The sequence below is a fragment of the Thamnophis elegans genome, chromosome 14 (assembly GCF_009769535.1).
Source record: "Thamnophis elegans isolate rThaEle1 chromosome 14, rThaEle1.pri, whole genome shotgun sequence".
NCBI lineage: Eukaryota > Metazoa > Chordata > Lepidosauria > Squamata > Colubridae > Thamnophis > Thamnophis elegans.
Genome location: NC_045554.1, coordinates 18,213,967 through 18,285,192, shown reverse-complemented (window position 1 = coordinate 18,285,192; position 71,226 = coordinate 18,213,967). Strand labels below are relative to the sequence as shown.

Here is a 71,226-nt window from a genome sequence, read left to right as displayed (position 1 = left end):
AACCTTAACAAAGAGAGAAACAAGACCTAGAATTGAGGAGACATTTCCTGAAAATGAGAACAACACATCAGTGACACTGCTTTCCTCCAGAAGTTGTGAGTGCTCTTATCACTGGAGGTTTTCAAAAATAGACTGGGCAACCATTTGTCTGGAATGGTAGAGTCTCCTGCTAAATCAGGAGGATGGCCTAGAAGACCTCCAAAGTCCCTTCCAACTCCTTATATTTTCTAACTTTACAATAAAACAGGCATAATTTTTTGGAATGCAGCCTGCTGGGCTTGTATTCTCCCATCAATGGATGGGAGAAAAATAGGAAAAAATCAGGCACAAAGGATAGTAATTTTAAGAACTGACATATGGGGTCTTGCTAACCACACTCCATCCCATTGAGTGTGTTGGGCTCCCAAACTCAAAATGCTCCTCCTTAGGACCTACTGTGTTTTCCCTAAAACAAGACCCTGTCTTATATTTTTTTGAACCCTGAAATAAGTGCTTGGACTTATTTTCGGGGAGGTCTTATTATTTTGGGGCATGTGGAGCAAGACGCAACTTCACCCTAACCAGAGAAAATGGTGGGGACCAGCTGCACATGTGTTTAAACTTTTTTTGGGGGGAGGGCTTATTTTCAGGGCGGCTTATTTTAGCATATGCGCTAAAAAGCCCGATTGAGCTTATTATCACGGGATGTCTTATTTCTGGGGAAACACGGTAGTTTCCCTTTTGGGGGGGGGGGCAAAGGTTCCTCGTAGGTTGAAGCGAAGACCAGACATTTTGATGGTGTTTGTACAAGAAACTCTAAAATTGGAAAATGCTAAGGACACACCCATCACTATCTCCATGCTGATTGTGGATGGCACAGGAACTTATAAGAAGCCTGGGGGAAGATTTAGGGTCCTGACTTAGCCTAAAAGAAGTTACCATCCTGAACATAGTTCATGACTTAATTGAAGGTGACGTGGATGTAAGAGAAGGGCAGTAAAACAGCAAGACACATCAAAATCCGTCCCATGACGAGGCTGTGTGGTCCAAGAGGAAACGGGGGCAGGCTTGTAAGTGACGGTCTTGTGCTGAGAGAGATTGATCTGCAATTCACACATGGTAATTCTTTTGTGCCGACAAATAGAGGCTGCGGACAGCTCACAAATAGTATTTATATTAGCTTTTAAAATATTTTTAATATTAATTAATTACTAATATTTAATATTTTTAAGGCATTTGAGGGCAGGACAAGAAGCATTTGAGGGCAGGACAAGAAGCAACGGATGGAAACTAATCAAGGAGAGAAGCAACTTGGAATTGAGGAGAAATTTCCTGACAGTCAGAACAATTAATCAGTGGAACAACTTGTCTTCATGAGTTGTAAATGCTGGAAGTTTTTAAGAAGAGATTGGACAATCATTTGTCTGAAATGGTAGAGCAAGGTTTGGATTAAAAGACCTCCAAGGTCCCTTCCAATTCCCTTCCGATAGAGCTGGAAAGGATCTTGGAGGTCTTCTAGTCCAACCCGTAGTCCACCTCAAGCAGGAGACCCTATAGAAGTGGCTGGCCAGTCTCTTCTTAAAAGCATCCAGCGATAAAGCACCCACAACTTTTGAAGGCAAGCTGTTCACTGGTTAATTGTTCTCGCTATTAGGAAATTTCTTCTTTTTTTTTTTTTTAATTTAAAAAAAAAGATTTTATTGGTAAAAAGAAAATACAACATCCATAACTTGTAAAAAACAATACAACTACATTTCAAGATATTCCCATACTATCAAATCATTATAAACATCAAAGGTTAGGTATCTTATTCCTTCCCTCCCTCTTCTCTTCCCTCATTTCTTCTTTTCCATATCCTTTTCTTCCCTCCCCCCCTTACTTCCTTCTCCCCTGCCTTCCCTCCTTTCTTTTCTCCTTTACTCCTTTCCTTCCCCCTCCTTTCCCTCCCTCGATCCCCCCTCCTTCTCACATACCTTCCCTCCTTCCCTTCCTCTTTCCCTCCTCCTTCCTTTTCTCTTACTCTCCCTCCTTTCCTCCCTCCTTCCTTCCTTCCTTTCAACTCTCCTTCTCTTTCTTTCCCTCCCTCTTTCCCTCTTTACAACCCTCTCCTCTTCCCTCCCTCCTTCCTCCCCCAGTTTCTTCTCTTTCTTCTCTCCTTTCTTCCCACCTCCTTTCCCTTCTCTTCTTTCTCTTCCTCCTCTTTATCCTTCCCCCCTTCTTCTGCCTTTCCTGTTCCTCTCCTTTCTCCTCTCCATCCTGACTTCCCTACTGTCCTCCTTCCCTCCCCTCTAACCTTTGTTACATTTACATATTTTCCTCTGCTGAGGACAACCTGGTTCTCTTTTCCTTTCCTTGCTTAAAGAGGCAAGGATTATAAATCCTCTCACCTCATCTAAAATGAAGTTTAATTGCTAATTCCATGCAGGTAGTTATAGCGGATTTCCTATCAGCTTTTTAAAGTTTTCCCAACATTGTAGTCTAACAAAATTGCTCGACGGTGGGTTCTCACCCCTAATACATTTCTCCTTTCGCTTATCTCTCAGTAGTTGTATATTGTTCATTTGAGTTATTGGTTTAATCGTGTTAGGTTAGTCCGCTATCTCTTTTTGTGTCTAAGTCTTCACTGACTCATCAAGCCATTTGTACAGCTTCTCCCAGACTGTATAAAAGTCTGTATCTTCTTTGTCGTTAATTCGCATCGTCAATCTGTTCATTTCTGCTAGTTCTAAAATTTTATTCATCACCATAGTGTTGGTGGGGGCATTTTCACTCTTCCAGCACTGTGCGTAAACAATCCTTGACGCTGTCAGAATATGGACTAGGAGGTATTGGTTGGATTTGCATATTTTTTGATCTATTATCCCTAATAAGAAAGTTTCCGGCTTAAGACATAGTTTAATTGACAAGATTCCATTCAGCCATCCTAGTATTTGCTTCCAATACGCTTTGGCAACCGGACACGTCCACCACATATGGTAGTACGTGCCCAGCACTGTTTTACATTTCCAGCATATGGCCGAAACTTTTGAAGAAATTTTCGCCAGTCTTGTCGGTGGAAGATGCCAGCGGTAGAACATTTTATATATATTTTCTTTATAGGCCGTCGATTTTGTCAATTTTAGGTTCCATTCCCAGACTCTTTCCCAGTCGTCTAGGTCTATTGTGTGGCCGATGTTTTGGGCCCAGGTTACCATGACTTCTTTTACTCTTTCTGCTTCCGTTTTTCGAATCAGTAAGCAGTTGTATATTTTTGAAATTAGTTTCTCATCTGGTCCAGTTAAAATTTTATCTAATTCCTGGTTCTTGTTCTGGAAGCCGGGTTGTGCTAGATCGAATTTGTGTTTGTTTTGAATTTGAAGATATGGCCACCAATCGATGTTTATTCCCTTATCAGCCAAATTTTCCCTGGGGTTTAGTTTGTTTTGGTCGTCTAGCAACTGTTGGTAGGTAACAATTTTATCCAGATTTATCAAATTCGGGTATATCAGGGCTTCCGTCGGAGATATCCATTTAGGTAGTTGCGTGTAGTATTTCCTTCTAATTTCCAGCCAGTCCTTAATTAATACCCCCCTTAAATGGTGTCTACTAAAATAATTGTGGATTTTATTTCCCTCGCACCATAAGTAGTTGTGCCACCCGTATTGCAGGTCGTGGCCCTCTATTGTTAAGATTCTTTTATTAGCTAACATTACCCATTCTTATAGTTGTTGCTGCTTGATGATATGTTTTCCATTCCGGTAAGCCCATTCCCGCTTGGGTTCTTTTATCCTGCAGATGCATATATTTTATTCTGGGCTTTTTACTGTTCCATATAAAGTTTCGAATCATTTTGTCCAAATCATTATAAAATTTTTCCCCTAACTTGACCGGTGCCGTTTGAAATAGGTAGAGGATTTTTGGCAAGACGTTCATTTTAATTACTGCGACTCTTCCCATCAGTGATAGTTGTAGTTTTGACCAGGTTTTTAAGTCCTTTTGGGTATTCTGTAACAACTTATCATAGTTGTCTTCTTTTATGGAAGAGCATTTCGCAGACAGCCAGATCCCTAAATACTTAATTTTTTTAGTTACCTTTAATTCCATTGTTTTCTCTAGTTCTCCAATCTGGTTTTTGGGAAAAAAATTTATAATCATTTTTGTTTTTTCCTTGTTTATTTTTAAACCGGCCACACACCCAAAGTTCTCAATGTCCTTCATCAAATTCGGTCCTGAAAGTAAGGGGTCTTCCACGATAAAGACCATGTCATCCGCGAAGGCCTGTACTTTATATTGTTCTTTTTTTATGGTCAAGCCCCTAATTTCCTGATTTGATCTTATCCGATTTAAAAGAACCTCTAGTGACATAATAAATAGTAGTGGGGAGAGCGGGCACCCTTGTCTAACACCCTTTCCAATTTGTATCTTCTCCGTTAGTTCCCCGTTGACTATGATATTTGCAGATTGCTGTGAATATATAGATTCTATAATCTTAATGAATTTGTCGCCAAATTTCATCATTTTTAGTTGAGTGATTAGAAAGTTCCAATCTAGGTTATCAAAGGCTTTCTGGGCGTCGACAAAAATTAATGCGAGTTGTTTCTCGGATCTTGTTTGATAGAATTCCAGGGTATCAATTATTATTCTTGTATTGTTTCTAATATGTCTTTTTGGGAGAAAGCCGTTTTGATCCGAATGGATACTTTGATTTAATATTATTTTTAGTCTTTCCGCCAATATTGATACAAAAATTTTGTAATCTGCGTTTAACAGGGATATGGGTCTATAATTTTGGACCTTGCTACTGTCCGCCTCTTCCTTTGGTATTAGGGTGATATAAGCTTCCCCCCATGATTTTGGGACCCTACCATTTTGTAGTGCCTCATTACATAGTTCTAATAATTTGTCTTCCATAGTATTTTGAAGTTTTTTATATATTTCCGACGGAAGCCCATCCAGCCCAGGTGTTTTATTGTTTTTTTGTTTTTGAATGGCCTTTTTCAGTTCTTCTTGTGTAATTTCTTTATCGAGCATCTCTCTCATCTCCTCCGACAAGACTGGAAGTTTCTGCTTTATAAGGTATTTTCTAATGTCTTGTTCACTAATTTCATCTTGTTTATATAGTTTCCTATAATATTTCTGTACGATCTTTTTCTTTTCCCCTATTTCTTGTTTCAAATTCCCCTCCTCGTCACACAATTGTTTAATAATTCTTTTGACCTTCTCCTTTCTTATTTTGTGGGCCAGCCATCTCCCAGTTTTATTTGCATGTTCAAAATAATTCTGCTTCATTCTCTTAATGTTTTGTGCTATTTCCTCTTGAGAGATCAAATTTATTTGGTGTTTAATTAACTCTCCTTTTTCCCTGTGTCTACTGTTTTCTGGCTCTTTCTGGGTCAGTAGTTCCGTCTCTCTTAATTCTTTGTTCAGCGTATTAAGTTTTCCCCTGTACACTTTGTTTCTTCTTATTATATAGGCTATTGATGTTCCCCTCACAACTGCCTTCATCGTGTCCCAAACATTTTGTATTGAGGTCTGCTCTTTACAGTTTTCTTTAAAGAAGTAGCCCAATTCCTTTTCTATTTGTTGTACAAATTGTTTCTCTTGTAGTATGTTCTGGTTTAATGTCCACCTAGCTTTTATCCTTGCCTTCCCTTTCCATTGCCATAAGACTGGGTGATGGTCGGCCCACTTGTTCGTTGTTATTTCAATATTTACAGTATCCATGAGTAGTTCCGAGTTTGACCAAACCATGTCGATATGGGACCATGAATTATGTGGATGGGAGTAAAACGTGTACTGTTGCATCTTGTCATTCATTGTTCGCCAGACATCATAAAGATCCAATTCCTTCACCATATTTACATAGGCAGACGGTAGTTTCCTTCTTGTACTTTTCTTGTGTGTACCCTTATAGTCCATCTTACCGTCTGCTATAGCGTTGAAATCCCCTAGAATACATATATTTTGCCACTCTATTTCATTTATCCTCTTATATAGATTAACATAAAATCTCTCTTGTTTTTGGTTTGGGGCATAAATTCCAACTAGTAAAAAATTTTTCCCACCATTCATTATCTCCACCATTAATACCCTACCATCTTTGTCTGCGTGTATTAATTTGGGGTTCAACCATTCTTTTATATACATCACAATTCCTCTTTTTCTGGTTTGTGCTGACGAGCAGAATGTTTTACCTAGTTTTGGACAGACCAACAGGTTATTATACTTTTCTTTAATGTGGGTTTCCTGAAGACAGATTACATCTAACTTTTGTTTCACTAGATCCAACAGTACACGTTTTCTTTTGGAAGTTATGTTAAGACCATTTACATTTGCTGATAGTACATTCGTTTCCCATTCTTCAATTCCATTACACGTTATTCGCTTTGAGGGCGCCTTTAGATCTTGTCTCGATGGGTGACCTTGCTCTCGAATCTTCTCTGCCATATCTCTCTCGCTCTCTGGCCTCTCCCGCTCCCCGCCCCTCTGGTTGAGTTTCAATTATAGTGTCCTCCTGTCTTAAAAGTCCTTCTTTATTAAACCTCTCATCGTCTGCTAGTAAAAGTTCCTGGAATTCTTGAGCTTTCGCCAAGGTATCTATCCGGTATTTCTTTTCCCGCCATGTTATTAACATTCCTTCTGGAAGGAGCCATCTGAACTGGATTCTGTCTCTGTTTAAACGTGCGGAGAGGAAGTTGTATTTCCTTCTCTTCTCTCTGACTCTCTGTGGAAATTTCTTCTTAATTCCAGGTTGCTTCTCTTATTTATCAGTTTCCATCCATTGTTTCTTGACTTGTCTTCTGTACCTTGGAGAATAATTTGACCCCCTCTTCTTTGTGGCAGTCTCTCAGATACTGGAATATTGCTATCTTGTCACCCCTAATTCTTCTTTTCTTTAGACTGGCCAAACCCAGATCCTGCAGCCGTTCTTTGTATGTTTCAGTCTCCAGGTCTTTGATCATCTTAGTTGTTCTCTGAACTTTTTCCAAAGTCTCAACATCTTTTTTTGTAATCAGAATTGGATTCTGTATTTCAGGTGTGGTCTTCCTAAAGTTTTATAAAGAGATAAGTAATATTTGATGTGAATTTAATTTTTTGCCTCTGTTTATATAACCAAGTATTGTATTAGCTTTTTTGGCTGCTGCTGTACACAGTGGGCTCATATTTAAGTGACTGTCCACTAGGACTGACCAAAGTCCTTCTTATAATTACTGTTTTTGAATCAGGTTTCACTTAATCCGTATTTGTATCTTTGGTTTTTCTTGCCTAAGTGTAAAACCTTGCTTTTTTCCATATTAAACTTCATTTTGTTGTATAGGACCAGAGGTGGGATTCAGCAGGTTCTGATCAGTTCTAGAGAACCGGTAGCAGAAATTTTGAGTAGTTCGGAGAACTGGCAAATCCCACCTCTGGCTGGCCCTGCCCCCATCTATTATCTGCCTCCCGAGTCCCAGCTGATCGGGAGGAAATGGGGATTTTACAGTATCCCCCTGCCATGCCCACCAAGTCATGCCCACCAAGCCACGCCCACCAAGCCACCCCACGCCCACCATGCCACACTCACCGAACCCGATAGTAAACATTTTTGAATCCCACCACTGGATAGGACCCATTGTTCAAGTCTGCCAGGATCTTTTTGGATCCTGGAGTGTTGACTATTCCTGCTAGCTTAGTGTCATCTACCGATTGATTCCGGTTAGGCCCTGAATGAAAGCTGAGAGCCTGAGGGATCACCTGATCTGCATTTCTCAGGTGAGGCCAAGGTGAACTGGTGCTCCTGTGAATAAAGAGGGGATTTGGGAATCTAGGATGACTGTTTTGCACCCCCAATTGTTGGCTAGCATGATCTGCTTCTGACACAACATATATGATGCCTACTAAAATGGAGCTGACTATAAGTAGTCCTTAACATGCCCTTAATGGAGCCTGGAGAAGGAAATGGCAATCCACTCCAGTATGTTTGCCATGAAATCCCCATGGACAGCGTTGTCCATGGGGTTGCGATGGGTCGGACACGACTTTGCAATTAACAACAACAACAATGGAGCCTGCTCATCACAGTTGTAAAATGGTGTAATGTGATCAACTTGATTTTATGGCTTTTTTATAGCAGTTGTTAAGGGGACACAGAGTGTCCATTATGTTCACTAAGTGAACTCTGATGTCATTAAGAAAATCCATGATTTTATAAACACTATTTTGGCGAAAACGGCTAGTAAATGCTGGTGTTCAGCCAAAAGGATTGGAAAATGTCGTCACATGACTACGGGACTGAAAATGGTCGTAAATGCAGCCCGGTTGCCAAGAGCCTGAAGTTCAAGAAGGGGCAGCAGCCTCCAAGTAGGTCCATCATTGTAACTTCAAACAGTTGCTAGGCAACTGTCTTAAATTGAGGATTATCTGTACTCCCCGGTAAGGACAGCTGCATCTGTTGACTTCAACTTCATTCCTGATCCATTTTAATTTAGTTTGTCCCACTTTTCTACCCCTTTGTATTTTTTTAAAAAAAAGAAAAATTCCATACGTATTTCTTCTAACTGCAGAAATTACAGGCAGTTATGTTTTTTCAAACACTTTTGCTAATATTATAATAATTTATTAAATGTATACGTTTCCCAATTCAGTTTTGTTCATTCCCATTGTATCATGTTTTAACTTTAGAAGCTTCAGGAACGGAACCGTTTTCCATTGGAGAGCTGCCTTGAAAAATGGAGAAAAGTCCAGATTTTGAAGGGTAAATGTGTTTCAGTTTGCACTGTGGTTTGAAAAACATGAAAATAAGTAAATTCACACTTCAGTATGAAGAAAACTGAGTTCACTCCATCCTTTTCCTCTGCCTGGTGACTTAGTCACGGAGATTCCCAACGGATCTATGACAATTCACCATGGCAAACTCGCCACAGCCATCTCACGACGGCCATCTCGCCACAGGATAACTCGCTGTAGGACAAAAGTTACACTAATATCAAATAAATTTCCTTCTTTCCTTCTTTCCTGCATTCATTCATTCATTTATTTCATTCTTCAACAGTGACTAAATTAGAGACCAGCGAAATACTGTGGACATAATAGACTTCAGCAAGGCATTTGACAACCTACTTCTTCGTAAGCTAGAAAAAAAGTGGAAAACTGGCTGACAAACCACACTCAATGAGTAGTCTTTAATGGGTCTAAGTCTACATGGAGAGAAGCAAGCAGAGGGGTACCACAAGGTTCTGTCTTAGGCCCAGTACTCTTCAATATCTTCATAAATGACTTAGATGAGGGAATACAACTTACCAAATTTGTAGATGATACTAAGCTGGCAAGAATACCTAACACCCTAGAAAATAGGCTCAAGATCCAGAAGGATCTTGACAGACATGAACACTGGGCCTATCTAACAAAATGAAATTCAATGTAGAGAAAAGTCCTTCACTTAGGTAAGAAAAACCAAAAGTACACATACAAACTGGTTGAAGCCAGGCTGAATAGCAGTGACTGTGAGAGGGATCTTGGAGTCTTAGTGGAGAACCAGCTAAATATGAGCCAGGAGTGTGCAGCAGCAGCCAAAAAAGCCAATGCAATCCTAAACTGCATTAACAGAAGGATACAATCAAGATCAAGTGAGGTACAAATACCACTCTATAAATCCCTACAAAGACTACACCTAGAATACTGCATCCAGTTTTGGTCCCCACACTATAAAAAAGATGTTGAGACTCTATAAAAAGTGCAGAGAAGAGCAAGAAAGATGATGAGGGGACTGGAGGCTAAAACATACGAAGAACGGTTGCAGAAACTGGGCATGGCTAGTCTAGGGAAGAGAAGGACCAGGGGAGACAGGAAAGCAGTCTTCCAGTATTTTGAGGGGCTGCCACGGAGAGGAGGGGGTAAAGCTATTTTCCAAAGCATCTGAAGGAATAATGTACGAAACTGATCAAGGAGAGATTCAAACTGGAAATAAGGAGGAACTTTCTGACAATGAGAACAATCAACCCATGGAACAGAAGTTGCCTTCGGAGATTGTGGGAGCTTCATCACTTGAGACTTTCAAGAAGAAATTGGACTGCCATTTGCCAGAAATGGTGTAGAGTCTCCTGCTTGAGCAGGGGGTTGGACTAGATGACCTACAAGGTCTCTTCCAACTCTGTTAATCTGTTAAATGCGGAATAAAATCATTAAAGGATGCAAAAGGAGGGACAGAATGAAATGTGAATGGCAAAAATTAAAATAATTTTTATTTATTTTAAATAATTAAACAGAATTGTTAAATTGTCCCTCAGTGAGTTGGCTGTGGCAAGTTGTCCCATTCCCTTCCCAACAGGCATTAGAAGGGGACTGTCAGCTAAGGTGGATGGGCAAAAGCCAAGCCAGGTTGCCTTGAGAAAGCTGCCAGGAATGGGGGCTGAGAATTCCTCACATCTCCTCCACCCACCCACTGCTCCCCTTTTTCCCCAGCATCTGCTGTTCAAATCACAGGTAGCCCTTGGCTTAACAGGAGTCCATGTAGTGACTGTTCAAAGATAAAATGGCACTGAAAAGTGACTTAGGATGGTTTTTCAGAGTTACAACTTTTGCACCCGATGGATCGTTATGATCAAAATTCAGAGGCTTGACAACTGGTTCACATTTATGACCACTGCAGTGTCCCAAGGTCATGTGATCCCCTATGAGCCACGGTGGCACAGTGGTTAGAGTGCAGTACTGCAGGCTATTACTGCAATTTGGCAGTTCGAATCTCACCAGGCTCAAGGTTGACTCAGCCTTTCATCCTTCTGAGGCCGGTAAAATGAGGACCCAGATTGTTGGGGTCAAGAGGCTGACTCTGTAAATTACTTAGCACTAAAAGCACTGTAAAGCGGCATATAAGTCTAAGTGCTATTGCTATCTTCCTTCCTTCCTCCTTCCCCTCCCCATCCATCCATCCCAGCTCAAGGTTGACTCAGCCTTCCATCCTTCCGAGGTGGGCAAAATGAAGACCCAGATTGTTGGGGCAAGAGGCTGACTCTGTAAACCGATTAGAGAGGACTGTAAAAGCACTGTAAAGTGGCATATGTCTTAGTGCTATTGCTAGTGCTATTTTCTGGCAAGCAAAGTCAATGGGGAAGCCAGATTTTGAGATTTTTGAGATTTTATTAATATTTGTATGCCGCCCTTTTCCCTGAGGGGACTCAGGGCGGCTCACACAAAATCAGGGGAGGGGAAAACAAACATTGACAAAGAAACATATGGTAAAATAGTCAGCAACATACATTCATCATTCGGGAGGGGCAACTATCCTTGTCCCCAGGCCTGACGGGCTAGCCAGTTCTTAAGGGCTGTGCGGAAGGCCTGGACGGTGGAGAGGGTACGAATCTCCACGGGGAGCTCGTTCCAAAGGGTCGGGGCTACTACTGAGAAGGCCCTCCTCCTTGTAGTTGCCAGCCGACACTGGCTGGCCGATGGAATACGGAGGAGGCCTAATCTATGTGATCTTATTGGTCGCAGGGAGGTAATTGGCAGAAGGCGGTCTCTCAAGTATCCAGATCCACTACCATGTAGGGCTTTATGGGTGACTAGTAGCACCTTGAAGCGCATCCGGAGATCGACAGGTAGCCAGCGCAGCTCGCGGAGGATAGGTGTTATGTGGGTGAACCGAGGTGCACCCACAATCACTCGCGCGGCCGCGTTCTGTACTAGCTGAAGTCGCCGGATGCTCTTCAAGGGCAGCCCCATGTAGAGCACATTGCAGTATTCCAGCCTAGAGGTCACAAGGGCCCGGGTGACTGTTGTGAGAGCCTCCCGATTCAGGTAGGGTCGCAACTGGCGCACCAGGCGAACCTGGGCGAAAGCCCCCCTGGTCACAGCCGTCAAGTGGTGGTCAAACGATAGCTGTGGATCCAGGAGGACTCCCAAGTTGCGAACCCTCTCTGAGGGGTATAAAATTTGACCCCCCAGCCTGAGTGATGGAATATTGATCGAATCTTTGGGAGGGAAACACAACAGCCACTCGGTCTTTTCTGGGTTGAGCACAAGCTTGTTAACCCTCATCCAGTCCATAACGGCTTCAAGGCCTCGGTTCATCACGTCTGCCGCTTCATTGAGTTGGCACGGGGCGGACAAATACAATTGAATATCGTCCGCATATTGATGGTATCTGATCCCGTGCCTGCGGATGATCTCTCCCAGCGGTTTCATGTAGATGTTGAATAGTAGGGGGGATAAGACCGAGCCCTGAGGCACCCCATAAGTTAGGGGCCTAGGGGACGATCTCTGCCCCCCCACTAACACCGACTGCGACCTGTCCGAGAGGTAGGAGGAGAACCACCGCAAGACGGTGCCTCCCACTCCCACCTCCCGCAGTCGTCGCAGAAGGATACCATGGTCGATGGTATCGAAAGCCGCTGAGAGGTCAAGGAGGACCAGGATGGAGGAATGTCCTCCATCTCTGGCTCTCCAGAGATCATCGGTCAATGCGACCAAAGCGGTTTCTGTGCTGTAACCGGGTCTGAAGCCTGACTGGAAGGGGTCGAGATAGTTTGCTTCCTCCAAGGACCGTTGGAGCTGGAAGGCCACCACCTTCTCAACAACCTTCCCCAGGAAGGGAAGGTTGGATACTGGGCGATAGTTATTAAGAACAGCTGGATCCAGAGATGGTTTCTTCAGGAGGGGTCTCACCACCGCCGCTTTCAGTGCGGCGGGGAAGTTCCCCTCCCGAAGAGAGGCGGTAACAACCGCCTGGATCCAGCCTCGTGTCACCTCACTGCTGGTAGTAACCAGCCATGAGGGACACGGATCCAGTACACAGGTGGAGGTACTTACAGCCCTCATGGCCTTGTCCACATCCCCGGGGGCAACGTCCTGAAACTCAACCCAGAGATGTTCTACTTGATCCTCCTGTGCCTCGGCTGGAACTGCGGGGGTGGAGTCCAAGTCCGACCGAAACCGAGCAATTTTGTCCGCTAAGAATTGGGCATAATCCTCAGCTCTGCCCTGCAAGGGTTCCCCCGCTTCCCTTTTATTCAGTAGGGAGCGGGTTATCCTAAACAGGGCGGCTGGGCGGGACTCAGCGGACGCAACCAAGGTGGCTATGTAAGATCTTTTCGCTGCCCTAATTGCCCTGGTGTATTCCTTGGTGCAGGTGGTTACCATTGCTCGGCTCGATTCGGACTTATCGGACCTCCAACGGTGCTCTAGGCATCTCCTCCGGCGCTTCATCTCCCGGAGTTCCTCGGTGAACCAAGGAGGTCTCCGGGATCCGCCGCCTCGGAGGGGCCGTAGTGGCGCAATCCGGTCGAGGGCCTCCGATGCTGCCGAGTGCCACGCAGCAACCAGAGTCTCTACCGGACTGTGGGCGAAAGTGTCAGGAATAACCCCAAGCTCCGTCTGGAACCTTAACGGTTCCATAAGTCGCCTGAGGCGGAACCACCTGGTCGGTTCCTCCTCCCTACAGTGGGGGTTTGGTCTCCGGAAGTCGAGCCTCAGTAGGCAGTGGTCTGACCACGACAGGGGTATGATGTCGTTCCCCCTCAGACCAAGATCACAAATCCACTGCTCCGAGAGAAATACGAGGTCAAGCGTGTGCCCCGCTGAATGGGTTGGGCCCCGAATTACTTGGGTCAAGCCCATGGCTGTCATGGAAGCCATGAACTCCTGCGCCCCATCAGAGTTTTCACCGAGCGACGGCAAATTAAAGTCCCCCAGGACCATCAACCTAGGGAACTCAATTGCCAGCTCAGCTACCGACTCGAGGAGCGAGGGGAGGGCTGCTGCAACGCTGTTGGGAGGCAGGTACGTTAACAGCAGACCCACTTGACCCTTGAGGTCCAACTTCATCAGCAGAGACTCACACCCGACAATCTCCGGAGCAGGGACCCTACGAGGAACTAACGACTCCCGGATAACATGGCCACACCCCCACCCCTTCCCTGGGCTCTCGGCTGGTGGAGCACCTGAATCCTTCTGGGCACAGCTCTACAAGGGGGACTACTCCCTCTGGGCCCAGCCAGGTTTCAGTAATACATGCCAGGTCTGCCCTCTCGTCTAAAATTAAGTCCCGGACGAGAGGAGCTTTATGTACAACAGACCTGGCATTTAGCGACAACAGCCTGAGACCAGGGTCCTGACTACTTGCGCCATCTGGTCTCGGAGTGGGACTCATAGGGCCGGAAGGAGGGATCTCTGTAATGTAGCGAACCCTCCTTCCCCAGTAATGGCCTGCCCTAAAGTCCCCGCCGTATCTGCCCCTCCCTGCTACGACCGTAATACCCCGACCCTCTCCCGTGTCTCTGGACCCCTCAACCCCCCCCATGGCCCCCGCATCTCCCGGCAGGTCCTCCGAATCATACATACCCATGCACTCCCCCAGACAATCCCCACGTAAGAATTAAAATACACAAATTTACAACAATATAATGATAAAAAGTGGGACATTCATTCATCTCATGCATATCTCATACATATCCCATACAAAGAGAGAAGAGAAAGATGAAAGAAAAGAAAGAGGATATGATAGTTGCGCAGTTGATTAAAAATTTTAAATTTAAAAGTGCGAGTTCAGATGGCAAAATTGGCTCTTAATGTTCAGGGTTAAAGTGGCTAAGGACCAGTTATAGTTCTGATGGAATATGTGGGGGAGGATTTTGTAACCCCCCTCTTCTTTAGCAGATTTGTTGGTCAAAAGGTCCTGCGGGGGTCCAGTGCGAACACACAGTGCTGCCATCATCTGTCCACCCGCAGCCCGGGTCCAAAGTTTTCCTCCTGGGGGTAAAGCCACTCCAAGGGATTCCCAAAGGCACACCAGTAGAAATACATAAAGTACAAAGATGGAAAAGGCGTTGTAATTGCCAAGGGGCGCCGTTACTGTTCTCCAGATGAAACTTGCTTCCTCAGCACAAAATGGTTGAGGCAGCCCGAGAACCACCGGAATCCTTAGGGCCGATGGAGTCATCCAGGACTGTAAATCCACGGGTGGGTCTCCCCCGTTCCTCGTCCCCACTGCAGGCAGACGGAATAGGGAAGTAAGGCAGGCAATGAGGCCGCTGAAGGACGATGCCGCTGCCACCCAGCTGAGGTTCCTCTCCTCGCCGCCGGACAGCTGATACAAGCAAAACAGGTCGAGGGCCGCTGGAACCGCCAGGAACCATGTGGCCCGCGGTCGCAATGTCCAAATAACTTGGGAACGGTCCTGGAGATGGTCCCACGGCCGTAGTGCGCTCCCGTCGCGGGCCGGCGAAACCGAAAGGTGAAATAAGCGCCGGAGCCGCCGAAGAACGCCGTCGCCGTTTCCAGGCCGAAATTCTCCCCCTTGCTGCCGGGCGGCCAGACCAGGATGTAAAACGCCGAAGCTTTTGCGGTCCGGATTAACTTAACAACCATGTTACTAACTTATCAACTGCAGTGATTCATTCAACTGTGGTCAGAAATATTGTAAAATGGAGCACAAAAATGTCTCACTTAACAACAGAAATGTTGGGCTCAATTATGCTTGTAAGACGAGGACTTCCTGTACCAGTTTCACCCTGTTTCAGGAATAACTGCTGGCACAGAGTGGACAAATTTATAAAAGACTGGAAACCATTTGTGGATTTTTTTTTGATTCATGACTTTTATTGTTTTATTAATGTATAAAATACAGAGAAAACTAAAAATAGGAAATTAAGAGAAGGAAAAAGAGGGGAAAAGAAAATAAGAAGTATAAAGGAAAAGAGAGAATTGACTTCAGACTCTTACAAGATAACATTACAGCCCTAACCTTTTACTTTTTTATACATCAGTATACAACTAATGATTTCTATAACAACAAATCTATCTAATCGGCAAAACCAAATTCAAAGTTTCATTTTTTTCATCACAAGCACAATATCCAGAAGTGCTATCCAAATAAAAAACATAATTAAATGTATTCTCCTCTTTGAATAAAGCAATCAATTTAATCATTTCTGCTTTATTGTCCTTGCTGTGGAAATAATATATATTTCTGTTTGCACTTACTTAACTTGATAAACAATCACTATTTATGTTAACAAAATTCACTGTATTCTTTTAGATTCTTTAATCTTAAATGGAAAAATAACATTTGTGGGCTTTTTACATGTTAAATGCAATAACAGATGGTTAACAGAGAGATTTGAAGTTTAGTGTAGTGTTTGGGTAAGCCCGTTGATTGCTCACCCCCCACCCACCACATTTTTCACATATATATTATGATTAGATGTTGAGTTGATTTAATTAGTAGATACTTTCCCATTTACAATACTTGTTTATTTAATATAGTATTTTTTATTAAATGAGGATGGGACAATTTATAACAATTTGTACACCCATTATGTAAGGGAAACAGAATCTTTAAAAAAAATTTTTTTTTCAGAGTATAAGTCGCACCAAGGTTTTGAAGAGGCAAATTTAAAAAAAAAGTTTTTGCACTCTGCAAACCTCCCCAAAATGGCCCGTTTTTCATTAAAATGCCCCCCCCCCCTTTTAAAGGGCATGAATTGTCTTTAGGCGGCTTGTAGAGTGCTTCTGGAGGGGTGGGGAGCCAAAAACGAGCAAAAAATGGCCCATTTTTCATTAAAAAAATTGTCAAAAAAAGGGCATACGTAGCCTTTAAACTTATAGAGTGCTCCTGGGGGCTGCGGTGAAATTGAGTAAAAACTGGCCCGTTTTTCACTCACTTCTGCCCTCCCCAGCCCCCAGCTCTCTGGAAGCCTCCTAAAGGCTATGCACAGCCATTTTGGTGAAGGAGCGGAGTTTCGGGAGGCCAAAAATGCTACATTCATAAGACGCACCCAGATTTTCAGCCTCTTTTTTGAGGGACAAAGATGTGTCTTATACTCTGAAAAATACGGTAGTCTCTTTGACTGATTTAACAACTGCAGTGATTCACTGAACAACTGTGGGAAGGATGGTCATAAAATGGGGCAAACTCACTTCACAAACGTTTCACTTAGCAACATAAATTTTGGGCTGCATTGTGGACATACGTCGAGGACCACTTGCACATGCAATCCTTGCTTTATCCTCCCTCTTCTTAAAGTGCCCCACAGCTGAGTCAGGAATGCGGTACGGCAATGACATTTTCCACGGTGCTTTTTTTCAGGAGGCAACTGGACTTTCTTGTTTTTTCTTATGGAGACGTTTTACTTCTCATCTAAGAAGCTTCTTCAGCTCTGACTGGATGGTGGGGAAGGGAAGGATTTATACTCCTTGCAGACAGAACTGGTTATTTACATTCTTTTAGAGGATCCTTGAAGCACTTGGAGGTTTGTCTGTGTCCTCAGGGTCACCTGAATGATGCTCCTGGTTCTTGTCGTCTGCAATTTTTCCCTCTGGAAATCCGTTCCTACTCCCGCACCATTCCAAGGGTGTCCATCCCAAATTGTGTAGCTCAAAGTCTATAGGGATTCTCCGATATCCGGGTCCTGGTTGTCCCAAAGGTGCCAGTCAGCCTCTACTTCGCATGCTTGCTATCAGCTGCCATAGTAACGGGGAGGGTGGGGGTTCATGGCATTTGGGGGGGGAGGGGAAAGGTGCTGGTGGAGATATTTCAAGAAGGGAGGTTTGTTTTCACCATCTTTTGCTCATGCTGATGGCTCGTGTTTGGACTTGGTCAAGGCCAATTGTCTCTGCATACCAACTGAATGAGGCCATTTGAAGATGCGCCCCAGATGACACCTTTGGGAGCTGGAGATTGGACATTGGGTTGGGGTAACTGGGGGGAGGGATTTGGGTAAATCGCTCTTTTTTGCTTCAATCTTGCTTCACTTTCGCTGTTTTCATGTCCAGGAAAAGTATCTTTTCTCTAATTAAAGGGAGTTGGGCGTTTTCTTTCTTGGATGGCAGGTGCTTTTTCAGGAGGCAACTGGACTTTCTGTTTTTTTCTTTTCTTTTGAAGACGTTAGATAGGGTAGATTATAGGAAAAAAAAGAATCACGATGTAACTGTAGATAGAGTGCTAAAATATAATTGTGCTTATGGCTGCCATGTATCTTTTTTCTTTCTAATCTTGGACAGGAATCCAGAAGCTTCTCATCCAAGAAGCTTCTTCAGCTCTGGCTGGCTGGTCCTTCTCTTCCCCACCATCCAGTTAGAGCCGAAGAAGCTTCTTGAATGAGAAGCGAAACGTCTTCAAAAGAAAAAAAACAAGAAAGTCCAGTTGCCTCCTGAAAAAAAAGGCACCTTTGGAGACAACCAGGACCTGGATGACGGAGAATCTCTACCGATTTTTTACAATGACATTTGTTGTCTGCTGAACCAAAATCCAGATGTTCCGCTTCTGCAGCTCAGCATTGCCGTGCCCACTGCATAGTTTTCATCTCGGCATCATGGTTAAACTATGGCTCCCTAGAGGAACGTACAGGAGCCCATGCATGCTACAAAGCACCAAATCTGTGCATTTGGGCTGTCCTGCAGTTGCAAACAGTGTTCGGTTCCAAGCCACAAGGGTGAAGCTTGAGCCACGCCCGGCGGCCAACCCAGCACCAAGAACGCGCAGGAGAAACTGGCGCGCGCCCGGAGGCGCAGCCAGGCTGATGTACGCGCGCATACCTTTCACCCCACCTCCTCGGCTGCGCCTGCGCGGACGGATCCCCCTCCTCCCCCCCCTCGTTTCCCTCCCCGTCTTCCTCCTTTCCATTTTGCCGGCGTAACCAACCTTGATGACCTCGTCTTCGTCTCCTCCTCCTTTATGACATTGATGGGCACGTCAGCCGCCCAATGAGCGCGCGGCAGGCGCCGAAGGGTCGCTTGGCAGCGGCGACGGCGGACTGAAGGAGGCGGGCTCTGCCGCGGGTGGGGTCGTCGTTTTCTGTCCCCTCCCCCTAGCATGTTCGGGTGAGGCCTTTTGGGGCGCTCGGGGCGGCGTCTCGGGCTCAGTGTGGGCGGCGGCAGCGGCCGGGGATGCGGCGGCGGCAGCGGCTCTTCTTGATGGCGTCGCCGCAGCTGCCGGGCGCGGCCGGACGGAGGTAGCCGGAGCCGCGGCGAGGCGGGCCCGGTCGGGCGAGCGAGCGATGGAGGATCAGGCGGCGCAGGAGGAAGGCGAGGCCGAGATCCAGGAGCTGCACGGGCCCGAGCACTGGTTCAGCCAGTGGGAGCGGCAGTGTCTGGCCGAGGCCGAGCAGGACGACGGCGGCGGCCTAGGCGGCGGCGGGGGCGTCCCTCTACCACCCGAACTGCAGGACGACGACGAGGCGGCCGCCACCGCCACCCCGCAGCCGGAACCCAAGCAGCAGAAGCTCTGGCACCTCTTCCAGAACTCGGCCACCGCCGTGGCGCAGCTCTACAAGGGTGAGCCCAGAGCCCCCCCGCCGCACGTGTGGATGCCCTGACACGTGTCGACACGGGCGGGAAGACACCCCCCCCACGGGAGGGACTGTCTCCCCCCCCTCCGCGTCTTCTCCCGGGTGGGAATCTTGGGAGTGGTCGTCCGAGGCCCGGCCCGGTTGCCCCGCCGGGCGCCCTCAAGATGGCGGGAGGCCTCATCACCGCCACCGCCGCCGCTTCTCTTTCTTTTCCTCTCAGCCGGTGAAAGGAGCGGCTCCCCGGGGTTAGGGGGGACATAATGGATTAGCCCATCCGTCCCCCGTCCCTGAGGGAGGGTGGGCTCGCCCGGGCCCTTGGCCCCTCCCATCAACAAAATGGTTGGAGGGGGGGTCGAATACGCGGTTGGGAAGGGCCTTAACGGGGGGGGGCGCTGCCGCCGCCAATCGAACAGACGTAGTTTCCCTTTTTTAAAGAAGGGGCGTCCTTTTTTCTGAACCCCCCCACCCATGGGGGCGTGTAAATGGACGATTCCGCCCCGCTCACTTTTTCCTCCCCCCCCGGGCGGACTTGGACTCTTCCCGGCGGCTTCCGTCCTCCTTGAGCCACTTCTCTCCCTGCCCCCTCCCCCCATTTCCTGCGCTTCCGTCCCGGCGGCGGCGGCGGCGGCGGGTGAACAAAATGGCGAAGCCCAACATGGCCGGGCCTTGAAGAAGAAGGAGCAAAAGAGGAGGTTGGGGGATGGGGAGGGGAGGTTAGGCGGTCACGGCGAGGCTCACTTCTCCCCTTTGCTCTCCCTCCACGCGCAGACCGCGTGTGCCAGCAGCCCGGCCTCTCCCTTTGGGTGCCCTTCCAGAACGCGGCCACCGCCGTCACCAACCTCTACAAAGGTGAGCAGGGACAGGGGGGGCACGGGGTGGGGGGGAAGGAGGAGGGGGGCTAGACGTCCTGGGCGGGGAGCCTCTGGGTGTGGGGTTGCCTGGTGGAACAGGGCAGAGGGAGAGAAGCAGGGTGGGGGTCTGTGGGTGGCGTTTTCCAGTCAGAATAGAGCTGGAAGGGACCTGATTAAAGCAGGAGGCCCTCTTACCATTCCAGAACAACAGAGGTGGAAGGGACCTTGGTGGTCTTCTAGTCCAACCCCCCTGCTTAAGCAGGAGGCCCTCTACCATTCCAGATTAACAGGACGTTAGTATCAAGATCACATGAAGTGATCATAAGTAATCAATAAGTATAGAAATCATCTGAAGTAATAACAGAATAACAGAGTTGGAAGGGACCTTGGAGGTCTTCTAGTCCAGCCCCCTGCTTAAGGCAGGAGACCCCCTGTCCAGTCTCTTCTCAAAAGCTTCCCGTGATGGAACGGTCACAACTTTTGGAAACAAAGCAGTTCCAGTGGCTCTCTAGAGAAGCCCAGCTCTCTGTGCTCTCTGGGGATTCTGGGATCCCCAGGAAACACCTGGAAGAGGGAACTGCAGTCTGGCTCCTCACTGACTGCCTTGAAGGGTCAAGTGGCCCTTGCAAGGTGACCCTTCAGTGTCTCCTTTGCAGCCTATGGTGTATGAATGTCAGGGGCAAAGCCAGCTCTTCTCCAGGACCTGAGAGAGGACGGAGTGGTTACAATTGCTTTGATGCTTAGGACCTTTCTCCTCTCAAGATTCAACATTCGGGGGCCGGCCAGCTTCAAACTGGTCTGTATGTGACTTCACTCACCCCAAGGCCAGGAGCTGCTGGGGCCATTGCCACTAAAAGACTATGGTCACTAAAACGTTCCTCAGTAATCTTTTATGAGACCTCTTTCGAAATTGAGAGTTGGTGCGGATTGCCTCTGAATTTCGTGCTTGGTGTGGAAAAGAATGAAACTCTTGACTTTGGGTTTTAACAATTAGACTGAACTTTATAGAAATGGCTTGTTCATATTATGAAAAAGCAAAAAGTTGTGATTTGATGTTAATGCCTTCTTTTACTGTAACAGAGAGAATCAGAAGTCAATGCTGCTTTTTTTCTTTTTCTTTCCTCACTTCTTTTTCCCCTCCCCACCTAGCACTGCTTTTCTATTTGCTTTGTATTTTGTATTTTATAATACTTTATAACTCAATAAAATATGTTAAAAGAAATTGAGAGCTGGGAGAAACTAGAACTTTTGGGTAGAACAAGAGCATTTCTGTGAGTCAAGCAGATTCAGAAGAGATCCTGAGCTAGCAATCTTGTAATCCCATCAGGAGTGTATTATAGGATAACTGAGTTGGAAGGGACATCTTCTAGTTGCCAATGGTATAGGAGACCCTGTAGATCCAATGGTATACAAGGCTTGCATAGTTGTCTCCATTTATTTCAGGGTACTGTTTTTTTAAAAATTTTGTTCCAAGTGTTCATTGTAGGGTGCGTGGAGGCAAGTGCTTCTGTATTTGGGAGGTTTTTGTGGTTTGTGGATATACATGCGTTTGTGGGCTTTCTTATGGAATGCTTCCTGAGGACAAAAAAGAGTATTTTATCTGCTGTTTGCCCCAAACTCCCTGGATTTGCAAGAGGTTTGTTTAGGATATAGGAATAGTGAAGGGTCCCAATTTCAGGAATAACAAAGTATCTTAGAATGAATTATGTTTATAAGCCAGGTTCAAGCTGGGACTTATAATGTGATTTTGTTTAAATGATTTGCCTCGAATGCTGATATTCAAGTGACATTTAAAATTGAACAGATTCTACTATGTGCACAGCATACAGTATTTCAACACATTATCTGCGGCTCATTGCCATACATCATTTGTATCATTATGTACTACAAAATAGTTGATCAGTCCCTTAACTCAGTGAATTTTTGGAATCTTCAATTTCTAGGTAAGCTTGACATAATCTAGCTTCTCATGGGAAAAATGTTGTAGTTTTCCAGGGAATGAGTCTTCATTGTTTGGCTGTGCATGGTTTGAAATATTAGAGATACTTGTGTGGTTATAACCCTGTACTATTTATACTGACTTTTAAATAAGGTTAGATCTTCATGTCTAGTTATTTCTCATCTTAGAGAGTGTGGTAGAAATCGACTTATTTCTAACTCTGGAGTAGATGGGCAGAGAAAGAAATTTTAGATGTTATGTTAACTTTCTATTACTTTTTTCTATCCTTTAACTGTTACAGCGTTTTTGGAAAATACTCATTCTGTCAACTCTATAAATATTCTAGTTCCATACTAATTTATAAACATCTGTAAGACTGATTTAATAGTCTTGGGTGCTTCATACTTCCACAAACTCCGTGAGTGCTGAGAAATTCCTTTCAGCTCATGGAGAAAAAGAGAAGACTCCAGAATATGTTACTACTGGCTTGACCTTAAATATCCTAAAGTACTTCCAGTTACTCATAATAAGTACTTGATCACTGATTGGCAAATGCTGGCTCAGCCAAAGCCCGAGTTGCCTCGATAACAAGTTTGGTGACCCAATAAATAAAGGTAACAATATTTTTATTGGACTTTGCCATTCCTACATCATGTGAATAACTTACTTTAGAAGCCATTGGTGTAATTAGATGATGCCGTCTGAAGTGGCCAAATGGAATGCAGTGCTGAAAACAGCCACCATTTAGTCATCCAGGGAAGTATTTGCCAGCTCAGCCAATAGTATTAGTCAGATCTCTTTCTCTAATTGGCACCAGCTGCCATTTTGTTGGCTTATCACTTGGCAGTTGCTGGGTTCAAAGCCAGATGGTTTGTCTGCAGCCTGTGCCTCTTGCTAGAAATCCAAGCAGTGCATGGAATTAGCTGGGAAAGAATGTACTGGTAATCTAGTCTTGCAGAAGGACAAGGGATGCCATCTCCTTACTCTGCATTTTTATAATCTTGTGAAAGTATAGAGGAGAATCAGCGTCTTCTGCGTATCCCAACCTTACCCATATTTATAATGCATCTTAGAATTGCAGGAATGATATCTCCCAAATTAGAAAATTCTACTGCAAGACATTGGGGCATAAATTGCTCCATAAATTGTTAGCTAAGCACAGTCCTGATCAAAGTTGTACAGATTAGTTTTTCCTTCTCTTCTTTCTCTTGGTCTTAGAATCTAGTCTAGTGATATGAGGACTCACTCTCTTCCTACTCTGTGTATGTGAGTGACAAAGATTCATGGCAGGTAAAAAGGACTTACTGGATGGACTGAGACATCATACTAAGTGGTAATTGCTTGTTTGAAGATTGGCATATTATATTAAATGAATCATTTTAGTCCAATTTAAGAACAGTAGTTATGTGGTCTATGACTTAATATGCCATGTGAACCTACTTGTGCAACTAGTGGGTATGAGAGATTGCACATGTTCCCTGTTGGCTTCCTGTTGGCATCCAGCTGGCCCTTGTGGGACCAGGATGTTACCCTTGCAGGGGGATTTTGGTCTTATCTGACCATTTGTTCAGGTGTTTAAATGGCAGCCCTATTTTTAGCAAAGAAGGAAAAGGCATCTTTGCTAAAAGTTCTGTCATGATTTTTTAGTTGTAAAAAGCTCGTACGGAAGTACAGACCATAAACTCAGAACTCTGTAACAGCAATTCACTCAGTAGAAGGTTTTAAAAGCTTCCACCCCAAGCTCCCCCATCTTTAACAAAAGAGTTAACCTTTACATATATTTTGGGAAGAATAAATATTCCAAAGAGCTTACATGGAGGAGATTGACTCCCTCCCCAAGAATGAGCATTGCTTTCTATACATTTGTACTGTTTTTATTTTCTGTATATATAATTTTAACTTAATTTTGAAAATCCACCTACCACCATGTGAATGTCCTGATACTGGTAGAGCCCGTGTTTCTGGGAACTTATATGGATTATCAAATGTTGATTGTGTTTGTAATGATGACATTGCTATGGCACATGTGGCACCCTCTTTCTTAAGTCACCTTGTATCTGAGAAAGACAGATGTAAACATATAGTGCTTCCCCTCCAGTTTTATCCCGTAATAATATTTTGAGGCTGATTTAGCTGAAAGGATGGCTGGTCCAAATTTGCTCTAAAAGCTTGGATAGCAGAACTTGGGTTTCCCCAGTCCTTGGCTCCTTCCTATAACCTATAAATCACCTTAGTTTTTGTTGGATGAGCAATGAAGTGGATCTGCTTGGAAGGGATCTAGTCTTCATGGTTTTGTCACAGGTTTTGTTGGATCTCTGGGTTTACTGTGGACTCATTTAGACAGTTTATGTTTCAGTGGAACTTCAACAGCATTTGTGGGGAAAAGTCTGCTTTATGTTCTTGAGTAAAGAAAAACACCATTGTAAAGATGAATTAAGAGTAAGAACAATGTCAAATTAACTGCCAGTGTTTTTTTCATGGCAGGGTTGTGTTTTATGCCAGATGTTTCTGCTCACTCTGAATATACAATACGCATTATAGAATAACATAATGAGAGTCATATGAGAATTGTCAACCTTTATGAATTCTTAATAATGCTGTCCTTGGATAAAAGAATTCAGGAACTGAAGTTTTGGCCTGGAGCTTTTTAAATCAAGCAGATTGCTTTCTTACTCTGTCTTAGCTCCCGTGAGGATCAAGAGTGATTCACTGAGACCTACAGTTAGTAACATCCATGGAGAAAAGTTCCACAATGGATCATACTAATGACATATGACTATAACATTCATCACAATAGGAACATGTATGACCAATTGTATAATAATAATGTATTAGATCATAAATTTTGAACTGGGAATGCATATTGGGCTCGGCACACTAAGAGCCCCAAAGCTGAGACAGTGTAATGTGATCGGTAACATTTTTAATTGTGCCCACCAGTTTCTTTTTGTTGCAGAATTACACAAGTTGTCCATTTATTAGAAATGCTCTTATTTATAAGCATAGCATTGGCTGAAGGTGTTATCACATTAGTTTGTGCATAGGTGGGTCAAAGGAAGGTGTCTTGGCCTGAAGTCTTCATTTACAAAATGTCCCAGTAATGTCTGTGGAAAACAAAGACTTGTTTTTAGTTCAAAACAACATGTGACAATTTGACTGTCGTAATAGTGTTAAGTTTTACTTGTGCTTAATGTTGCGGAATGCGGTATCATATTCTCAAGAGTCTATTTTAGAAGGTAGCTTACTCTCCCATCAGCTGAGGCTGCAGCGTGGATGGCATTCTTAAGCACAAAGTGTTGGTGAGTAGTTATGGAAAGTACAGTTTGAACCTGCTGATTATATTTTCAAGGTTCTGCAGAACATTGCTTCGTGCAATCTGTAGAAGCCACCTCTTTCGTTGGGGAAAAAAAATACTGTTGCCCAGCAGAAATATGTGATGTATAAGTATTAATAGCAGTTGTGCCTTGGCGGGGGAATAGATTGTTTCTGATGAATAAAGCTGGATAGAAATATTACTTCAGGGAGATTTGGGTCTTGGTTGGATTTGATAGTCAAATTCAAGAATAGAAATGAGGTTGTTTTTTATCCTTGCCAGCCTGATATGACTCTGGAATTAAAGTTCCCATTCTCTTGAGAAATTGCTGCCCTCACCTAAAGGGGGATTAATTTATTTATCCCACTTTTCCTCCCGAAGCACAAAGAACAATTAATTCTACTGTCTTCTAAATTCATTGCAGTCTAATTTCTGACTCTATTTTCCATCACCTTCACTTCACTGAAACTGCCCTTGAGTTAACTGCCCAATTCAGTTTCCCTTTCTACCATCTTAAATCCATTTGATTGCACCCTCCTATTTAAATCCCCAAATGCCATAGCTCTTCATCCTGCTGACTTGTTTTCCCTTTCATAATTTCTGGTCCAAGAGCCCTGCTCTCTCTCTTCCCTTCCCCCATCTTAGCAGGGCTCTGTGGCTGATGCTCCATTAGCCATTCTGGGCAACGTTTCAATTGAACAGTTTCATCAATTCCTATTCTGTCTGTCAGTATTAACTATCATCTAAATAGAGTCTTGATTTTGTCTAACTCCTGTTTATCCATCCAGCCTCTTAAGTATTTTTCTAATAGTTCTGTTTTGGAGCCTCAGTATCATCTCAGGCTTAATATCTCTTGAGGTTGAGCTTATCCTTTATCCGTGATGGCGAACCTATGGCACACGTGCCAGAGGTGGCATGCAGAGCCCTCTCTGAGGGCATGTGCACTGTTGCCAGCTGGTCTTTCTGAGTGCCAAAAAACGGCCTGAAAATGCCCCCAAAACGGCCAAAAAACAGCCATTTTGGGGCCGGTTTCCAGCCAAGTTTTTGGGCCATTTTCAGGCTGTTTTTCAGGCATATGCACCAGCCAGCTGCATGTGCACATTCTGGTTTGGGCACTCAGTGCCGAAAAGGTTCACCATCACTGTCCTATATCTTTCCAAGGGTCAGGTCTCTTAGTTTGCATTTCTTGACCATCAGTAACATTTGCCTGTCAATCCGATGCTGCTTTTTATGTTCTCTTTTCCTTCCCAACCTTCCCCCTTCGGTTGTCAGATTAGGACTTCTCTATATAACGCTAATTTTGGTCTAGTGGTTAAGGCACCAGCTAGAAACCAGGAGATTGAATTTTAGTCCTTCCTTAGGCATGTAAAACATGGCTGGGTGACTCTGGGCCAGTCTCTCTCTCTCACCTCAACCCACCTCACAGTGGGGTTGTGGGGAAAAATGGGGGAGTAGTTGGTATGAAGGGGATCCTTGGTGCTCTCTGAACTTGCTTGGCCATTACCTAAACTAGTAACGTAAGTATGGGTAGTAATGAAACATCTGCAAGAAAATAAGCAAACTCAGGGAGCACCAAGGACCCCTGGACTACAAACATTCTCTTTTATTGGCATGTTTGAGTTATTTGTAAAAAAATAAGGTGGGACAAAAGAAAAATATCTAATCAAGAGAATAAAGCAGATCTTCCTATGTATTCCCTGCTCACCTTTCACTTTGTTGCTATTTCTTCATGCCCATGCAGAACTTTGCAGCTGAGGTGCCACTCCCTCAGCCTCTGCATGGCATGGGCTCCACATCTGGATTCTGAGCAAGCCTGGCCTTGTTTTCAGCCCTCTCTCCTTGGCTTGGCTTCTCACATTGCTTTGTCAGCATACGTGTTCCTTCCCTTGCATAGAAATGCCTCTTGGCCGCCTGGTCACGTGTCCCCTCCAGAGGCAGTCCATGTTAGAAAACCCACCTGGTTCTCATGGCAAGGGAGTATTCTAGCTCTGTAGGTGCAACTGAAGTGATATCGATGCGCTGCTTTTGTCTGCTGCTCTCCCCCTTTTCATTCTCGACATCCTATTATTGTAAGTTTTTTGGACTAGATGCCAGTTCTATCAGTATCTGTGGATGGGGAGTTAATAGAAAAATAGCACTAGAGTGAGATTTGGTCCCTTGTGAGGGTATCACTCTGGCTGATGTAAACATGCATTCCATTTAAAAAAGTATCTTTGGAAACTGTATGGCAAATGTGTGATGCTGTATTTGTTGGGCAAATATTTTTTCCTCTCCGGTTCCTCTTTATTGCCTTCTTTATTTTACATCAGGACTCGTATTGCCTATACCCAAACCTCTTGCAAATCAAAGAACCAAAGAATCACTTGGCTACTTTTAAATCTGATGCTGCCGTTGCCATTTGGCAGCTTCAGCAGATCTGCTCAAGAGAAGGTTTGGGTCCTTGGCTGTTCCATTGGTGGATGGAAGTAGTGAAATCTAGGCAGGTGGTTGAAGGTTGCTTTGTCCCACCTGCAGAGTTTACTTTGCTAATCATTGTTCACTCTAGCGGGCAGCGCTCATCTCCGTTTCAAGGCCATTGAGCCAGCGCTGTCAGAAAACATTTCCCAGTCCTATGGCCAGCATGACCTTACGGAGCCCTGTTACCTTTCCACCCAGGTGGTACTTATTTATCTACTTGAATGTGCATGCTTTCCAAATGCTAGGCTGGCAGCAGCTGGGGCGAGGATGTAGTTTGGTGCTTGGGTCTCAAACCCGGACTGCCAGCTTTCCAGCCGAAAAGCCCAGCATCTTTAACCACTGGGCCACCATGACGCCCATTTATTTATTTATATCTCACCTTTATTATTTTTTAATAACTCAAAGTGGCAAATACACACAATGCTCCTTTGCACACAATAGTCCTTTCTCCTCCTATTTTTATGAGGTGACTTGGGCTGACAGAGAGAGAAGATTATGTTTGATTTTCCAAAAAATTTCAAAGTGGTCAACATTGATTTTTGTTACATGGCATAAAATAAAAACAAATGCAGAAGATGTGTCATTTGCAGAAAAGCAAATAGGCATGCTGCTAAGGTATGGAAGTTCAAACTGTTATCAGGATTGAAAGTGTATATTCTGAGTTTTTGCCCACCTTTTGCGACCTTCTGACAAGGAAAGTCAATGGAGAAGTCAGATTCACTTAACAACCGTGTGACTAACTTAACTGCAGTGATTCACTTAACAACTGACACAAGAAATGTCGCAAAATGGGACAAAATTCACTTAACAAACATCTTGCTTAACAACATAAATGTTGGGCTCAGTTGGGATCATAAGTCGAGAACCACCTGGAAGCAATATCAACTGGTATCCGATATTAGCAGATGGCTCCAGGTAGAGTCTAAAGTTTAGGTAGGGCTAAGTATTTATTGTGTTTCTATTTATGATTGTTGAACTTACTAACAAGCTGGCTGGGTTGGATTTGTGTAATTTTTTTCCTCCAGTGTGGAAAACGGTATGGAAATAACTGCAATTTGTTAATCAGTTTTTAATATTGGATTGATCTTCCATTCATTCATCCTAGCCACAGGGGAAGCTCAAAAAGCATTTCAGGGGTGCCAGTTCTCTTTGGCTTTGCTTCTAGAACAAGGGTCTCTAACTTTGGCAACTTTAAGTACCTCTGCTGACTGCCGGATAACTGCAATTTGGCAGTTTAAATCTCACCAGGCTCAAGGTTGATTCAGCCTTCCACCCTTCAGAGGTGAGTAAAATGAGGACCCAGATTGTTGGGGCCAAGAGGCTGACTCTGTAAACTGCTTAGAGAGGGATGTAAAGTGGTATATAAGTCTAAGTATAGTATTGGTATAAAGACTTGTGGACTTCAACTCCCAGAATTCCTCAGCGAAGCTGGCTGAAGAATTCTGGGAGTTGAAGTCCACAGGTCTTAAAAAGTTGCCACGGTTAGAGACTCCTGTTCTAGAAGGCCACTTATATCTGAAGCTGCTGCCGCCTGTAGTTGAGCCAACACCTAACACATATTTCTTTTCTTCCAGAAAGTGTGGATGCCCATCAGCGGAGTTTTGACGTAGGAATCCATATTGGCTACCAGCGTCGTAATAAGGATGTCTTGGCTTGGGTTAAAAAGCGCAGAAGAACTATTCGCAGAGAAGACTTAATCAGCTTCCTGTGTGGAAAAGCTCCTCCTCCACGAAACTCTAGAGCTCCCCCAAGACTGACTGTAGTATCCCCTAACCGAGCGACATCCACGGAAACTAGTTCTTCGGTCGAGACGGACTTGCAGCCCTTCCGGGAAGCCATAGCTCTTCATGGTAATCATGGTTTCTGCCTCCCTCTTCCCACTCCTCCTCCCCTACCTTTAAAAAAAACATTGGAAAGAAGCACTTTCCTCTCTTAAGACCGTTTCAGAGCTTCTGTTTTATTTTTTTTAGATTATGGCCAGTGATACAGACTGTAAAACATTAAACCGGTTCTCGGTAGGTTAGCGACCGAGGTGGGGCTGATGGGTTCTCCTTTCCAGGCCTGGCAACTCCTTGCAGCTGTGGGCCTCTTGCAGGGATGACTCAGGGTTGTTCCTTCCTCTGGTGACCTCAAATGCTCTGAAAAAAACAGATGTTTCTTACCAGCATTAATAGGTTAAAGTGAAGGGAACACGGTTAAGTCAGAATGAGTAGCAGTTGATTATCCGGAGTGTTTTGGAGGAGGAAGCTTGGGTGGTGTAGAAAGCCCAGGAGATGGCCTTGAAGGGAGTTTTCAGATGCTGCTATGGAAACGAGGGCCAACACATTGCTTGAGGCCCGGGAAAGGCGATCGCATTAAGGAAGCTCAGTCTGGCTTCTCCCAGATTCAGAGGGAGAGAGAAAGAAGTGAAACGCAAACAGACTTGCAGTTCTTATATATATAAAAGGCTGTATGTATGTATATACCGTGTTCCCCCAAAAATAAGACAGGGTCTTATTTTTTTTGACCCCCCCCCCCAAATTATGGCCTTGGGCTTATTTTCTGGGGCAGGCAAGAAGCGAGACGCGCCTTTTATCTTTCCAGTTCCGTCGTGTTCCTCGCCATTGTGTCTAGGGAAGCCGCTGGTAAAAAAACTGTTCTCGGGAGTTCTATCAAACTTCTTGAAGTTGCGAGAAGGGTTTCTTCTTCTTTTTTCTTTACCAGGGGCTTCCCTGGACACAATGGCGAGGACCGCGGAAGACCTGGAGAGGTAAGAGGCGTGCCTCGCGCCCCAACACCGCCCACCCCACCCCAATGGTAAAGGCAGCCTGACTGGTTCCCTTCCCTGCCACCCCTTTAGCCTCTTACCTGTTCATCCCCACTGCGTTCCTCTCCCTTTCATCCAGTGAAGCCCCTTGTAAAAAAAAAACTCGCAAGTTGTCATGAGGTTTTTTTACAAGGACGAAAGGGCAAGAAACGCAGCGGAGCTGTCAGTCTCCGGTAGCACTAGGACACACGTCTCACTTCTCCCCCCCCCCCCCGCTACCCCTCACTAAAGGGACGTCGGGGAAGGGAAGCAGCCAAGAAAAGTGCTTCGCGCCCCATTCCCTCCCATGCAAAGAGCCCGCTGCAAAAAGTGGCAGGCCAGCAATGCGATCACTCCCTCCCACCTGTTCCCTCTCGCGCAAAAAAAACACTGCCCACCCCATCCCAATGGTAAAGGCAGCCTGCCTAGTTCCCTTCCCCTTTAGCGAGGAGAGAAGCGGGGAGAAGCGAGGTGTGCCTCTTACCTGTTCAGCCCCACTGCGTTTCTTTCCCTTTCGTCCAGTGAAGCCCCTTGTAAAAAAACCATCACAAGTTGAACTCAGGACGAAAGGGCAAGGAACGCAGCGGAGCTGTCAGTCTCCGGTAGCACTAGGACACTTCTCCCCCCACTGCTACCCCTCACTAAAGGGACGTTGGGGAAGGGAAGCAGCCAGGCAGCCGTTATTATTGGGGCTTGGTGGGAGGTGTTCTTTTTGCGTGAGAGGGAATGGGGTGCGAGGTGCGTTGCTGGTCTGCCACCTCCCCCCCACACCCCCAATGTAACGGCTGCCTGGCTTCTCCCCTTCCTCGACGTCCCTTTAGCAAGGGGTGAGGGGGAGAAGCGAGACGCATGTCCTAGCGTGGAATGGGACTGTTCTCCTGCTGCCCTTTGCCCCCAGGATTTCTCCCCCAGTCATCCACCTCTATCACTTCACCTCCACTGTTAGGGACCTGGCTGTTCGTCCTGGGTAATGGGATTCCTTCTCTTCCGTCCCAGGCCCTTCCTCACGGCCTTTGGGAGAAATACTTTTCTAGCTTGGACCCAAGGCAACTGGAGACTCAACACAAAACACTTTCTCCCTCCATGCCTCTCTCTCCCTTCCTTTCCTCCGATTGGCTGGTGGCTAACTGTCTCTTGAGCCCAAAAGCCCGGGGTGAAGAGTATCTCTCCCAAAGGCCCGTGAGGAAGGGCCTCGGACGGAAGAGAAGGGGTCCCATTACCAACGCCGGATTATCGGCTAGTATAGCCTAAGATACAGCTAGAGATTTCTTGGGGAGCTGCTTTCTTGAGCTGGTTTTACCTTGTTGGGCTGACCCTTCAGTACCTTGAAAATATACCTTATTTAAGTTTGGCAGAACAGTTTAGCTTCTGTGGTTCTTTACCAAAGAAGGAGGGGTTTTTTTTGGGTGGGAGGGAGAGAAATAGCTAGTTTGATAAGGTTTCGTTCAGAGGCTGATCTTGCTGCACAAAGCATGGAAGCGGGCATGTTTATTTGGTAATGTGATTTATGAGCGTTCATGGCTTATATGACTCTACTTTTGGTTGGCTATTAGTTGTTTGGTTGCTTCAGAAAACCCTTCGGGTAGAAGGAAAAAAAATTCTACTTGAGGTTCTCCGTTTCATTCTTCCAAAGCAGGGGTGAGGAATTATGGCCACTTTAAGAACCAGTCATGTTGGCTCAGGAATTCTGAAAGTTGAAGTCCACACGGGTGGGTTTCAACGGGTTCGCGGCGGTTCCCGCAAACCGGTTGGTCGGCAAACCCGGAAGTAAGTAACTTCCGGGAACAGCGAAGGGCCCACGCGCCCGCCTGCGCTCCTTACCCGGTTTTGACGAGTTCTGCGCTTCCACGCATGCGCAGGATGCGTACAGCGCCTGCGCGATCCTCCAGGAGCAGCTGGAGCATCGCACAGATGCTAGTACGCATGCGTGCACTGCGCGTGTGCACGAGGATGCCGCCGGCCCCGTTCCAACCGGTTCGGGTGAGAAACCAACCCCTGAGTCCACAAGTCCTATAAAGCGGCTGTAGCACCCCACCTCTGTTCTAAAGAAACAAAATACTTCCTTTGAACTTGTTCCAAAATATTCGTCTTTCAAAACACACCAGTTGGATAGAGATAGTCGGATGGAGGATATAGTCTGATGCAGTTGGAAGAGTGGATGCATCATTTGTGGATGCTTTTATTATTTTTTAATCAATGAGGGAAGCCAGATTTGTTTTAACCGAGTGATTCACTTAATTTCTGATGTGACCTGCTGAACAACAGAGGTCGAGGCAAAAAAGGTAAAATTGGGCATGACTCATTGCCTTGCTTAGCAGTGGAAATTCTGGACTCGGTTCTGGTCGTAACACCATCTGTACAGAATTTAAATATCTTGCTTGAAAATTACGCAGAATTGTAGATTTCAAAATTCTTTGACAGATGAAAACTGCTGAGGAAGCATGTCAGGGAGAATTTTCTATCTTTGATCTCTGGAAATGAAATAGAAGCTTTTTAAATATCTGCTCTTCTGCCATGCTGCATGCCAACCTGTAGTAGAGATTTCATTTGCAATTCGATAAAAGTTGCCGGTTTCACATCCTGCTCAGTGCGCCGATGTTGCTGCAGCAGGATTAATTCAAATCGCAATTGGACACCATTTTAATTGGTTTAAATCCCTGCACGTAACTCATTGGGATTAGAAAGCTATCTCATGTGGAAAACAACCCTGATGGTTTTCCTCTTGTTAACTCGGTGGGCAAACCTATTCTGACTGCTAAGATGGCAGTTTGCCCCCAATGGCTTGAATATCGCTTTGCTTTTGGAAGTAATCAAAATGGCTGGCGATATCTGATTCTCTTCAGGTTTCTGCTCCCTTCTTGCCAGGGAAGCTGGCAGTGAAGAGAGGTGTGATTTATGCTTCACAAGGCATATATGCTTGAGTTTCCACATCCCTAGTTGTCAAAGTGCTGAAGAAGCTTGGCTCCGCTTCTTGAGACTGGCTTGCTAGGCAGGATAGGCAGTGCTGTTGCTAGGTAGGTGAGTGGTTGGGGTGATCTAGAGCAGGCTGGTATTATTGCTTAGTTTTCAAGTTTTACAAGTTTGCTTGCCTGTCATGGGGCGAGGGAGTTAAAGTAACAATATGTTTACACATTTGACTTGGATGCTCCCTGCAAATGAATAGAGGAGTGTCACTGCATCTCCTGGGTCATCATCTGTATATCTGTTGCTCTATAACTGTGATGGCGAATCTATGGCACACGTGCCCAAAGTGGCACGCGAAGCCATATCGCCTGGCACACGCAGCATTGCTTGTTCCTCTTCTGGGTTTCTGGCACACATGGGAAGGCGGCGATTAGCTGGTCTTTGTGCATGCAGCAGTGCCAGAAACTGGAAGAGCTGGTCTTCCATTTTGAGCATGCGCACCAGCCAGCTGATCATCATGCGGTGCCGAAAAGGTTTGCTGTCACTGCTCTCTATAGTATTGGTTGTAGCAGCTAAGATCACTTTGATTCAGGTGCTGCCAATAAAGAGTCCAGTCCAGCCTTGAGCTCTAAGCTTTTGATTTCTGGATGTGGATGTTACCTTCTTTATGCTTTATTTCCTGGCCAATGCACGCAACTGGAATTTGAAATTGTTTAGGGTGTCCTTTAGCCTCTGTGAAACCTTCAGCTAGAGAGATGTCAGAAGTTGGTCTTTGTGTAAGTTCAGTGTAAGAAGCTTTTTTCAAATGACTTTGACATTTATAGATTAGGTGTTTGTTAGAATGTAATGAAATTCACCAGTCCCTTCATAAATCAAGAATTTTCTTTTCATCCTGAACGTAGCAGCAATTAAAAGTGTTCAGTCAGTGAAGGCTTTTGAATTGTCATCATAAAAGTCCAATTCCTAATCTCTATGTATGCCACCAGTATTTTTATATTAAGCTGTAAAGTAGTGTAGAGTAGAATATGGAATGGAATTCACAACCAGCGATGGGATTCACTTAGGTTTATCACCGGTTTGCAACTGTGAGCGTGTATGCTTGTGTCACGCGTGCACCTTATACACTTTGCTCGTGTGTGCGGTGTGCACGCATGTGTGTGGCATCGAAAATGAGGCTACACAGGACGTTTTGGGGGCAGGGTCCAACCACAATTCGGCACCATCGGTTTGGGTTAAACTGGTCCGAATCGATTGAATCCCACTTCTGATCATATCACATGGGGAATTTTTCATGAAGATGAAGATATTTACTGGTAAGTATGTGTGTGCCTCATTGCTGAAGCTCAAGGCCAAGAAAAGGAAGAATTCCCCAAAGTGCTTAGGCAATGTTACTGAATTTACAACCACAACTCTTGGCAGCCAGAAGTTTCCTTTCGTAAGGACTGAGACAAAACCATGAAGCAGAATATTACCAATTATTCAACGTGGTCTCCTTGTGCAGAGTTGGTTTGCCTTGTAGTACTAGATTCTAGCTCAGTCCAGGGCTGTAGCGAGAGCTGCCTGCTTATGGCTTTCCGAAAGACCTGGTAGAAAAACCTCATGGCACATGTTGTACTTTTTAGTTGGTGAGAGATGCTAAGTCCAAGCGGTCACCCATCATAAAGCGACTTCTTTGGATTTAGCCTAGTGTTTTTGTGCTTCCTGGCTTGGAAGAGGAGAGCATGATTTGGTTTCTGGTAGCAAATATAGGGCCAGGCAACTTTATGGTGGGCAGAAATGGGACTTTACATATAGTCTAGTCTAGTCTTTATTGTCATTGTACAAAATAAATACAACGAAATTGGTTTTAGCCTCACTGGTGCAAAATTATAGTGGAAACGAAAAAAGAAAGAGAAAGAAAAAACTACATACGTTTCTATATGTGTGTGGAGTGATTGTGGTTGTATTTAAAAGTCTGACAGCCCAAGGATAGAAACTATTTTTAAACCTATTTGTTTGGCTGGCTATACTTTGATGTCTTCTGCCCGATGGAAGAAGTGCAAAAAGACACTGACCAGGATGTGAATCATCTCTAAGTATCTTCCTTACTCTGCTAAAGCAGCGAGACCTGGCGATGTCTCCCAGTGGTGTCAGAGGGCAACCAATGGTTGCTTCTGCTGAATTGATCACTCTCTGTAGGGCCTTCCTGTCCGCAGTTGTTCAACCAGCATACCAAACTATAATGCAATATGTGAGGATGCTCTTTATGGTGGACCGATCTTTGGACAGATAAGAGCCTTAGTTGATAGGGCAACAAAGGTGAACGGAGTATAATTTTGTTTCAAAAACCATTCAGTCTATTCTAGAATTTCATTATGTGTTATCCTCTTCAAAAGGATTGTTTTCTGAACTTCTTGCATCCCTGGGTATGAGGTGGCCTTTCTGTGATCGCACTCAGTTATATTTCTCTCTTTTAAGTTTGCTGAACTAAAAAAAATAGGTAGAATTTTGGAAAAGCAGAACTGGCAGCTCCAAGTAACTGGCATCTGACAAGGTTGCTTCAAACTTAGACTTTCCAGGCTAAGAAAAAAGTGTTAATTAAATAGCTAAACTTAAATGATAGCATGATGGTGAGATGTTCCAAATGAACATAATTTGTGTCTGGCAAGTGGAATGACTCTTTTCTTGAGAAATCATTTCTGTAGCACTGGAGGCTAACATTTTTGGCAGGTTTACTTGTGTCAAGAATGTGAAAATAATTTGTGGGGAAGTGAACTGCCTTGCACTTCTTGACATTGGAAAAAACCAAGTTTTTAAAATTAACAATGTGTTTCCATGCATATTTGCTGATAGGTACTGTATGTCCTATTTTTTTACAAATAGATTTATTGTTTTGTAAGTCCAATTTATTACTTAGTAAGCCTTAAAAGCAAAGGCATTTAATTTGTGTAAAAAGCACAATGTTTTCAATCTTTTGAAGAAACAAGAGGTCTTTTGGGAGACAGTTTAATTTTAAATGTATTGATTTTAATTTTAAATGATTAAGTTGCTCAAAATGAAGTAGGCGTTCCTGAGTCTTAACGAGTATACCATGCTTTGTTTTTGTTAGCAATAGTAAGCAGGCAAAAATTGTGAAACAGGCAACCCTCCGTATGTAATAAAAGTATAGCTTGGACTCCATCCTCCAATGAGTCAAATAGATATGGGAAAGCATTGACTTTCTGAAAAAGGGGCAAAGTGTAGACTACAGACGATCCACACGAAATACTTTCTTAATTAGCCTCATTCTCTGAATCTGAATTAGGGTTTTTTTATACTACTTTTCAGTCTTTATAGTAGCAGAAGTCATTGCAACTTCATAATAGAAAGCAGTGCTGTAGGACAGTGATGGCGAACCCCCAAAAGGGCCTTGGTACTTACCTGATACGCCTCTTCTCATAGTGGGGGAGGAGTAGCCAGGATGGGTTAACCTTATCCTCTCGTTGATTGGACTGAGTCAGATAAGCTCTTGGTATACACTCCTGGTCCACCAGGCTCCGCCCAGTTATCGGCGAAGAACTCTATCCGACCCGTTGTGTCATCCACTCCACACCTTGTTAAGGTTTCAAACTTTTTATTGAATTATAACTTGAACATATTAGTGCAATATCCATCATAATTCTGTTACATTACCATGACAGGGAGGGTCTGGTTACTCCTCCCCCACTATGAGAAGAGGCGTATCAGGTAAGTACCGACGTCCTTTCTCCATAGTGAGGGGAAGAGTATCCAGGATGGGACGTACCAAAGCTAACACGTCCCTAGGGAGGGTAACATACTGAGGGCCCCTGGCCACACTAAGCCTGGTGGGGTGTGTCCCCCGCTCTATGAACCTCCTGTAATATCCTGCGACCAAATGAAGCATCCGCCGAGGCAAAGGTATCCAATTTGTAGTCCCTCACGAAGGGTGAGGAGGAAGACCACATGGCTGCCCTACATAGCTCTGTCAATGAGGCCTGCGTTGCCCAGGCTGGCGTGGTGGCCGCACTTCGTGTGGAGTGTGCTGTGATGGGGCTCGGTGACTGTATGCCCTGGGAATGGTAGGCCGTAGCAATGCAGGTCCTCAACCACCTGCCTATGGTGGTGGAGGTCACCTTGCCCAGAGACCCCCAGTTGGAATGAGATAAACAGAAAATTGGGGACCCCTGTGGGGGGTTGCTGGCTGGAACCCATGCCCACCTGTGTGTGTGTGGGGAAACCAGAGGTGGTAACCCTGTGGTAGGGCTGATTCCAGGGAAGCCGTATGCAGGGGGGATTGCCACCCTTGAGGAAGACCCCAAAGACCTGATGTGTCAATAGGGATCCTTGCTTGCAATGTGGTTGCCTCCCCTGTAGCCCTACCTGTTGCAGGGACTCCAGGGGCCTTCCCCTTCTATCCCAGGCCTGGAGTGGGCTTAAGGCCACTTGCCTTTTTGTAGAGCTGCTCCAGCTTCCTGTGCCTTCGCCTTTCATACTTAGATGGCTTGGAAGGCTTGTGACCACCCTCTGCCTCCAGCTCTGCCCTGGGGGAAAGGTGCTTCTTTTTATCTCTGGCCTTCGTTCCCCCGCCCCCTTCTGGGCTGCCTCTGGGGTGGTCACTAACCTTGGTTGCTCCTCTGCCCCTCTGGTGGGGCTGCTTGCTGTAGTTGCAGGTAGTTGCAGGTCTCTTTATTGCCGTTGGGTGTCGCCATCTTGGAACACGCGGCTCCTTCTGGCTTCAAGATGGCGCCCGTGCCAGGAGACTTAGGGCTCCTCTTTTAAAACTCCTGGTCTTGCAGCTTATGCTCCAAGGAGCTGCCATGTGCCCCTGCCGCCGGTTTCCCCGCTTCCTGGCACCGTTAGAGCCTTGGCTCTGCCCATGGACCCCCATCAATGAGGTGGGCTATATGGACAATGGCGTGGGCGGCCCACGGCGTTTGGGAAGCCACGGTTCACTGCTCAACCCAGTGGGGAGCAGCGGAGCGTTCGGGCACCCAGCAGAGTTCCCACAGTGAGGCTCACCTGGGCGGGGGTCCAGCACCGCCCTCGCTTTATGGTAATTCAATTCGCGCCCCGCAGCGCTTGAGGAAGCCGCTGTCGGGAGCGACGGAAAGTTCCAATGCCGCTGGTGCCATCGCAACAGGGCTTGCCTTTGGAAGGCTTGTGCCCTTTGTCTCCTGGTCGCCCGGCAGATTTCTTTTCTGAGTGATGCTTGTCTCATTCAGAGGCCTGAGCAGCGTGCTGCACCCAGGGGGGCTTTTGGCAATTCTTTCGCAGCTCAGGGAGCTTCCAGCTTGCCTGCAGTTGCTGTGGTAGGAAGAGAGATGAATTTTTTTCACTTTCTTTAGATTTCTTCAAATTTATCGGAGATCCAGGATGGCAAATCATCCAGTTGAGGGACTGAGTCGATAACGGGCGGAGCTTGGTGGACCAGGGCGTATACCAAGAGCTTATCTGACCAGTCAAGAGGCTACAAACCTTTGTTTCCTCCCTGTAGCTCACCCAGCAGCTCATGTCAAATCCTGAAGCATCCTTATTCAGTCACCACACCTGCCCGGATTCACTTATTTTTATACGTCCAAACAACAAATGGGGTCTGCCTGGACCAGTGTTTTTTGTACCTTGACAATTGTAACATCTCTGGACATCAACTTGCAAAATTTCCAACGCTGTGTTAGGACATGTTTACAGGTAGTCCTCGAGTTATGAATGTAATGGAGCCTGCCAATTATTTCGTAAGTGTGAATCATGCAACTTGATCATGATTGCGCCCTGCTTTCGACCTTGGTGGGCGGAGAGATTAGGCAGGGCAAATGTAGCACCTCTGCTGTCGTTCATAGGATGAACGATGGCTGTGGTGCTGCAACATTCATAATTTCAGGACTAGTTCGTAAGTACCGTATTTTTTGGAGTATAAGGTCACACCTTTTTCCCTCAAAAAAGAGGGTGAGAATCTGGGTGCGTCTTATACACTGAATATAGCATTTTTGGCCTCCCAAAACCCCTTTGCAAAAATGGAAGTGCATAGCCCTTAGGAGGCTTCCAGAGTGCTCCGGGGGGGGGGAGGGCAAAAATGAGTGAAAAACGGGCTATTTGTTGCTCGTTTTTCCCCCAGCCCCTAGGAGCACTCTCTCAGCCGCCTAAAGGCTATGCATGGCATTGTTTTGACAAAAAAATGGGCCCGTTTTTGCAAAAAACGGGGTGTTTCTCCATAGTGAGGGGGAGGAGTATCCAGGATGGGTTGACTTTATCCTCTCGTTGATTGGACTGAGTCATCAGAGCTCTTGGTATAAGCCTCTGGTCCACCAGGCTCCGCCCAGTTTTAGACTCAGTCCACTCAAATGGACGGTTGGCCATCCTGGATCTCCAACAGGTCGAAGATATTCAAGAAAGAAAAGGAAGGAAAATTCCAGTGTCTCCCTCCTACAGCATCCCAGGCGAGCTGGCAACTCCCGGGACTGTAAGGATCGGCCAAAAGCCCCTCAGGGGGCGGCCCGCCGCCCAGGCTTCTGAGTGAGACAAGCAACACTCAGAAAGGAATTTGCCGGGTGAGCAGGAGACAGAGGGCAGAAGCCTCTGGCAGGCACGCCCGGCTGCAAGGACGCCAGCAGCGCCGGAGACTTCCCCAAGAGCCGCGGATCGTGAGAAGGGACAGGCTAGGACGGCGCGGAGCCCCCCCCGCCCCCTGGAAGGGAGCCTTGCAAACGCGGAGTGCCCGCCCCATTGGTACGTGACCCACCTCATTGGAGGGGGCTCACGGGCAAAGCAAGGACTCCAGCGGCATGGGAAGTGAAGAAAACGGCAGCAGCGCAGCTCTTCGGAGCACAAGCCGCCCAGCCAGAAGATTCAAAAGGGGCGCCTTCATCTCCTGGCAAAAGCGCCATCTTGAAGCCATAAGGGACCATGTGTTCCAAGATGGCGGCGCCCAGAGGCAACAGGAGACTGGCAGGACACAGGTACTGGCAGCAACAGCCGGCAGTCCCACCAGGTTAGTGACCACCCCTCAGGCGGCCCAGAGAAGGGGGGGGAGGAAAGGCAGAGACAAAAAGAAGCACCTCTCCCCCAGGGCAGAGCTGGAAACAGGCGGGGGGGGGGAGGAAAGGCAGAGACAAAAAGAAGCACCTCTCCCCCAGGGCAGAGCTGGAAACAGGCGGGGGGGGGGAGGAAAGGCAGAGACAAAAAGAAGCACCTCTCCCCCAGGGCAGAGCTGGAAACAGGCGGGGGGGGGGAGGAAAGGCAGAGACAAAAAGAAGCACCTCTCCCCCAGGGCAGAGCTGAAAGCGGGGGGGGTCACAAGCCTCCCAAGCCATCTAAATAAAGGAGGAGGCATTAAAGACTGGAACAGATTTGCAAGAGGGCAAGTGGCCTCAAATCCATCCCATGCCAGGGAAAGAAAAGAAAGGCTCCTGGAGGCCCCACAGCAGGTGGGACTGCAGGGGAGACAACCATTTGCAGGCAAGAATCCCCTTTGACACCCCTAGTCCTTGGGGTCTCCCTCAGAGGTGGCAATCCCCCTCCCCCATGCTGCCTCCCTGAGATCAACCTCTGCCACACACCCCCCCCCAGACAGGCAGGGGCCCCCAGCCAGCAAGCACCACAGGGGCCCCCAATTTTCAGACATAATGATGAAGGGCTGCCAGCAATGCCTGACATTGCTGCAGCAGCCTCAAATGCTGCCTCAGTGGCATCCTCTCCTAGGATACCTGAAGGGCTGGAAACCCAGGGGGAGGACAGCTTTAGCTCCTCAGCCTTATCATGGGGGGAGAGTGAGCTGGATTGTGAGGAGGGGGAAGTCAGGGAGGATGACCCATCCGATGACATAGGCTTGCGCCCCCCCCCCCCTAAGCTGACCTTCACCGGGTTGTTCCAGCCTTTGTTATATAAATCACTCCTTTGTTTGGGAACAGAGCAGCAGAGGCTCCGCCTCAGCAGCAGGGGTTTTCTGCGGAAACCAGGTTTGAGGAGCAGGCCATTGAGACCGACACAGTGCCAACTCCCAGGGCCTTTCTTGAATCGGTCAAGTGCCAAGGGGCCATTCCCATGCTCACATCCACAGACAAGGCCTTTTTCAATGTGGATCAAGACATGGAGGGGGTACTATCCCACCCACCAGGGGTGCCTCGGCTTTGGCTCTGCAACACCCCTGATTCTGCCAGGGGAACCTGAGCAGGCTCTGACGTGGGAAGACAGGAATGCCTCACCCTCCGAAGAGGCATCAGGCAGCCGCCTGGGCGGTGAAGGCCGCCACCACCGCCTCATTGTTCAACAGGTCTCCTCTGCTCTGGCTGCAGGAGCTGCAACAACGCATCCCCATTACCGAGGTCAGAGCGCACCAGGACATCAATAAGCTGGGGGCGGTCATCCAATCTGTGGCAGATGCCTCATTGTCTGCAGCCAGGCTTGCCTCCAGGGCAATTGCTCCACTGTTGCATCTCGCAGGCTGCTGTGGCTGAGACAGTGGCAGGCGGAGGTTCACCACAGGTGGCGCCTGGCATCCACTCCTTTCACAGGAGATGTCCTTTTTGGACCCGCTCTGGACCCCTATCTGGTTGAGAATAAGGACTAGAGGAAGGATCTCCCCACAGCCCCTAAGAGGGGACAGTTCAGGACGGTGCCTTACTCCAGACAGCCCTGTTCCCGGGGACAAGACTTCGGGTCCTCCTTCTGGGGTTAGGATCCCTTCAGGGGTTCAGGGGCGGGGTACTCAGGTGCCAGGCATTACTAGGAGGCTCTTCCGGCAGGCAGAGATGCCAAAATAGGCAGCAGAGGGGCAGGCAGCAGAAGCGGCCCTTCTGAGGGAGCGGAGGATGTGGCGGGGGGGATGCCCCTCCCACAAAAACTAAGGCCAGAACCGAGTCACCCCACCCCCCTAGGGGGGCGGTTGGCATACTTCACCAACTGCTGCGACCGTGCCTCATCAGATAAATAGGTTCAGAACACCATGAGGCACAGTCCGGCTCTGGAACTCCTGTCTAAACCCATGGGGTTTTTCCAGAGCTGCCCGGTTTCAAATAACCCGGCACGGAGATTACTGATGCAGCTATACAACTCCTGCTGGACATGGAGCCATCCAGCCAGTGCCTCTAGACAGCAGGGCCAAGGGCATTACACTATCCCTTTCGTAATCCCCAAGACATCGGGGATGGAGGGCAATTCTGGATCTGAAGTGGCGGGACCGCTTCAATCGTTACAGGAGGTTCAAAATACATTCCCTCCACTCCATCTTGGAGGGAATCAGACAGGGAGACTTCCGCACTTTTATAGACCCCACAGAGGCCTATTTACACATTCCTATCATTAGGGATTACAGGAGGTTTCTCATGTTCAGCTACCTGGGGCAGCACTCCCATAACCAGGCCTTGCCCTTCGGCCGGTATTCCTCCCCGCAAGACTTCACCAAGGTAATGGCTGCCTTAGCAGCGAGCTGGAGGCAGATTCCAGTTAGGATTCTAGGCCACCTAGATGACCTCCTCATACAGTCATCCTCCTTTGAAGGGGCATTAGGGGATCTAGATATCACCTTGCCATTCCTGAGGGAGCACGGGTTCTCGGGGAATCCGGTTAAAAGCCAACTCTACCCTTCCACTAGGCTCATTCACCTAGGGGCTCTGATAGACTCAGTGGCAGGTAAAATATTCCTGTCACCCAAAAGACAGTGCTCGCTAAGACGACTAGTCATCCAGGTAATCAAGGGAGACAGGGTGCCTTTAGCCACATGGTCTAGATGGTTAGGCACCAGGGTCTCAGCCCTTGGCATTATTCCTTGGGCCCGTCTCTACATCAGAGACCTACAAGGGTTCCCTTGCCATTCCAGCAAAGGCACAGGAGCTACTCCCAGGCCAGGGTTCTTCTCCCGGCAATAGTTCCACACTCACTGATCTGGTGGACGTCCCCGGCGATAACCAAGGGCAAATTCTTCAGAACGCCAGACCGGGTGACGGTAGCCATGGGTGCCAACCTGTTCGGAGGGTGGGGGGCGCCCACCTACAAGACCAGATAGTGCAGGGACAATGAACCAGACAGAACTGACTCACAATATCAACTGGTTGGAACGCAGGGCAGTTCGCTTGACCCTAGAAAAATTTCACCACTCTGTCAAGGACAGACACATTCCAGCCCCCCACAGACAATATTGCACCCAAGGCCCACTTAAACAGACGGGGGGGACCAAGTCGAAGGCTCTCATGCGGGAGGCCAAAAGGCCGGGTCAGTGGGCCGTAAGGAATGTTCTCTCCTTAAGGGCGGAACATATAGCGGGGGTGGACAACATCAGAGCCAATTGGCTCAGCCGGGCAGAAGTGGACAACTCGGAGTGGAGATTGCACCCGGTGATCTTCAGAGAGGCGATGGACCACCTCAGCCACCCGGAAGTCGAGCTAGTTGCCACCCCCCCCCCCCCAACACCCAGCTCCCAAGGTTTATGCCAGGTACCAAAGCCTGGGGTCAGAAGGGGCGGACGCCCTCCTAGGCCCCTGGCCTCGGGGACTGCTCTACGCTTACTCACCCTTGCCCCGGATTCCCAGGGTCATCCAAAAATTCTTGGGGAGGGGGCGGAGGTGGTACTGGTTGCCCCCTATTGGCCCAGGAGGCCATGGTTGGCAGACCTTCAGTCGCTATTGGGGGACAGAGCGCAGAGGATTCCTCAGGATAGGCTCTCCCTCAGGCAGGGGTCACTGGAACACCTGGAACCCCAATGGCTCCAATTGACCACTTGGCGGTTGAGCGGAGCATCCTGAAGGAGGAAAGACCTTCCATCAAGGGGATAGAGCCCTTAGTGCTCAGATTTCTTCAGGCAGGCCTGGACAAGGGGTTAGGCCCTAACACGTTTAGGAGACAAGTTTCGGCCATTTCTCAGCGCTTCTATGCGGTAGAGCCCAGGCACTCAGTCAACAACCTTTGGCAAGGCAGTTTCTGAAGGGGGCATCCAACCTCACACCACTCACGATACACAGGTGCCCCTCCTGGGTCTTGCATAAAGGGCTGGATGCTTTAAGATGGCCCATTTGAACCATTGCGAACAATGTCTCTAAAGTTTTTAACCCTTAAGGTGGTGTTCCTAGTGGCCATCAAATCTGCCAGGCGGACATCACAGCTGCAGGGCCTGTCCATGGAGGACGACCTCTGCATCTTTCACCAGGACAGAGAGGTGCCGCGGCTGGACCCTTCCTTCATTCCTAAGGTGGGTTCATGTTTCCACAAATTACAGGACCTGGGTTTGCCCAATTTCTGTCTGGACCCTGCTCACCCCCTAGAGAAGAAGTGGCACACCCTAGACAGAACCTGCCAAAAGAGAAAGTCCGAGGCCCGGTTGGTCTCCTACCATCTGTGGTCCCTGGGTAAAAAGGTGACTTCCACCAAAATAGGCAGGTGGTGAGGACCTGCATCGCTACAGCCTACCAATCCCAGGGCATGCAGGCACCAAGCCCCATCACAGCACATTCCACACGAAGTGCAGCCATCTTGGCATCCTGGGCTACACAGGCCTCATTGGCGGAGACATGTAGGGCAGCCGCAGGGTCTTCTTCCTCACCCTTCGTGAGGAACTACAAGCTGGACACCTTTGCCTCGGTGGAGGCTTTGTTTGAGCGCAGGGTACTACAGGCTGTCCACAGGGCAAGGGAGACATCTCACCAGGCTTAGTTTGGCCAGGGGTCTTCAACTTATTACCCACCCTAGGGATGTTTGGCTTTGGTACGTCCCATCCTGGATACTCCTCCCCCTCACTATGGAGAAAGGGCGTTGGTACTTACCTGATACGCCTCTTCTCATAGTGGGGGGGGAGTATCCAGACCCCCCCTGTCATGGAAAGGTAACATTTACTAGGTTGTAGGTTGTAATAACATGATCAAAGTAGGATTCAATAAAAAGTAGAAACCTTAACAAGGTCTGGAGTGGATGGCTCAACGAGTCGGATAGAGTTCTTCGTCTACAAACTGGGCGGAGCCTGGTGGACCAGAGGCTTATACCAAGAGCTCTGATGACTCAGTCCAATCAACGAGAGGATAAAGTCAACCCATCCTGGATACTCCCCCCCCCACTATGAGAAGAGGCGTATCAGGTAAGTACCAACGCCCTTTTCGGGAGGTCTGCAGAGTGCAAAAACTTTTTTTAAAAATTTGCCTCTTCAAAATCTTGGTGCATCTTATACTCTGAAAAATACAGTAGTTGGGGGGAACTATGTCATAACTTTGGTCACTAAATGAACTGCCTTAACTGGGGGATTTCCTGTATTCTCTTTCTGTACTCAGGCTGCTTTGCATGGTTCTGTTTCCTTTTCGCATGATGGAAAGTAATTTCAGTCCATTGCCTTGTTTTTTACAACAGCAGAACACAATTCCTTCTGGTGGGTTTTCCAGGAGTTCAAGGACTGGGGAAGGTTCAGCCATAGTTCCTGAAAACTCCTGGTGCTGCTTACAGAAGCTGAGTGGCATGATCATGTGGGAGAGTTTAAACCAGAGGTGTCAAAACTTGGGAACGTTAAGACTTGTGGATTTCAACTCCCAGCTGGGGAATTCTGGGAGTTGAAGTCCACAAGTCTTAAAGTTCCCAAATTTCAGCACCCCTGGTTTAAAACATGGTCCTGTTAGTGGAAGACATTGGTCTGCATTTTTGTCTCTTTCATACACACCCTCCCCAAATGAAACACAACTGTGTAACAATAGGTGTAAACGGCTTAGGCTCCATTTTTCGCCGTCATTAGTGACAGTTACTAAATCAAGGGGAACAATTTTGGTTTCCTTAGAATCTTTAATCTCCTTCCCAACGGCAAAAGTGTGTTTTGTGCCATGCGTGCCCTTTGCTAGTTTTTAATCTTCCCTCTCTCAAGGACAGCCTTCGGCAGCCAATTTACTGCTCCAGCCTGCTCTACGTTGAATTGCTGCACTGACATTAGGTGATACAGATGCACCTGTTAAGACTAGAATCGTAGGGCTGGAAGGGATTTTGGAGGTCTTCCAGTCTAATCCCCTTCCCCTACATTATCCAGGACAAATGGTTATCCAATCTTTTCTGAAAAGCCTCCAATGATGAAGCACCCACAACTCTGGAAAAGAACCTATTGCAGGAAATTTCTCCTTAGTTACAGGTTAGATGTCTTAACAAGCTTCCACCCACTGCTTCTTATTTACCCTTAGGTGCTTTGCAGAATAAGTTTACCCTCTCCTCTATGTGATGACCTCTCAAGTACTGGAAGACAGCTGTCACATTATCCCTTTCCTACCTTACCTAGTAGAGACATATCAAGTCCCATTAACCATGTCTTATATTACTCATCCTTAAGATCCCTTATCATCTTAGTTGCTCTTTGTACTCTTTTCTAGAGTCATCCATTTTTTTTTTAACTCTGGGGATGAGAACTGGGTGCAGTATTGCAAAGATGGCCTCAGTAGTGCGATATAAAGTGGTATTTTCTCCTAGGCGCTGGAGTGTCCAAGCATGGGTTAACTTCAGCTTGCTGCCCCTTGACTGAGTTTATGTCTTTAGTGTAACCACACCTCCTGCTCTCTTTAGAGTTCAGTTTGAAAAACTCAGTCGCCCTGAAAGGACGCATTGGGGAGATCCAGTCCTTGGACAGCAAGCTGGACTCTCCAAATTAGATTAGTGTAGCCTTTTCTTACTTTTGTTTCACTGTGTAGGGTTAAATAGCTTTACATTTTATTATTTTCTCGTTGGAAAGCGTTTCTCCTTGCTTCTTCTCTTCCCTCACGGGTGGATCAGGCAGCTTGGAGCTAATCAGCCTTCTGCGCTAAGACGCGGTTGAGGCTGCACCAGGAGGCTAGGTAGCAGGTCAGGATCCCTGTTTAAGCTGTCAGAGGACTCTATTTAGCCCCGGAGGTTCATCTGAGCTCTCCGGATTGCCGCCAGCAGCCCTGGTGTCGCTCCAAGCTTGCGGCAGCCATTTTGGACAGTAAAAAAGGCATGCTTTTAGAAGTCAAATTGTTTTTTTCGTGCCGCAGCCAGGTCCTCTGCAGATCGCCGCTGGGAGGGGTATTAATTGAGTGGCCTTGCTCTGGGTCTCTGCGGTCTTTGGCTTCCCCAGGCCATTCCCTGCTTTCTCTCAACTGCACAGATCTGCAGGCGCCTTGGGCCTTCCAATTTGACGCCAAAACTCATTGCTGCATTCTCTGCCTGGGCCCATTGACTCTGCTCTCCAATTCCTCTGGGCTAACTATTATCTAAGCCAAGTGACTTCCAGCAAGTTCAAGCCAGCAAGAGTGTGGGCAAGGCCAAAGATCAGGCAGGACCCGTCTAAGCGCAGCAGACCCAATCCTGCGGCCAAGGGTGCTAGTGCAGCATGTCCTACAAAGGGCAAGCAGCCCAGATCACAAAAGGTGTCTTAAGGCTGAGGAGAGACTGGCAGAGAGACGCCAGAGAGCCCTAGAGAAACAATTTCAGAGGCTCAGGGAAACTAGGGGACTGACAAGGAGCTCCCTCTGCCTGCTGCTGTTCCTGCTGTCCCTTCCATTGTCGATCCCCTTCCAGAGGAGGTTCCATCGGTAGTGGATGAGGAGGATTTTGGGTTCCCTCCAAACCCCTCTGGGCATCTCCCAGGTCTCTGGCCTCATCCCTAGAAGAGGAGTACAGGGATGAAGCTGTACAGAGGGAATACAGAGGGAATTTCTACTCTGGGCCAGGCCCTAGAGCATTGCCCCAGAATCAGGATCCCACACCTGAACTGTCCCCAGCAATGAGAGAGGTGGTTGCAAAGGCTATATCTCAGGGGATCACAGATGGCATCCAGCAACTGGGCCTCACATTGCCTCTCCCAGACCGTGCCAGAGCCAAGGCGAAGGTCCCTGACTCTCAGGCACAATTGAGCAAGGGTCTCTCCGCCTGCCTCCTCGGCCATCAGCGAAACATCTGACACTGAGGAGGGTGTTCAGGATGCACCGGACTTGTCGGAAGAGAAGAATCTGGCCCCCGATGTTCCAGCATTCTCGGGCTTGTTCAAGCCCTCTATGTTCCGGGCCATCCTCACCAAGGCTAGGGCCTCATCTATTCAGATGGGACTTCCTGCTCAATCAGATAAAACTTCCTCAAACCAGGGCAATAAGACACCTGCCAGATCTCAGGAGGAGTGATCTCCTCCCCAAGATCTGGTTCCATCACCCCAACTCTTCCTAGATGTTGTCCAGTGCCAATGGGCTCAGCCAGGGTCAAGGGCCAACCCCAGTGGAATGGATAAAAAGCTCTACTCCATGGAGGCTGGAATGGAGGATCTCCAGAAGCTCCCCCAGGTGGATGATCCCATAGTGGCCCTGACCTCGAACTCAGTACTTCCAGCGGACCTGCTGGAAGGACTCAAGGCTGAGGACAAGAAGGCAGAGAAGGCCTGTCATAAGACTCATATGGCCACTGCGTGGACCATGAAGGCCGCCTCTTCTTCCTATTTCAGTAGGGCAGCTTTATTTTGGCTGCATGTTATTGGCCAATCTCCCAGCTAGCGACACTAGATCTCGCCAGGATGTAAACAAAATAATCACAGCGGTAGAGTATTCAGCCGACGCCTCCCTTAACGCCACCAAATTTTCATCTAGGGCTTTTGCCTCCAATGTCACCTCACGTCGCCTGCTGTGGCTCCATCACTGTCAGGTGGACATGAAGGCAAAATGGAAGCTAGCTTCGGCCCCCTTCAAGGGCGGCAAGCTGTTCAGGGAGACCTTGGACTCAGTACTCATTGAGTCCAAGGACAAACGCAAGGTCTTTCCGGCTGTCATCAACAAGCCAGACTGTAAGGGTCACTCATTTTTTCGCAGGCAGCCCTTTTGTAATGCAGACACACACTCTACCTTTGCGGGATACACCAGACCTTGCACCCAGTCACAGGACCACTCCCATGAGAAGTCCTCATTCAGGGATAGGAATAGACAGCAGGGAAACCGCACAACGTTCTGAGGGTTTTTTTCAAACCGTTCCTTTTGACGGATAAAGTGACCGTCCCTGGTCCCCTCCCATTGGGGGCAGGCTACAGCTGTATGCCGACCAATGGAAGGAGACAACAACGGATGCTTGGGTTCGGAACACGATCCGTTATGGCCTAACCTTAGAGTTTCTATCGATGCCCCCGCGGACATTCATCCACCGACCCCTTCCCAAATGGCCCTTCAAACGCCAGGTGATGCAGGCAGAGACCAGGCATTTACTGGACATAGCAGCCATTGAGCAGGTACACCCGGGTCAGGAGGGCAGCAGTTTTTATTTGATCCTTTTCCTTGTTCCCAAGACATCGGGGGTGGGTGGGTGAGAGCAATACTGGACCTCAAGAAACTCAATATCCATCTGGCGTACAAGCGCTTCAAGATGCAATTGCTCCAAACCATATTGAGTTGCATCAGATAGGATGATCTGATGACATCAATCGACTTGAAGGAGGCATACTTGCACGTTCCCATTCACCCAGCGCATCGCAAGTTCTTGAGGTTCCAGTTTGCAGACCACCATTACCAGTACAGGCCCTTCCCTTCAGTCTCTCGGTGGCTCCAAGAACATTCACAAAACTCCTGGCTGCAGTCGCAGCAAATCTCCGATCTCGTCCTGTACGGCTCGTCTGCTACCTGGATGACATCCTCCTGCAGTCGTTATTCATCCTGCAAGCACATCAGGACATCAACCTCACCATTCGCACCCTCGAGCAGCACGGCTTTTCTGTCAATTGGGAGAAGAGTCACCTGATTTCAACCTCCAGGATTCAACATCTGGGCATGGTGATTGACTCCATCGCTTGCAAGGTTTACCTCACGCAACAGCGAGCGGACAGTATAACCTCCCTTGTGCGACAGATCAGGACATCCAGGTCAGTCTCCATTGTGACTCTATCCCAGCTGCTGGGCAAATTGATCTCGTGCATTACTGTAGTTCCCTCGGCTCGGCTACATGCACGGAAGCTTCAGTGGTTCTTGCTTCTGGTTCAATGTCGCAAGGCCAGCAACTCCAAGAGGGTAGTGACCATACCTCCAGGGGGTCATTAGGTCGCTCAGGTGGTGGCAGTCACCGGCACTGAGAAGGGGCTCCCTGTTCAAGGATCCAGAACACCTTGTTATAACGACAGACGCCAGCCTCTATGGCTGGGGAGCTCACTTTCAGACACATGTGATGCAGGGCAGGTGGTCGCCAGCAGAACTTGCCCACAACATAAACTGGCTGGAGCTCAGGGCGGCCAGGCTAGCTCTTCGACATTTCCGCCAACACATCAAAGGTGCGCCCGTCCTAATATTGACGGACAACATTGCCACCAAGGCGTACATAAACCACCAGGGCGGAACTCAATCAAAGGCCCTGATGTTGGAGGCGGAGGCACTCGGGCATTGGGCCGAATGCTACCTCGAATCACTGAGGGTGGATCACATCTTGGGGGAAGAGAATGTATCTGCAGACTGGTTGAGCAGAACTACAATATGCAACTTGGAGTGGCAGCTCCATCCCTCTCTCTTTTACCAACTATCCCAGAGATTTGGTCTTCCGACAGTAGACCTGTTCGCCAGTCCGACAAACACGCATCTCCCCTGATTCTTCTTGCGGTTCGAGTGCTCCGGAGCGGAAGGAACAGATGGCCTTCGATGTCGTTGGCCTCCCGGCGCCCTTTACCCCTTCCCGCCTCTCAACCTTATTCCCCAGGTAATCAAGAAGATCCTGTTGGAGGGAGCGGAGGTGCTGCTGGTCACACCACATTGGCCGAGGCGATCCTGGTTTGCTGATCTTGTCGATCTATCAGTGACCAAACACTGGTGCATTCCTCAGGAGCAGATCTCCCTCAGCCAGGGGCCATTCCTCACCCGGATCCTCAGTGGCTCCAGTTGACCATCTGGCACCTGAGGGGGACCTTCTGAGGCAGGACAATTAATTGGACAAGGTCATCCTCACCATCCAGGCGGTCTTCCATGGTGCACATCTATGCCGCAACATGGACAGCTTTCGCATCTTGATGCCACTCGGGCCATATCAGCGCCGCCGCAGCAGCAACTATCCCGCAAATCCTTGAGTTTCTCCAGAACGGACTGGAAAAGGGTCTTGCCCCCAACACACTGCGGAGGCAGAAGGACGCCTTGGCCACCATATTATCCAGAGACGATACTATACTGCTCAGCAGACATCCCGGGGTCCGCAGCTTCCTGAAAGGAGCTACTAACCTGACTTCCCCAATGGTCCACCGGTACCTGGCGATCATTCTGCAGACGTTGACCTCGGCTCCATTCGAGCCTATTCGCTCCATCACCTTGCAACACTTATCATTTAAGACTGCCTTTCTAGTTGCCATCACTTCGGCACGCAGAATTTCTGAGCTGGCAGCCTTATTGGTCAGGGAGGACCTCTGCATTGTGCATCCGGACAGGGTCATTCTTCGTCCCCTTCCTCCCAAAAATTAACACCTTGTTTCACAGGTTGCAGGAATTGATTCTCCCTGATTTTTGCCCACATCCCAGGCACCCCAGGGAACGCATTTGGCACAAGCTGGACGTCCACTGGGTGATACGCGTATACAAGAAAAGAACAGCTTTCTGCAGGTCTGAATCCTTCTTTGTATCTTTCCAGCCCACTTCAATGGATAGGAAGGTTACCTCTTCGACTATTGGACACTGGCTCCGTGTCTGCATAAAGCTGTCCTACGAACATCAAGGCCGCCAGTTTCCTCCTCATGTAACGGCTCATTCCACAAGGAACGCTGCGACCTCAGCTGCTTGGGCAACGCAAGAGCTCATTGAGGAAACATGCAGGGCAGCGCCTTGGTCCTCACCATCTCCATTTGTTGGTAACTATAAGTTGGACTCCTTCGCAGCTGCTCTGAGGGCTCCTTTGGGAGAAGAGTTTTACAGCGAGTTCTCGCTGCTCCGGAAAACGGGGTCTTTCTTCTTCCCACCCTGGGACTATATAGCTTGGGTATGTGCCATGCTTGGACACTCCAAGCAGTGCCTAGGAGAAAGACCATTGGCTTACCTGAATGCTCGTTCTCTAGGCGCTGTGGGAGTGTCCAACCCCACCCTGGGGTAGTCTAGTTGAACCGTGTTATTACCTCTGAGGACATAATCCATTTGTTTGCGACGTCCTTCTAAGTTTTATCTCTTTTCAAACTGAACTCCAAAGGAAGCAGAAGGCGTGACTACACTAAAGATTTAAACTCAAGTCCTTAGGCAGCAAGTTGAAGTTAACCCATGCTTGGACACTCCCACAGCGCCTAGAGAACGACCATTGAGGTAAGCCAATGGTCTATCCAGGATGCATTTGATTTAATCATGATTTAAATCACCAGTAAACAGGCTTGATTTACATCTACTTGATTTACATCATAATTTCTAAAGAGCAACTGCTATCTCTGTCCCGCAGTGGCTCCTCCTCTGACCCGCTGTTGTCTCACCGACAGCCCCAACATTGCTGAATATACAGCCTCATGTGACATAACTAAGCTCCATTTCATGCTGAATAAACTAATTTTTAATGCATCTTAAATAGAAAACTATCTTTAGATAGATTTTCACTTCAAAAGCCTTTTATTAAAATAAATTTGATAAAAATAAATTGATTTTTTTTTTAAAAAAATCCTCATTTTTTTCTCCACCCTGGTACAATCACTTCTCATGATCCTGATGCTCTCCCTCTGTTAGGAATGCATTGTGTTTTGTGGGAACTGCAGTACACTGCTGGCACATACCTATTGGGTGGCCCACTAGGACAGCAGCCCCCAGCCTTTCCTGCTCTGTGAACTGGCAGTTTGGGGGGGGTGGGATAGAGGGGGTGGTTTTGTGCACGGGCCCTCTGCTTGTGAAAATGGAGCTTAGCGTCCTTGCTCACTGCTTGCGCGGCCCAGTTCTCAAGGGGCTGTGGCTCGGTTGTGGACCCCTCCGTTAGGACACTGAGCTCCCTCTCACAGTTTGCTGCCGTTGAGCCAGATGCCACCTTTCCTATACCTGTGCACTTGATTGTACCTGTCTAGGTGCAGGACCTCAACTTTTCTCACTCTTGAACTTCATCTTTTTGGATGGGGCCCCACTGCTGAAGTCTATGAAGAGCCTTCTGAATCTTGAGTCTGTTCTCCAAAGTGTTAGCAGTTCCCTATAAATTGGTGTCATCCACAAAATTGATGAGCTCCCCTGCTACCCCTCATCTGGACCTAGATCATTTAGGAAGGTATTAAAGAGCTCTGCCCCCAAAACAGAACCTTGAGGTCACTGTTCCCTCTAAGCTGCGTAGCCACGTGGCCGTGCACATGGCAACAGAACACCGCGCAGCAGTTTCCAACTGCTGCGCAGTGGTTTTTGTGAGACGCCTTCCACCATAATAGGAGAGGAGAGCCAGCCTGGAGACAGCAATCAGTTCTAGATCCACAAGGCAGAAAGTAAGTAGCTCAGAGAAGGGGTGTGGGGGTTGGGAGAAGGCATGGGACGGGCTCCCAGCAGCGGCTGCTCAGATTTGCCAGAGCGGGAGGGAGGGAGAGAGAGAGTATCCCTCCTTCCTTCAGCCCAACACTCTTGCTGGCATCCCGGCCAGATGAGAGGGACTGCAGAGGTCTCCTCGAGTCTAGGGCAGCGAGTCATTCAATGGGAAAGTTGCCTCTTGGAAGGAATGACCTGGATTGGCTCCCGCTTCATCTCTCCTGCTTCGTCTCTCCTGCCTTGTCTCTCCTGCCTCTTTGCTTCTCCGTTCGGTCTTTGGGCGGCAGATTGAAAGCGGAAGCCAATCCAGGTCATTCCTTCCAAGAGGCAACTTTCCCATTGAATGACCCACTGCCCTAGAGAGAGAGAGAGAGACAGAGAGAGAGAGAGATAGTTGGTGGGCAGACTTAGCACTTTGTTAAGTTTGTTTCTCTGTGTGTTGTCCATAATATATACATGTCTCCATGGATGCAATTGTGCAAGCATTTTTTTTTCCTCTTTAAAAGAATTTTTGGATTTCTCCTCACCAAACCTTTAACACGGAAAGAGTTAGAGTTGAAATATAAAGAGATTGTCAATTGCTATACTGTTAGATTGGTAGGCAATCTAAGGAGGATATAATCAAGATTATCTTGATTATATCCTCCTTAGAAAGAATATGCTACTGTATGGTTGAGAAAAAGACTAACTTCATTCCATGGAAACCAAACAAAGTTCATATGGAGGGTTTCTTTCTACGATGGGCTTCTTGGGTCAACAGTGAATATCAGTTATCAAAAATGTAGGTAAAAAGTTAAGCAGGCAATAGGCAATCACCAAAAGGGAAGCCAACTTTCTGAATTCTGTTTCTTTGACTTAGTGACTTATAAATAGTAGACTAATGTTCTGAAAATGTGACCTAAATTTCTATATATTTTAAATAGCTGTAAAGCTATGCTGAAAAAGTTGTTCTCAAGGTATTGTAATAAATTCAATAAAAAGAAGGAAATTCTTGATGAACTTAAGGAGGAATGAGAGTATTGGATAGTAAATAAACAAATAAAATTACCAATCAAAGAGAATATTTGCACCTCAGGGTTGAAATGAGATGTTCTCTCTTCCTCTTTCCTCTTCCTCTCTTCTCTCTCTGTCTCTCTCATCCTCTTTCTCTTTGTCTTCTCTTTCTTTTCCATTCTTCTGTCACTTTTTCTCTCCTTCCTTCTCTCTCCTCTTTGTCTCTTTCTGTCTCATCCTTTCTCTTTGTCTCTCTTTCTCCTTCTTTCCCACTCTTCTGTCACTTTCTCCTTCTGTCCCTTTCTGTCTCTCTTCCCTCTTTTTTCTTCCTCTCTTCCTCTCTCTTACTCTTTTATCACTTTCTCTCTACCGCCCAACCTGTCCCCATACTTATCTTCGACTGATCATTTTTGCAATAATTTACCTTCTTTTCTAAATAGGCACAGTTCCCTTACTGGATCCCTCGCTCACTCAAACACACACACACACACACACTCACACTCACACACTCATGCACAAAACCATTTTTCTCCATTCCAATTCAGATCCTATAGATCAATTGCTCTGTGAAACATCTGTGAAAAAAATTCAGGTGCTCAGACATGAAAATGTGCCGCCCAAACACTACTTTTCTGCACACACTGAAAAAAAATTAGAGGGAACATTGCTTCAGGTCCCCCACTGCATGCTCTCCCCCCTCCCCTGCAGATGCAGTTCCATTAAGGACAACACATTGAACGTGGTTTGTGAACTAATAGCGAATCCATCCGGTGGTGGCGCTGTCCATCTCACGTTATTCTACGTTACCAAGAAGTAGACTGTGGTCTACTTTCAAATCCCTTAATAAAGTCCAAATATTTGGACCACAGCATTTCCCTGACCCACTAATTTAGTCGCTTTATCAAAGAAGGCCAGAAGATTTGTCTGGCGGGATCTGTTTTTAACAAACCCATGCTAGCTTCTTTTAATGGCTTTGTTCATTTCTAGACGCTCGCAGATCCATTGCTTGATCCTCTTTTCCAGGATTTTCCCAGGTATCGATTTGAAGCTAAATGGTCTGTATTGGATCCCCTCCCCCCTTGTAGATTGGAACCACATCAGTTCTTCCTCAGCCCTCGGGCAGTTCTCCTGTGTGCTCCAGGAGCTTTGAAAGATTCTGTTCAGTTATTCAGAGATCACGCCTGCTCTCTCCTTCAGAACTCTGGGATGTAATCCTTGTGGTTGCGGTACTTAAACTCGTCTAGAGTGGATAGGTGTTTTGTTACCTATTTCTTGCCTTTTTTTGACCTGCATTCCTGCTCTATCTCACTGTGCTGCTTTCGGTACATTGGGCTATTCATCCCCTCCCATTTGCCTGAAGACAAATGAAAAGAAGAAATTAAGCAGTTCTGCTTTCTCCATAGTGAGGGGGGAGGAGTATCCAGAGTGGGTTGACCTTGTCCTCTCATGATTGGATGAGTCAGATAAGCTCTTTGGGCAACGCCCCCTGGCCAGCAGGACTTCCCCATATTTTGACTCATCCACTCACTGGAAAGGTTGCACCACTCTGGACCTCCAGTAATTTACAAAGGATTAAGGAAAATAAACTTGGACCCGGTGAATTCTGCCTCCCTACATCGGGCACAGCCGCCTCCTGCAAGGACTGGACTGCCACAAGCCCACTGGGGCGGCACGCTGCCCTGGCCACTGAGTGAAACGGAGTCACTCAGTGAGGACCTTTGCCGGGCACGCAGGAGGACAGGGCACATGCTTCCTAGAGGCAAGCCCTTGCTGCAGAGGCTTCTCAGGAGCAGGAGCGCTCCTCCGCTCCCCTCGGGTTGAGCCACGAATCACGGGTTGTTAAAACGCCCTGGAAAGCCTGCGCTGGCAGCTATCACCAGTGAACAAGGTGAGAGCCGGAGAGGCTCAGAAAGAGCTGCAGGAGGCAGGTGGAGGCAAGTGAGACACCTTCCAGCGGCAACGGCAGCCGCATGGCAAGCCTGCAAAGGCAAAAACCATTTCCATGTGCTCCAGCAAAGAGGAGCCTTTTGAATTTGGAGCCGGGGGCCATCTTGAAACCATGTGGTCCAAGATGGCGGTCCCCAGCAGCTCAGAGGAGGCCGGATGAATCACAGAGGCAGCTGCCACAAGGCTTGCAGGAAGAACCCCTCCCCCAACCTGAGAACTCCTACCCCCAGGGCTTGTCCTCCGGTGTTACAGCAATCTTGCCTAACGATGTATGCAAGCCCATTTCTGTCCCTTTTCTGACTGCCAAGTAACAGGAGAAGGCTTCCCCCTTAAGAACACTCTTTTAAGTAGGAGAAAGAGAGGGGGGCGAGAAGGCCCTCAGAAGGAGGCTGGCCAGCAGCTCTTAGTAGCACAAGGTGTGTTTTTTTGTGGCTAATTCTTGAGGGCGGGGCTATGGTATTTGCCCCGCAGAGCCATTTGGGAAGAAGCGGGAGGAGAGGCCCCACGTGGTCCAAGCCGGCAGCCCCCTGCAGCCTGGAAAAACACAAGCAGAGGTGGGAGGAGTAATCAGCCCGGCTGCTAAAGGCTGCAGCTCCCAATGGAGGGACAGAAGAATCTCCAATCAGGTTAGAGATTACCCCTGAAGGCCTTCCAAGGGTGGGGGTGACTAGGCAAAGAGCAAAATGCAATGCAATACAATTCTATGCAATACAATAGCAGAGTGGGAAGGGACTTTGCAGGTCTTCTAGCCCAACCTCCTGCCTAGGCAGGAAATCCTATACCATTTCAGACAAATGGCTATCCAACAGCTTCTTAAAAACTTCCACTGTTGGGGCATTCACAACTTCTGGAGGCAACTTCTGTTCCACTGATTAAGCGTTCCAACTGTTAGGAAATTTCTCCTCAGTTCTAAGTTGCTTCTCTCTTTGATTAGTTTCCATCCATTGCTTCTTGTTCTGCACTCAAGTGCCTTGGAGGATAGTCTGGCTGCCTCTTCTCTGTGGCAACCCCTGAGATATTGGAACACTGCTATCATGTCTCCCCTAGTCCTTCCTTTCAGTAAACTAGATCTACCCAATTCCTGCAACCGTTCTTCATAGGCTTTAGCCTCCAGTCTCCTGATCCCCTCTGTTGCTCTTCTCTGCACTCTCCCTAGAACCTCCATATCCTTTCTACATCATGGTGACCAAACTTAATGCCGAATTCCAAGTGTGGCGTTACCAAGGCCTTATAAAGTGGGATTAGCACTTCACTGGAGCTTGATTCTATTCCTCTGTTTATGCAGCCAAAAACTGTGTTGATCTTTCTGGCAGCTGTTGCACACTGCTGGCTCATTAATGGGTTGTCCACTAGGACTCCAAGATCCCCTTCACAGTTACTACCGTGGAGCAAGGTATTCTGTACCTGTGCACTTCATTTTCGTTGCTAAAGGTAGAACCTTACTTCATTGAATCTCATTTTCTTAGGCAGTGCCCAATGTTCAAGTGTATCAAGATCCTTCTGTATCTTTAGCCTGTATTCTGGAGTGTTGGCTATTCCTGCCAGCTTGGGATCATCTGCAAATCTGATGAGTCCCCTCACCGATCAGCATTTAACAAACAGAGAGCTAACAGTCATTCTGGCTCCTTATGACCGCTTGAGATAACAGCAGTACTTAAAGAAACAGTACTACTATCATGGCATATATATTGCTAACCCAACTGTTAGCTTACACACCTAACACCCTAATTCAAATCACTGATGAAGATGTTGAAGAGTACTGGGCCCAACACAGAGCCTTGGGGTACTCCACTGCATTCTTCCCTCCATGAAGAGGCAGTTCCATCAAGGAGTACAGGTGTGTGCGGTTCGTCAACCAGTTACAAAGCCATCTGGTGTGACTATGTCTAACCCACATTCTTCTACTTTATCTAGTAGTAGGTTATGGTCTACCTTATCAGGACTTGCTGAAGTCCAAGTTAACTATATCGATGGCATTCCTATAGTCCACTAGTGTTTTCACTGTATCTAAGAAGGCAACATGGCTAGTCTGGCATGATCTGTTTTTGACAAACCCAGGTTGGCTTTGGGCTCTTGATCTGTTTTTCTCCCTTTCTGAAGAGGGGAACCACATCAGCAATCCTATAGTAGTTCTCCGGTACTCCAGGATCTCTGATAGATATGGTTCAGTTGTTTGGAGATCTCGTCTGCCAGTTCCTTCAGATCCCTAGGGTGTAACCCATCCGGTCCTGGGAATTGGACTTTGGCTAAGGTAGACAGGTGCTCACTTACCATTTCTTCCCTATCTCATCTTGGGTTCCTAATCTGATTTTTGGGGTGCTGTTCTTGATAGGTTGGACTGTTTTATCCCTTTGGGTAAAGACAGATGCCAAACATGAGTTAAATAGTTCTGCCTTACCCCTGCTGCTTGTCACCTTCTGGCCACTTTCTCCCAGCAAGGAACTGTTTCCTTAATCTTTCTTGTTTTTAACATGTGGGAAGATGCCCCCGTTTGTATTTTATTTTATTATCGTTGTTGTTGTTGTTATTATTATCATCATTATTATTTTACCTTTGCAGCAGGCCTTTCTTTATTGTGAGCCTTAGCTTTCCTCACTTTATCTTTACATGCACTCTAGAGGCTGACCATTGAACTCCGTCTGTGTTTACATTCAGAATATCTCTGCGCTAATCCTAGCCATAGAATCATAGCACCCTTATGGCCGGGAGAAAAAGGGTCAGACAGGCCGGTCCCCAGGCCAGAACCCACCACAAACTCAGAATGGGATGTCCGACTATGAGAAGTCGCAGAAGCACCTCAGATAGCCCACGATCTTAGACAGCATTCGCTGAGGGCAGAACATATAGCAGGGGTGGAGAACATTACAGCCGACTGGCTCAGCCGGACCGAGGTGGACAATTTGGAGCGGAAGCTGCAGCCAGCAATCTTCGAGGAGCTGGCGGAGTGCTTTGGACGCCCGGAGGTTGACTTATTCGCTACGCCCCTCAACGCTCAGCTCCCGAGGTTCTTCTCCAGGTACCAGACACGGGGGGGGGGGCAGAAGGGGTGGACGCTCTGTGAAGCCCCTGGCCCAGGGGTCGTCGGTATGCCTTTCTGCCCTTACCCCTGATCCCCAGGGTCATATGGAAAATCCTTTGGGAGGGGGCGGAAGGGGTTCTGTTGGCGCCTCACTGGTCCTGGAGGCCGTGGTTTGCAGATCTCCAGACGCTTTCAGTGGAGAGGCCCTGAGGAATCCCCCAAGAGAGGATATCCCTCAATCGGGGGTCACTTGAGCACTCAGACCCTCAATGGCTCCAGCTGACTGCTCGGCTCTTGAGCGGAGCCTCCTGGGGAAAGACCTCTTCCCCCCCAGGGTGATGCAGACTATCCAGACTGCCCGCGCACCCTCCACAGAGCGTATCTATGGCTCCATGTGGCAGGCCTTTGCCTCATGGTGTAACTCCCTGGGGTACAATCCTATCCAGGCCTCAGTGCCTCAGATTCTGGACTTCCTCCAGGCAGGCCGGGACAGAGGGTTAGCTCCTAACACGATTAGGAGACAGGTTTCAGCCATCTCGTCAGTTCTCCCGTGTGGCAGGAGCCAGAGCTTGACTCACCTCCTATGGTCAGGCAATTCCTCAAGGGGACTTCCAACCCCAAACCGCACACGGTGTTCAGGTACCCTTCCTGGGACTTACACAGGGTAGGGGACGCTCCAACAGGCTCTCCATTTGAGCCTTTATGAACAGTTTCCCTTAAGTTCCTGACTCTTACGGTGGCCTTTCTGGTGGCCATCACCTCCGCCAGGTGGATATACGAACTGCAAGCCCTGTCCACCAGGGAGGATCTCTGCGTCTTCCACCAAGACAGGGTGGGGTTACGACTGGATCCGTCCTTCATCCCCAGGGTGGGACCCTGCTTCCATCGAACCCAGGAACTGATTTGCCCACTTCTGTCCAGACCCTTCTCACCCATTGGAGAAGTGGCACACTCTGGGCATAAGGAGGGCTCTGTGGATTTACCGCAGGAGAACCAGGACAAACAGGAAATCGGAAGCTTGCTTTGTTTCCTTCCAACCAGGTCCTGGGTAACGAGGTGACTTCCACCACAATAGGCAGGTGGTTGCGAACCTGCATTGCCACTGCATACCAATCGCAGGGCTTACAGACACCAATCATATCACAGCCCACTCCACGCGGAACGCAGCCACATCCACGGCCTGGGCCATGCAGACATCCCTGGCCGAAATCTGCAGGGCAGCCACGTGGGCTTTCCCCTCTCCCTTTGCTAGGAACTATAAACTGGACTCTTGCCTTGGCAGAAGCCTGTTTGGCCACAGGGCATTGCAGGCGGTTCACAGGGCGGGGCCCACGCCTCAACTGGCATGAGGGGGGACATGGGGCCTCAGGGTTTTCTCTCCCTAGGATTGTGCAGGCTTTGGTACGTCCCACTCTGGATACTCCTCCCCCCTAACTATGGAGAAAGGGCGTTGGTACTTACCTGATACGCCTCTTCTCATAGTGGGGGGAGGAGTATCCAGTCCCTCCCTGACTATTTTTGTACGACTAAGTGTTGTTTTATGAAGTTATATAAATATTGATGTCGAAGACGATAAGGCTAAGAACTGAATTAAGAGTCTGGAGTGAATGGTGCAACGAGTCGGATGGAGCTCTTCGTCAAATATGGGGAAGTCCTGCTGGCCAGGGGGCATTGCCCAAAGAGCTTATCTGACTCATCCAATCATGAGAGGACAAGGTCAACCCACTCTGGATACTCCTCCCCCCACTATGAGAAGAGGCGTATCAGGTAAGTACCAACGCCCTTTCTCCCTGCTGCCTGTCTCCACCTTGCCATCTTTGTTTGTTTGTTTGTCAAACGTACAAGATAACAAGTATATGAACATAAACATGAACAAAGGAAGTAAATATAGATAAATGGGGACAATAGGACAGGGACGATAGGCACGCTGGTGCGCTTATGCAGGCCCCCTTTACGGAACTCTTAGGAATGGGGTGAGGTCCATGGTAGACAGTTTGAGATTGATGCTGTGGGGGGATGTAACAACGGAGTCAAGTAGAGCATTCCAGGCGTTGACCACTCTGTTGCTGAATTTTCTGCAGTCGAGTTTGGAGCGGTTTACCTTGAGTTTGTATCGATTGTTTGCCTGTGTGTTGTTGAGGTTGAAGCTGAAGAGGTTGTTGACGGTCAAGACATTATAGCAGACAATTTTGAGTACTTCTCCCATTAGTGGACCTTTCCTACCTTTTGACATTTTCTTGTTCCTTACATATTGAAAGAAACTTTTTTGGGGGTTAATTCTGGCATTGCATTTCTTAGTTCATTGTGAGCGTTCGTTTTCTGACTCTGTTGTTGCAGATTTGGTATATTCGCTGGAATTCTGCTCTAGCTCCATGCCCCTCTTATTAGTTGGTTTCCAAGTGGTCTAAGGAAACCAGGAGCCTCCCATTCCAGAATTGGGACTTCTTGAAAGGATTCTGCAAGGGTTGGTTCTATTAGTTTTGTTTGCCGCTGTAAGTGATCTAAACGTCTATGGAGATTGTCAATCATCCAGGCCATGGTTGAGCCAAGGTGCTTCCCCCCCCCCCCCCCCCAACTCAACTGGACTGTCTTGGTTTTTTCTTTGAAAATGTTTTGCTTCTCATCCAAGAACTGAAGAAACTTCTTGGATGAGAAGTAAAACCTTTAAAAAAAAGTTAGGTTGCCTTTTGTAAAAAGCATCTTTGGGACTTGCAAGTCATTGGACATCTGAAGGACTTCTGCTAGCTATCTGGCCAATTTCTTGGAGAGGTTGAGCTTAATTGGAGGTGGAGGGATATTCGTTTTTTATTTTATTTTAATTTCATACATATAACCACAAGTATATCATTACATCTGAACAGAATTATTTTTGTGTGTTGTCCACTCTTATATCATTCCCTCAACTCAGAACAGCTGTCATTTGCTTTTCTGCTTTCAATACATCATATTATATCCTATTTCAGTGCCGTCCTATCTCCTCTCCCTCTCTGCTCTTCCCTACCTCCTTTCTTTCCTCTACCATTCCTCTCTTCTCTACTTCCCTTTCCTCCTTCTAGGTGTAGGGATATTCTGAAGGCTCTGGTTTTATTCATGCAGCTTGCTAAACTTTGGGATGGGGGGAGGCTGGGGGATGGGTATTTCTGCAGCAAAGTCAACCCTTTTGCTTCTGGGGGAGCAGAGCACACCGGATGCGCAGAGAACCTAAGTCTGGTTAAATTCTGTTCTTCATGTGTCGCAGATTGTAATCTTTTTGTGCTCATCAGTTTAGAGTACAGGTAGCCCTCGACTTAACAAAAAGTTCATTCAGTAACCATAACAGTGGCACTGAAAAATGTGACTTATGGCCATTTTTCAGTTACCACCTTTGCAGCATCCCTATGATCTCGTGACCAAAATTCAAGTGCTCGGCAACTGGTTCATATTTATGTCCGTTGCGGTGTCTCAGAATCACGTGATCCCCTTTTGCCGACCTTCTGACAAGCAGACTCAATGGGGAAGCCCGATTCATTGAACAACCATGTTGCTAATGTAACAGCTGTGCCAAGGAAGGTGACAATGTGGGGCAAAATTCACTTAGCAGTTGCTTAGCAACAGAAAGTTTGTGCTTGCTTGTTGAGGACTACCTGTATCTTTGGGCTAGAGAAGGTTGGCTTGATGGCGAGAGGAAGACCTCTCTGAACAGATCCCCGGGGAATCTGTGGGGCACTTCCAAAACCCTCTCCAGCTGTGAGCCTAAATCCTGATGAGGATGCTGTAATTCAGCAGCCCCCAACCTTTTGGGTACCGAAAACCAGTTCTGTAGAGAGCGTTTTTCCCCGTGGACTGGTGATGGCTGGGTCTTGCATGCTGCCAAGGTGGCGCAGTGGTTAAATGCAGCACTGCAGGCTACTGCTAGATCAGCAGGTCAGCGGTTCAAATCTCACCGGCTCAGGGTTGACTCAGCCTTCCATCCTTCCGAGGTGGGTAAAATGAGGACCCAGATTGTTGGGGGCAATATGCTGACTCTCTGTAAACCGCTTAGAGAGGCCTGAAAGGCCTATGAAGCGGTATATAAGTCTACTGCTATTGCCTGTACCAAACGGGTGGGCCTTTGCTTCCTTGTGTGGCCCGGTTTCTGGCATGCCATGGCCAATGCCGGTCCACGTACCAGGGTTTGAGGACCCCTGCTCTCTAATTGACCTTTTGCTCAGCACCCAGAAGCTCCAAGTAAGCGCAGTGTCCTCTCGTGAAGGGTGCACATCTGCTATTTGTATTAAGTTGCCTCCAAGAGCAGAAACCTCTATAAGGGTTCCAAACTGTAAACGATTCACTGGTGATGTGGTCTAGGGTGATTTTGTGGATTCACATCAATGTGGATGTCGAGGGAAAACAGGCATCTTTTGTTTTAGCTTCTCGCCCCACTTAGAGCATCTGTAGGCTTCTGTTGTGGTCCCCCAGCGCCCAGCAGAGGTAGCGGCAGATTCAGACAATGAGGAGGTTGGGGAGGAACATCGACCACATGGGGCCAGGGCCGTCTGAAAGTTATCAGATGCCTTTGGAGTCAGACATCAGTGAGGCAGACGAACAGCTGGAGCCTGTTCCCTGTGTGCGCATTTGCAGAGTGGCCAGCCAAAGGGAATAGTTAAGGAACAAGTGACAACTTGGGAGTGAGACCACAGGTGGATGGTGAATGACCCCTCCCATAGAGAATAAAAGAGGAGCAAAAGGGGAGGGGTGTTTGCAGGAGACAATTACTGTATTTTTCAGAGTATAAGACGCACCGGAGTATAAGGCACAGCAAGGTTTTGAAGAGGAAATTTAAAACAAGTTTTTGCACTCTGCAAACCTCCCCCAAACGGCCCGTTTTTTGTCAAAAATAGGGCACGGATAGCCTTTAGGAAGCTTATAGAGTGCTGCTGGGGGGCGGGGAACGGGCCGTTTTTCGCTCATTTCTGTCTTCCCCAGCCCCCAGGAGCTCTCTGGAAGCCTCATACAGACTCTGCACAGCCATTATAATGAAGGGGGTGGCGTTTCAGGATGCAAAAAATGCTGTATTCAGTGTATACCAGATTTTCAGACTCTTTTGAAGGAATTTCAATGACAATGACAATAAAGATTATGCTTATACTCTGAAAAATACGGTAGTTCATTTCTGCATTCTTGTCAAGTATTGGGCGTTTGAAAGATCTTGGCCTGGCCGCTCTCCAAGCCTAAGAAAGGTCGTTGATTGTGAACTATCTTGAAAGACTGTGGGAGAGGAAAGACTTTGCTGGAGAGGAATTCACTGTAAATTATATAAAAGGGGTATATCGGGATGAGGGCTTGGCTTCGTGCTGCTGGGGGAAGCCTGGGTCAGAACCGCTTGGTGGAGAAAGCCTGGCTCCCAGAGCGTCCTAATCCCTTCTTTCCTTCCCCCCCCTTGCAGGTCTCAGTGGCGCAATGGCCAGCATCAGCGTCCGCTCGAGCACCCCGGGCTCCCCCACTCACGTGAGCAGCGGCTCCAACGGGAGTCGAAGGAGAAACGGACTCCATGATGTTGACTTGAACACTTTCATATCTGAAGAAATGGCACTCCACTTGGACAATGGTGGAACTAGAAAGCGTACCTCAGCCCAGTGCGGTGATGGCATTACGGACTCCCCGACCCATAAACGCAACCGTATGATCTAAATGGCAACAATTGTTTTCACCCTCCCCCCCGCCCCTTTGCTAAAAACAAAAAACAAAAAAACCCCGCCCACTGGTGCTCATCCGCCCACTGGGAAAACAAACTTGAGGTTCTCCCTTCGCGAGTCACACAAAACATGGCCATAAACGAAAGAATTACACCCGGAGGGCAGACTCCTCTCGAACCTCTATGCCTTTCCTCAGAGTAGATTCTTTAGCAAGAGGATTTCCAACGTTGTGTAGTAGCTAGCAAGCTCATCGCAGGTTAGATCACACATCCATTCCAAGGCTAAAAGTGACCTTACATGTACTCTTAAAGGGAAGAAAGGAAATATCAGACATTTTATTTGGTTATAGAATGCTTTTTGTCCTTTATTTCTTGCTGTGTTTCAATCTTTGCTTCAACAGTATTGCCACTTTAGACAACAGCGTCAACAGCGTGACTTGGCAAGCAAGACTCACATGCTTCCTTTAGAGAGAGAATATATATATATATATATATATATATATATATATATATATATATTTGTTCATTCTTAAATATATTAATATTTTCCTTTTGAAGCCTACTAGACACATAATTTTCTATTTAAACAAGTGTACACATTATAAGCATTGGCTTGTGTCCATTTTTTAAAAAATTTACAAAGCAGTTGACAGCCGGGAGGTGATGTAAACAGGTTCCCTGGTGGTGATGCGGCAGAGACTTAAGTCATTATGAAAAGTTTGTTTGTTGGGGTTGTGTGTGTGTGAGCTCTAAAGCAGTTGCCCCCAGGCTCCCCTCTTCCACTTGCCCCAGGAATGTCCACCTGGAAGGTTTTGAATGGATTGCTTAAGTCAGCCAGCTGAGTATTTTGAGAGTCGGAGGAATGTGTTTTGTCACTGGGAGGAGATGTGATTTTGGGTAATAGAGGTACGTATCCTACCCTTCCTCAGTGTGCAGGGAGAAAACTGGGTGGGTAGGAAATGTATATTTTTTTTAAAGGGGGTTTGGCCTTTGTTTCTTCCCATCATTCTGGTGTGTGTGTGTGTGTGTGTGTGTGTGAGGTTTGAGGGTGTTTCTTTGACATTTGGGCGAGACGGAGAACCTCTTGTCCCCTGAGAGGAAGGTCTGTTTTGGGGGGCCTGAGTGCCGAGGGCTGCAAAATTAAGCCGGACCCCAGTATTGGGGTTGAGCTGGCCAAGCCTTCCATTACCAGCAGAGGGAGGGTAATGTTGGTATAGCAAAAGGAAACCACCGTTTTTGAGTCAGGTATGTGACCCACCCACCCATCAAGCTACCTTGAGAAAGGTAAAAGGGAGAGGGCCAGGACATAAGGGCTGGGTCCAAATTCCCCTCCCTTCCAATCTTGGCACACAGATCCTCCTTTCTGGGTAGCTCCAGAGGCCTGTTGCCTTTTTATCAAAGGAAATAATTGTAACAACTCCCGGAAAGCCCTGGGAGTTTGAAAATGGTAGCTTAATCTCCTCCATTCTGGTGCCCACCAGGTGTGTTTGGCTACAGTCCCTTCGTCCCTTGCCTTCTGGCTGAGGATGATGGGACCTCTAGTCTGCCTCTGCTGCAAAAGGGCAGTTTGCAGAGTTTCAAAATAGCTTTGGAACCAGATTCCCCTCGAACGTTGCTTGACTGGGCAGCTAAATGCACTGTAGGATTCTTAGTTTAGAAGCCTCTTCATTGCCCCTTCAAGTCAGATGTTTTCTCCCAGATCTCTCGTCTCTCCCAAGGCTTCCTATTTCTCTTCATTTGGGAATGGTGGTGTCAAATCCATGGAGACCTGTCTAAGCAGCAGAAGTCCTTGCAATTGGGTGTTTGTGTGTGTGTGGGCTACTTCAAGAAGGATTTGGGCAACAGTAAGGGGACCTGTTGAATTGCGCACCCTTGTTTTTGCCTTTAGAAAAAAAGTGCAGTGTGAAGCACAGGGTACGCCAACTTTAAAAGGCCACGGATGTTCTCATTTACTTCGTGGATATTTTTTAAAAAACCAAAACACTGCTAATTGCATCTTGAAAGTTAAAAAAAAATGACTACGAGAATTTAAAATTATTTTCCAGCCTCGAGTCTCCGGTTGCATTTATCTTTTAAATGTTCTTTTGAAAGATTGCCAGTGCAGCTCATGGATGGCTTCTTGATTTCATGAGAGAATCCAGACTGCAGGGTGTCTGGGTGGGGTGGTTCTTTCGTGGTTCAAAGAAGCATTTCTCTCGAGAATTAAAGCACTTAAATGTTGATGGGTGCAGGATTAAGATTAGTGCAAAAAGATTTTTTTAAAAATTCTGCCCAAAAAACAAAATAAAAAACAAAGAAACGAATAAAATTGTAACCGTTCCACCCGACTAGTGAGCAGAGCCATCTAATAATACTCAGACAGACAGAAGGAATTGGCCTGGCATGGAGAAAGGAGACCTTGGGCCACTGATAAAACGCACAGACTCCTTGATTTAAATCACCGGTGCACTGAATGAGTATGGAGCTTTGCTGAGGGTTTTTGGTCCCTGCTTTCTCCAAAGTAGTTACGAGCCCAGCCCAAAATGCTTAGACAGGTGGTCAAGGTTGCTTCCCAGGTAGACTGATAAAAGAAGGGAGCCTGTAGCTCTCCATGTCTGTGTGGAATTTATTCCACTCCCCCCTTCCTTCCTCTTACCAATTAGACTAGAGTAACTCTTCTGTGCTTCGAAGCTTTGCTTTCAGTCTAGCTCCTCTGAACAAAATTATCTGAGCATTTTTTTTTTTAAATGGTGCCATCTTTTTTTTTTTTTTTTTTTGGCAAAGAGAAAAAAAACCACACACACAACCTAGGCTTGGATAATAAGCTGGCTGCCCTTATAGTCTGTGTGCTTGTAAAGCTTCAACTTTTTACTTTACTGTTTTTTAAAAGAAAAAACAAACTCTATTTGCTGTCAAAAATGTTCACTCTCCTGCCAAAATAATCATCATCTCGATTGCATGATGGCCCTGTAAGAGAAGTGGGTTGTGTCACAAGCAAATTTCCTTATAAAAGCTGGGCCGTGGAATAGCCCCAGAGGTCTCTCCTTTAGACAGGTGCCTTTGGGAAAGACTATAACTCTTTGGAAGCAGATCCTGTCTAGTACTTAAGGTGGAGTAGAGAAATATAGTCTCTCGCAGTTCAACTTTTTTATTTGATTTTATCTGACATGATTGGGATGCCCTTCTGGTGATACTCGTCTCATTCTGTTTTTCCTTGTAAACCAAACTTAACATGAATGTGGGGCAGATTTTACATATAGTGTATCCTGCATTGAAGCTGAGCTTGGCTTGCATATTACTAAAATCCAATTTTTAAATATTAAAACACTTGAGCTATAGTGAAGTAATGCAAAGCTGATTCTTCCCCCCTTCCCCCTCCTTTGTTTGAAATGGAATTCCTGCAAATCTTCAAATGTGACCTTGCTCTGCTGGAGAAATAGATACCTTTTTAAAACCGTAATAAAATAAAATAAAATAAATTGACACCGCCTGCTTTGTTTACTTTCATTGTTGGAGCCAGTCAGAGGGGAGCTGTCATTTGAGGTCTGCGGGGAGTATTTGGGGGGCAGGGGCTGCGAGCTGCAATGGGGGGGGGGGGGCACATCACATACTGGGACTGGCATTTTTTTGTGTTTTTCTTGGGTTGGTGTGATTATAGCCTTCGTTTGGATGACTAATCAAGTGCTTGATCATCACCTTCATTTAACAACCTCATAATCGCTAGCAGGGTGGAGTCAGGGCAACTGAATGGAGCTAGCAGAGTGTTTTAATGGCCGGCTGCCCTTCCTGTCGCCAATGTGGAGCTTTGTTCAGCCGATGCATTCTCAGTGGTGCCAACTTGATCCCGGGGGGGGGGGGGATCCAATTGGAATGGATCTTAATTTTTTCCCCAACCTTGGCAGCCTGCAAATCTCTGTCTGAAGTACAGGTACTCCTTGACTTATGGCATTTCAAAGTTACAATGGCACTGAGAGAAGTGACTTATGGCCGTTTCCCACACATCCATTGAGCCACCTCCATGGTCACATGACCAAAATTCAGACTCTTGGAATGTGACCACGACAGGTTGCAATGTCTTGGGGTCACGGGATCACTTTTTGCAAGTCAATGGAGAAGCCACAAGTTGCAAAATGTGGCAAAATTCATTTAACAAAAGGTCTCAGCAACAGAGTTTTTTGGCTCAATGCTGGTCGTAAGTCGAGGACTACCTGTACGATGGGAGCCTCGGCCAACCCAAGCAATGGAAGGCTTTGGGTCCCACATGCTTTACTGTTCATGGAGCAGAAGGAGCTGCTGTGGGAAGCGACCTTTGTGATTCTAGGAACTATTTATGTTGGCATAGATCCAGCAAGCATCCTGGATCAAGATTTTTAAAACCGATTGAATATCACAGTTTTCGTTTTCACATTCCGGGTAAATTGCATTATAAGCTAGGTGGCCATAAGAACCAGAAACCTAACTCTCTGGAATGGAAGCTCAAATATCCACCTTCAGTGCGTTTGGGCAGTTCCCAGGATTTGCATGGATGTGACCTCGGCTTTTTTAAAAAGAGCAGACATGTTTCACAGCAACCCTCGCTTTTGGGCAACATAAAGGTTGCTCCTGAAAGTGGGAAGGTGAGCCATATCAAATGGGCTTGTTATGACAATTGCTAGGATACAGCTATGGTGGCGCAATGGTTAGAATGCAGTATTGCAGGCTAATTCTGCCAATTGCCAGCAGTTCAATACACACTGGCTGAAGATTTGAGCCTTCCATCCTTTGGAGGTGGGTAAAATGATCCCAGATTGTTGGGGGTCACAGGCTGACTCAAATGCTTAGAGAGGGCTGAAAAGCAGTGTGAAGTGGTATATAAGTGTGATTGCGATGATAACATCCTTATAGGCTCTCCAGAAGCTACCGTAACCAAGATAGGTACAATGGCACCTTGACTGGGGAACTTTCGGAATTGAAGTCTGCATATTTTCAAGTTGCCACGGTTGACAAGCACTGCTCTGGAGAGGCATCCTGCATAAGGCATATATTTTATACACACACAAATACAACAGACATATTTACAAGTTAGTACCTCAGGTTGTTGGTGGTAGGCTGTTGGTTTGAGCTTCGAGCTTGGCAATTTGGTTGCAAACGTTTTGTCACCATTCAAGGAGTCCTCGTCTGTGATTTAAATTGTTCCCGTCTGTCAGTCTTTGCATCACTTTTTATGAGTTGCAAGTTTCAAACTTCAAAGCGTGCTAAATACCCCACTATCCTGTCAGAGCTGAAGAAGCTTCTTGGAGGAGAAGCGAAATGCCTTTGAAAGAAAAGAAAAAAGTCCAGTTGCCTTCTGAAAAAGCACCTTTGGGGCCCTACTTTCAATACTATTTAATGCCATTTCTTATTTTACCATCTGCTTATTAGTGAGAATAGACATTATTCTCAGGTACTCAAATTTCTAGGCTGAACCTAAGGAAAATCTGCTTCCTTGGAACTGTTTTGGATTTTACAGGTAACTGAAGAGGTTAAGGGAATTGCCAGAAAATGGAATGTCTAAATATCTGCAACTGCCACAGGGCCTTGCAATGAGCATCTTGGACAACCCCGATTGAAGGGGTTGTTTGGACAACGCTGGGTTGTCTAGAAACTTCACAGGCAAACTGTAAAAGCAGAGATATTATCTGCTGAGAACAATGTAAAATCACAGCTGCCATTTCTTCAGCTGCTCTTGGCCTCCATAAGCACTGAGTTCTGCCTAAGAACCTATGCTGCATGTGCCACATGGAGCACACAGACCCTTCTCTGGGCACGTGAGCCAGTGCCCAACTCAGCTCCACCGGGCATGCACGCACGC

At 47.1% G+C, this 71,226-nt stretch overlaps 1 protein-coding gene across 2 annotated transcripts; it reads left to right on the top strand.

Annotated features, from left to right (window-relative positions):
• Positions 1-18,731: 18,731 nt before the first annotated feature.
• On the top strand, positions 18,732-68,879 carry C14H16orf72 (chromosome 14 C16orf72 homolog). Of its 2 annotated transcripts, XM_032230452.1 has the most exons (5): positions 18,732-19,203; positions 19,986-20,066; positions 29,352-29,627; positions 30,481-30,526; positions 65,169-65,372. In XM_032230452.1, the coding sequence occupies exons 1-5, from the start codon at positions 18,927-18,929 to the stop codon at positions 65,275-65,277; spliced, it is 789 nt and encodes a 262-aa protein (XP_032086343.1). In that variant the 5' UTR covers positions 18,732-18,926; the 3' UTR covers positions 65,278-65,372. The 2 variants fall into 2 exon arrangements, with proteins under 2 accessions (XP_032086343.1, XP_032086342.1); XM_032230451.1 differs by lacking the exon at positions 30,481-30,526 and having other exon boundaries at positions 18,740-19,203; positions 65,169-68,879.
• The last annotated feature ends 2,347 nt before the right edge of the window (positions 68,880-71,226 follow it).

Bases quoted from the DNA above. Each gene is read 5' to 3' on its own strand.
- C14H16orf72 (XM_032230451.1), top strand. From the start codon at position 18,927: ATGGAGGATCAGGCGGCGCAGGAGGAAGGCGAGGCCGAGATCCAGGAG. The intron at 19,204-19,985 runs GTGAGCCCAGAG...CTCCACGCGCAG, and splicing joins CGTGGCGCAGCTCTACAAGG to ACCGCGTGTGCCAGCAGCCC. The intron at 29,628-65,168 runs GTAATCATGGTT...CCCCCCTTGCAG, and splicing joins GGAAGCCATAGCTCTTCATG to GTCTCAGTGGCGCAATGGCC.